The sequence below is a fragment of the Urtica dioica genome, chromosome 3 (genome assembly GCF_054948205.1).
Source record: "Urtica dioica subsp. dioica isolate 48M chromosome 3, U.dioica_male_clone48M_v1_H2, whole genome shotgun sequence".
NCBI classification, from domain to species: Eukaryota; Viridiplantae; Streptophyta; class Magnoliopsida; order Rosales; family Urticaceae; genus Urtica; species Urtica dioica.
The window spans coordinates 27,159,498-27,231,586 of NC_142758.1; the positions used below are offsets into that span (position 1 = coordinate 27,159,498).

Genomic DNA, 72,089 nt, shown 5'->3' on the forward strand with positions numbered 1-72,089 from the left:
GCTAGAGCTTCAGCATATCACAAGTAGGTTAGCCGCTTAGCGTACGTCCAATACTGCTCGAGCAGACCAAAGATGGTCAGTACGCAGACAAATATCTTCTTGGGCAGATGTTTGAAGCTCAAAACGGTAAAGAGGTTGACTTCAAGTTGGATGAGAACGAGGTTTCGAGATGCAATGGAAGAGTTTGTGTGCCGTTCAACAAGGAAGTCAGAAAGCAGTTGATGGAAGAAGTTCACCGGACACCATATTCGGTACATCCAGGTGTGACAAAGATGTATCAAGACTTGAAAAAGGTATATTGGTGGCCAAGAATGAAGAAAGACGTATTTGAGTTTGTCCAAAAGTGTCTAACTTGTCAACAAGTTAAGGCAAAGCATCAGAAACCAGCTGGAATGCTGCAACCACTCCAGATTCCACAGTGGAAGTGGGAGAAGATAACGATGGATTTCGTGTCAGGTTTTCCACAAACCATAGCTGGTCATGACTCAGTCTGGGTCATTGTTGACAGATTGATCAAATCAGCTCATTTTCTGCCCATCAAGACCACTGACACCGTGGATAAACTCGTTGAACTCTACGTAAAGGAGATTGTACGTCTCCATGGGGTTCCTAGTTCGATTGTTTCTGACCGTGATGCTCGCTTCACATCCAAGTTCTTAAAGAGATTACAAGAGAACTTGGGGACTCGTTAGTAGTTTAGTACTGCTTTTTGTTGTCAATGGTGCCCACAAGAAGAGTTGTAGTCTTTATTTTGAACATTTGATGTAATAAAGTCTCATGAAGACTCTTGCTTGTAATTGCCTATTCATTCATTAATAAAGTTGAAACGTTCATTCAATCTTCCTTGTCTGAAGCTTTATGATAAAACCATAGTCTTTTAGTCCATAAACAAACTTAACAACTTACGAAGAGACAAATGTAGATTTGCATGAACAAACTCTTCGTAGTTTGCTTAAAACGATATATTCGCAATCTTAGGGTCAAAGGACTATTGACCTCAGTATGATTGTTAGAAGAATCTATGATGTCTGGTTATGAGGCATTGAGAGTTAGGAACTCTATAGTTCTTCTAGGTATCTTCCGAAGGTACTGAATTGACCAGTGCACTTCTAGAGACAAGATAAGAACAAACCATTTAACCTCTTATGTCTCGAAGTCACTATGTATGAATTGCATCATGCTTACCTTAATCCTGAAATGAGACATGCCATTTCACACCTTAGTATTCTCATTTGAGAAAGTCAAAGTTCGGACTCACTATGTGATTCCGAACAAGGCCTATTGGTGAGGTACTAAGTTGTGAGTCTGTCATGAGTAACTTTGTGAAGTTCTCATAGATATGGAATTCATGTACAAGATTGCTGAAATGCAATGTATGTCACCTCATGCTTTGTTCCTTGGAGTGTGAATAAATGAACTGGCCAGTGTCCAAATTGAGTCCTGACTCTTTTGGATGAAACAATGTGACTTGTTAGCTCCTCGTCAATACATTGTTTCTAACTTATTCACAAGCGACAAAGGAGTTGAGGAAATAACAGCTAGAAGGGTAAAATGGTAATTTAGTAAATCCCGACTAGCTGATGACATTCATGAAGGGTAAACATAGATAATATTCAGTGGATCCGCTCATCATAATTAGGTCGAATTCTTGAGTAGAAAATAAATTCATTTGAACCGAGAGATTTTCAGTGTCAGCTCTTTAGTGGAGTCAGTTGGCATTAAGCTAAACTTGGAAAAGGTTTGTGAACTTTTGAGTCCAAGTGTTTAGCTAAAGCTTTGTTCATTTGGGTCCATGAGGTCACTGTCACGAATCACATCGATAGGAATAGTTAAACTGGAAGCTAAGTCAAAACAAGAACGAAAATAGTGAAAAGGGTAATTTTGTCTTTTGAGACATAAGGATGAAATGGATGTCAATAAATTTTGACAAGTTCATTTGATGACTTAATGTCACTCGGCCATAATATGATTAATTGGGCCTTGTGAATTAATTTCATTTAATAAGAATTTTATTGAAAATTCTTAATGGGCCTTTCACATGTTGTCATGAACAAATGAAGAAGCTTCTAGAAGCTCCTTCTAGATGTGAAATGGGCGCCCAAATACCCAAGGGAAAGAGAAATTATTTTGTGCATAAATGTATCAAGATACTTGCCAAAAGAAAAAGAGGAAACAAATTTCCTCTATGAGGAAAGCATAAGTTCGGCCAACACAAGGGAAAGAGAGAGACAAACTAAATGAGGAAACAAATCCAAGGCTTATTGAAGCACATGTTGGACGTGTAAAGCAAGGGAAAAAGGGGAAATAAGATTTCCTCATAAAGGCTTGGAAAATAAGAGGAAACTACTTCTTTCCAAGGCCAACCCTTCTCCTATAAATAGGACCCTCATTCCTCTCATTCTATTCATTCCACATAAGTTAGAGATTGAGAGCTTCTCTCTCTAGACCTTGTGGTGGCCGAAATCCTCTCTCTCTCTCTTTCTATTTTATTTTCGATTTTTCTTGTTTTGGCACCTAGGTCCTCACTTGACCTAGCGTTTAGCTCTGCGACTTCGAGACTCGTTCTCAAGTCGTAGTGTTTAAAAGTGCCCACTCACTGATTCCTTCTTTTCGAGTGATTTAGTGATAGAAACTTTCGTGGTTGCTCGAGGAGCCGAGGAAAGGAAGAGAGACGTGCTGCGAGGGGAGACGAGCGTTGCAACTTTCCAAAAGCTTCTACAAGGTTCAAGCTTCAAGAAAGGTTAGTAACTTTAATAGCTCATATTAGTTTTTATTTACATGTACATGCTCTTGTCTAGGTTAGTAAAAACTAGTTTTACTTAAAAAGAAAATTTTTAAAATTCCGCCGCTTAACGAAGCGTTAAACTTTTTCTTAAACCCTAGATCGATTCCAACAAATGGTATCAGAGCTATGGTCAAAGGAATGCATGTGCATGTTTTAAATTATGAGCTTGAAAATCGTTTTCGAAAGTTTACTAATTTTGTGACAAGTTAGATTTGTAATCTTAGATTTTTTTTTAATTTATTGCTCATGCCTTTAAATTAAAAACCATGTTGATTTTCTATGAGTTTGGGATGATGTTAAAACACATTAGAATCAGTTCTAAAAGTTTTTAATTTTTTATATTGAAAAACGTGTTTTAAAGGTTTGAGAATTTTCGAGTAAATTTTGTGACTAGTTTTATTTTCTTGCTAGTTTCGTTTATTTACTTGAATCGTTTTATGCATGTTGTTATTTCTTTTATTCTATGTTATTACCCTGCTAATAAAACACAAATAAAAGCTTTAAACAACATCTTAAAACGTTCCGTTACACTCGATTCTTTTTCGCACCTAAAAGGACGAAGCTTTAATTTATTTCTTTTTCTTCGAGCTGGAATGTAAACCCGCATTAAAAGCGGCATAACTCTCTGCTCAGAAATCGAAATTTAATGATTCTTGAATCAAATTAAAGCTCTGTATGTCCTCTGTCCAATGCCACCGGTTTCGGCTCAAAAGGACATCGGAGCCGCCAGATATGGCGATTTTACTCCGAGGTGCGCGGCTGTCTGAAACTCCAGTTTTTTAGAAATCCGGATTTTCAAACCCCACTACCATGAGTTGTAGAACTCTAATGAGAAAATTTTCTTGAGCAAAAATGTTTTTCATATGATTATAAACATGATGTGTAAAGATTAAAAGTTTTGATTTTTGAAAGATTAATTGAAATTGAATTTTTACAAAACTAGTTTGAATTTTGAAAAACCGTTTTCACTTTCAAACTTGAAAATATTTTGTCATCCAAATCAAATAAGTTTTCAAAATGTTTTCAAAACTATATCTATATCACATATGTTCAAAATCTATATGCTCTTGAAATTTTGAGTGGGAGGTCTCTTTTAGACAAAGCCGAAAAATAAAAAGATGTGTAATCTCAAACTTTCAAGTGTTCGAGTGAGTTGAAGTTCACACTTCCCTCACGCACTTTCCCGAAATAGAAAATAGGAAAAGATCGAGTATGTCCCTTGTGCCTTTATGCACTAATACTGCTCTGAACATGTCGATCTAGGATTCTCTTCTAGTTGTCCGCTCTGTCGCTCTCTAACTAGGAAATTTGTTTCCGAACTTAAAAGAGTCGATGAACCAACTCCAAAAACTAAGTGGGAGGGTTATACTTGTTGTTTGTAACCCACGATCCCCAACACTAATGAAAAGTGCAAGTGTCGCCGGACTAAGAGTCACCCTCGTGGCCCTCTCTTAAATGAGAGTACTCAAGGGCGCTTTGCTCTGATCATTGCTCAATGAGCTACGTCCGAGAGTGAGACGATGATGACAAGACCTCCCCTCGGCGGATTGTTTTTCAAAGTCAATCTTTTGGACTAAGTGGTTGGTTACACACTTAGACTCGATCCCTAGTAATCCTCCCTCGAGGCCCTGCGAAAGGATGTGAGTGATCAAACCAATTTACAAGGTGGCTAGTCAAAATTGATGTATTGACATCTTGGCTATGCATTAATGATGAGTCATTTACTTATGAAAGGAGACTCGTTGCGGCCTTCCCTCGAAGGAGTAAAGTGTCATTTCGTTCATAACACCTTTGGATTTTACAAAAGTCTTAATGAAACTTAAATCCTAAACCAAAGACTAATCATAAACTTGTTTCAACTCAAATAGGCAATATGTCTCTCAAACATCTCTCAATCTTTCTTTCCTCGAATAAACTCGAAAACGAAAACTACGTTGATTCGAAATGTAACCTCGACATAATACCTACCGTTAACAAGCACAAATGGGTACTCACCACCCCGTGTCCTCCTCTGACGAATGATGATTCAACTCAAGAGGACAATGACGCCTTAGCGGTCTGGCTTCGATCCGATGAGATTGTGAGGTGCTATATCTTGGCATCTATGAACAATATGCTGAAAGAGCAACATCGTGACATCGAGACTGCCGCTAACATGCTCTACAATCTCCTTGAGATGTTTGGAGGGCAAAGGCGTCAAACAAGGCAACAAGCAGTCCGACAGTTTATGAACTGTCGCATGAAGGCTAGGACTCCTGTTGGAGACTTTATGATATTGATCATTAGTCATCTGAGTAAAATGGAAATTCTAGGATCTGAGATTGATGGGAAGAATGTCATAGATGTGATCTTAGAAACTCTCCCCGCATCTCTTGATACCTCCATGATGAACTACTCCATTAACAAGCTAGAGTACACTGTTACCAAGCTTATGGAGGAACTTCACACTGCTGTAGGTCTCACTAAGAGAAAGAGGAATCAAGGAGAGGCACATGCTACTGAGCAAAAAGCCTCCGCCTCTGGAACTAAGAACAGACCTTACAAAGCCGATAAAAAGAACTGTCCTGCCTATCTCAAAGCAAAGGAACATTGTATTGTACTAGTTACCGAAGCATGTTTAGTAGCTGATAATGTATCAACGTGGATTCTTGACTCCGCTGCTACTAACCATATTTGTTGTTCCTTGAATGGTTTCAAGAAAACCAAAAGCTTAGAGGAAGGCGAGTTCTGTTTCAAATGGGGTGATGGGAGCCTGGTGTCTGCGAAGGCTGTGGGATCCGTGACGTTGTCTTTTGAAGACCGCACTTTAAACTTGAATAATGTTTATTTTGTTCCTACCTTTGGGAAGAACTTAATATCCGTTGCTCGTCTTCTAGAGCAAGATTATTGTTTAAAGTTCATTAAGAATGGAATTCGTATTTCGTTTCCTGATAATTCTTTTGTCACTGATGCATGTATGAAGAATGCTCTTTTCTACATCTATCCCACCCAACCTTCTCTTTTAGACACCGAAATAGATAATGATCTAATTAGGGAGCCAAAGAGGATCAAACCTTCTGAATCCTCCGATCTAACAAAATCAACATACCTCTGGCACTTAAGACTTGGTCATATCAGTCTAGATAGGATTAAGAGACTTGTGAGGGATGGTCCACTCCAAGCCTCTGCAATAGGCTCACTACCTACTTGTGAATCCTGTATAGAAGGAAAAATGACTAAGCGACCTTTCTCCGATAAGGGTCGAAGAGCCACTGAGTTGCTGGAACTAATACATTCTGATGTATGTGGTCCGCTCAACCAACAGGCACGTGGAGGATACGAATACTTCGTTACCTTCACTGATGATTACTCAAGATATGGGTTTGTCTATTTGCTTAAACACAAATCCGAGACCTTTAACGTATTTAAGGTCTTTAGGGCTTTAGTGGAAAAGCAAACTGGCAAAGTGATCAAAACCCTTCGATCTGATCGAGGTGGTGAGTATATGTCTGGAGAGTTCGACGACTTTCTTAAAGAAGAAGGTATTGCTTCTCAGCTTACCGCACCTGGCACACCTCAACAAAACGGAGTGTCAGAGAGAAGAAACCGAACTCTTATGGAGATGGTTAGATCGATGATGAGTTACTCATCACTCCCGCTTTCCTTTTGGGGATATGCCCTCGAAACAGCCGCTTACATTCTGAACCAAGTTCCGTCTAAAACGGTTCCTGGTACTCCTTATGAAAGATGGACTGGCCGTAAAGTAAGTTTGGGCCACATCCGAATTTGGGGTTGCCCTGCACATGTGCTAAGGCAAAAGACTAGCAAGTTGGCTAGTAGGTCAGAATTGTGCCTGTTTGTAGGATATCCAAAGGAAACCAAAGGTTTCATTTTCTATAGTCCCGAGGACGATAAGACTTTCGTTAGCACGAATGCTCGTTTCCTTGAGGAGGACTTTATGAATGATGCGAAACCTAGAAGCAAAATTGTGCTTGAAGAAAAGTTGGGTGAGGAAGCTTCTACCTCATCTGTAAGAACTGTTCTTACCCCAACTGAAACACAACCTAACTCATCAGAATCTCGTCAAGTAGTACTTCGACGTAGTGGGAGGGCTACTCAAAAGCCTGACAGGTACATGTCTTATGGAGACTCTCTTGTAGCCGTCTCCGACATGGATGACCCTGTTTCCTATAGCCAAGCAATGGCTTGTTCTGAATCAAACCTTTGGCTTGACGCCATGAAAGTTGAAATGCACTCGATGTATGTCAACAAAGTCTGGAAACTTGTAGACCTTCCTGAAGGGATTAAACCCGTAGGGTGTAAGTGGATATACAAGAAGAAAAGGGGTCCTGATGGGAACGTCGAGACGTTCAAAGCACGACTTGTGGCGAAGGGTTATACCCAACAAGAAGGGATTGACTATGAAGAAACCTTCTCGCCAGTCGCGATGCTTAAATCCATCCGCATACTCCTATCCATAGCTGCAGCTCTCGACTATGAGATCTGGCAAATGGATGTCAAGACAGCCTTTCTGAATGGCAATCTTGACGAGCGCATTTACATGGCTCAACCAGACGGTTTCGTGGATAAAGGTCAAGAGGCCAAGGTTTGTGAGTTGCTTAAATCCATTTATGGACTAAAGCAAGCATCTAGGTCATGGAATATTAGATTCGATGAAACTGTAAAAAGCTTTGGCTTTGAACAGTCGATAGATGAGCCTTGTGTTTACAAGTTAATACACGAAGGTAAAGTTGTGTTTCTGGTACTATATGTCGATGATATACTACTCATTGGTAATGACGTGGGTAAGTTATCTGAGGTTAAGGTCTGGCTGGCAAAACAATTCGATATGAAGGATCTAGGAGAAGCCGCGTACATTCTGGGGATCCAAATCTTTCGAGATAGGAAAAACCAGACCCTGTCGCTCTCTCAAGCGTCTTATATTGATAAGGTGATGGATCGCTTCTCGATGCAAGACTGCAAGAGGGGTCAAACATCCTTTAGGCATGGAGTTTCACTCTCTAAGGACCAGTCTCCCAAGACTGCACAAGAGATTGAAGACATGAGGAAAATTCCTTACGCCTCTGCCGTAGGAAGCCTTATGTATGCTATGCTTTGCACTAGACCTGACATCTGTTTCGCCGTTGGCGTAGTTAGCCGTTTCCAATCCAACCCTGGACCCGAGCACTGGATTGCTGTTAAGCATGTTCTTAAGTATCTTCGAAGAACTAGGAACTTGATGCTTACATACTCAGGTACTGACCTGACTATGACGGGATATACCGACTCCGATTTTCAAGCGGATAAGGATTCCAGGAAATCCACTTCGGGATCTGTGTTCATCCTTAATGGTGGAGCTGTTGTGTGGAGAAGTATTAAGCAATCTTGCATTGCTGACTCCACAATGGAAGCAGAATATGTGGCTGCTTGTGAAGCATCCAAAGAGGCTGTATGGCTTAGAAAGTTCCTTAAGTATTTGGAAATTGTTCCAAACGTCGACGAGCCCATGACCCTTTATTGTGATAATAGTGGGGCTGTCGCTAACTCAAAGGAACCTAGAAGCCATAAGCGATCTAAGCATATTGAGAGGAAATACCATTTGATTCGAGAGATCGTGCAGCGCGGAGACGTGGAAGTGAAGAAGATCTCAACGGTGGACAACCTCGCAGATCCATTCACCAAGGCCCTAGCGAACAAGGTCTTCGACCAACATCGTGAGGGATTAGGCATGAAGGACTACACACACCTTCTTTGAGTCAAGTGGGAGTTTGTTGTCAATGGTGCCCACAAGAAGAGTTGTAGTCTTTATTTTGAACATTTGATGTAATAAAGTCTCATGAAGACTCTTGCTTGTAATTGCCTATTCATTCATTAATAAAGTTGAAACGTTCATTCAATCTTCCTTGTCTGAAGCTTTATGATAAAACCATAGTCTTTTAGTCCATAAACAAACTTAACAACTTACGAAGAGACAAATGTAGATTTGCATGAACAAACTCTTCGTAGTTTGCTTAAAACGATATATTCGCAATCTTAGGGTCAAAGGACTATTGACCTCAGTATGATTGTTAGAAGAATCTATGATGTCTGGTTATGAGGCATTGAGAGTTAGGAACTCTATAGTTCTTCTAGGTATCTTCCGAAGGTACTGAATTGACCAGTGCACTTCTAGAGACAAGATAAGAACAAACCATTTAACCTCTTATGTCTCGAAGTCACTATGTATGAATTGCATCATGCTTACCTTAATCCTGAAATGAGACATGCCATTTCACACCTTAGTATTCTCATTTGAGAAAGTCAAAGTTCGGACTCACTATGTGATTCCGAACAAGGCCTATTGGTGAGGTACTAAGTTGTGAGTCTGTCATGAGTAACTTTGTGAAGTTCTCATAGATATGGAATTCATGTACAAGATTGCTGAAATGCAATGTATGTCACCTCATGCTTTGTTCCTTGGAGTGTGAATAAATGAACTGGCCAGTGTCCAAATTGAGTCCTGACTCTTTTGGATGAAACAATGTGACTTGTTAGCTCATCGTCAATACATTGTTTCTAACTTATTCACAAGCGACAAAGGAGTTGAGGAAATAACAGCTAGAAGGGTAAAATGGTAATTTAGTAAATCCCGACTAGCTGATGACATTCATGAAGGGTAAACATAGATAATATTCAGTGGATCCGCTCATCATAATTAGGTCGAATTCTTGAGTAGAAAATAAATTCATTTGAACCGAGAGATTTTCAGTGTCAGCTCTTTAGTGGAGTCAGTTGGCATTAAGCTAAACTTGGAAAAGGTTTGTGAACTTTTGAGTCCAAGTGTTTAGCTAAAGCTTTGTTCATTTGGGTCCATGAGGTCACTGTCACGAATCACATCGATAGGAATAGTTAAACTGGAAGCTAAGTCAAAACAAGAACGAAAATAGTGAAAAGGGTAATTTTGTCTTTTGAGACATAAGGATGAAATGGATGTCAATAAATTTTGACAAGTTCATTTGATGACTTAATGTCACTCGGCCATAATATGATTGATTGGGCCTTGTGAATTAATTTCATTTCATAAGAATTTTATTGAAAATTCTTAATGGGCCTTTCACATGTTGTCATGAACAAATGAAGAAGCTTCTAGAAGCTCCTTCTAGATGTGAAATGGGCGCCCAAATACCCAAGGGAAAGAGAAATTATTTTGTGCATAAATGTATCAAGATACTTGCCAAAAGAAAAAGAGGAAACAAATTTCCTCTATGAGGAAAGCATAAGTTCGGCCAACACAAGGGAAAGAGAGAGACAAACTAAATGAGGAAACAAATCCAAGGCTTATTGAAGCACATGTTGGACGTGTAAAGCAAGGGAAAAAGGGGAAATAAGATTTCCTCATAAAGGCTTGGAAAATAAGAGGAAACTACTTCTTTCCAAGGCCAACCCTTCTCCTATAAATAGGACCCTCATTCCTCTCATTCTATTCATTCCACATAAGTTAGAGATTGAGAGCTTCTCTCTCTAGACCTTGTGGTGGCCGAAATCCTCTCTCTCTCTCTTTCTATTTTATTTTCGATTTTTCTTGTTTTGGCACCTAGGTCCTCACTTGACCTAGCGTTTAGCTCTGCGACTTCGAGACTCGTTCTCAAGTCGTAGTGTTTAAAAGTGCCCACTCACTGATTCCTTCTTTTCGAGTGATTTAGTGATAGAAACTTTCGTGGTTGCTCGAGGAGCCGAGGAAAGGAAGAGAGACGTGCTGCGAGGGGAGACGAGCGTTGCAACTTTCCAAAAGCTTCTACAAGGTTCAAGCTTCAAGAAAGGTTAGTAACTTTAATAGCTCATATTAGTTTTTATTTACATGTACATGCTCTTGTCTAGGTTAGTAAAAACTAGTTTTACTTAAAAAGAAAATTTTTAAAATTCCACCGCTTAACGAAGCGTTAAACTTTTTCTTAAACCCTAGATCGATTCCAACACTTTTCACCCACAAACCAATGGTCAAATGGAACGAACGATCCAAGTATTGGAAGATATTCTCCGAGCTTGTGTGTTAGACTTCCAGGGCTTGTGGAGTCTTTACCTTCCGCTACTTGAGTTCTCGTGCAATAACAGCTACCAAGCGACCATTGGCATAGCGCCATACGAAGCTTTGTATGGGAGGAAGCGTCGCTCTCCAGTTTACCGGGATGAAGCTGGTGAGAGCAAGTTTATTGGACCTGAAATGCTAGAGCAGACCACTAAAGCGATTAATAGAATCCAAGCTTGAATCAAGACGTCCCAAGGTCGTCAGAAAAACTATGCAGACAGGAGTAGAGGCCTTTAGAGTTTGAGGCAGGAGAGAAAGTTTTTCTGAATATCTCACCTATGCGAGGTGTTATGAGTTTTGGAAACAAAGGGAAGCTCAGTCCGAGCTATGTTGGACTGTATGAGATCCTTGAGCGTGTAGGCAAGACAGCTTATCGCTTGGCGTTACCACCGTCCATGTCCAACCTCCACGATGTGTTTCACGTATTCATAATATGAAAGTACGTGTCTGACCCTTCGCATGTTTTGCAAAAGCAAGAGATTGAGATCTGTCATGAAGTCAGATATGAAGAGCCAGCCGTGGCAATTCTTGATCGCAAGGATGAAGTTTTGAGAAACAAGACCATCCCTTTGGTCAAGGTGTTGTGGAAGACACACGCTGTAGAAAAAGATACCTGGGAGCTCGAGAGTGAGATGCAAAAGAAGTACCCTACTCTGTTCTAAGTTTCGAGGAAGAAACTCTTTTAAGGGGGTAGGGATTGTAAAGGATAAACTTTTGAATCTCTCGGCGTGTAAATTCACGTTTAATAAACGAGCTTCCGTTTGTTACAATCAAATTCTTGAATAAATTATGGTCGTATAAGTTTACCGAATTAATTTAAATTATTTTAAGGTAATGGAAAATTTTGGAATAAATAAAGGATTTATTGCGTTCGTCTCGAATAATAAATTATTTTTCGAAGAAATATTCTGGAATTTAATTTAAGAAATAAATTCTCAAGGACGAGAATTATTTCCGAGAAATCTTAAACATATTTGAATTAATCGAGAATGAACGAGAAAATTATCGGTTTAATCATATAATTAAAATCCGTTCGGTCACCTTCTTCTCCCTAGTGCGCTACCAGCCCGTGTCCGAGCACCATCTCCGTGCGCTCCGGCGAGGAGGAACGACCACCGCGAGCTCACCGGGGACGCCGACCGATAATCACCACCGGGAAAAGAGAGAGGGAGCATGGGGAAGTATGAAAATCACGGAATCAAGGTAAGAGAATTTCTTACCCGAATTGGATTTTGAAGTTACACTTTGAGACAGAAATCTGGGGGTTTTTAATTAAGCTCGGTTTGTGATGTTTATTGCTTGAATTGGTAGATTGGAGGTGGTTTCTTTGAATTTACTTGGATTTGGCTGAAATTGCTTAAGCTAGGGTTCAAAATTTTTGGATTTTGGGGTTTGATGATTCTGAAATGTATTGATTTCTTGGATTGATTTTGTTACTTGGATTTGTGATTGAAACTGATTCCTCAAGGTTGTTTTTGGATTTTTAAAGCGATTTGGAATTTAGGTTGGCTTGAACTTGTTTGAACAACCTCTGTATATTGACGTGGACAGTTCAGTACCGATTTAGTTTTGATTTCTTTGATATTTTTCCTGTTTAGTAGACCTTACGAGGTTTCAAAAAAGTCCTAGAATGTGTAATTCCATTATGAGTTGAGTGAGATATGAATTTTGAAAACAGGGTTTCAAAGCTGGAAAAATTTGGAATTATGGTTTGATTTGTGGATTGTTTTGGCCGTGGGCTAGTTGGTTGTGGGGTTTTTTTTTCTAGCCGTGTGTGTATGCTTGTGAATGTTGTTGTGTGATGATTCGATGATGACTTGAAAGGTTAACGAGGTTTTCCGAGTTTCGTAGTGATCGGTCGGAGAGTTTTTTTGACAAGTTTAATTACTTTGTGACATGTTGGTTAATTGATATTGTTGGCTTATTTGTTGTGTTTTGTCGTGTTGGCTCGGCCGGAATTTAAGTTGAATCTCGTTTTTTTCTTCAGAACTCAGTCGAACAATATTTAAAAGTAATCAAATCTGAGAATTTCGTTACGTGTTATTTTGATTTGAATTTGGTGAATATGAGAATAGAGATTTGAGAATTGACCTGTTTTTTTTTGTTAGCTCTGTTTGGATTCGGAAATAATTTGGTTTGGTTGATATGGTTTGAAGTGATGTTGGTGTTTAATGTTCGATTTCGGTTTCAGATTTGGAAAGTGTGGATTAATTGAGGAATTGATGTTCGTTATTTGATGTTTGAGTTATGGTTTGTTATTTTCGAGCTTGGAAATTTCTATGGTCTCAATGAAAGACTGAGAATTTGGGTTCTAGGTTTCGAGTCCCACATAGCCCGTCAAGGTACATCCCTCAGACCCTCATAGCCTGGCAACAAAGTCGGGTACGACTCTCTGTCGACTCCCCAATTTATGAGTACTCAGCGCCATCCCCCAGGCCCACATAGCCCGTCAGGGTTCTCTTTATTTTGGTACCATTGACACAACAGTTCTTTAAAGTTTGGGTACTCTGCAGAACTCAAAGTACACACCTATGCTAGTTACAGGAGAGCGACTCGGGATAAACCCTGAAAGAGATTTCATTCGCCTTTTTATGCTCGTTAGTGTTTTAAGTTGAAGACTCGGGACGTGACTCCCGGTATTTCTACCCTCGATTCAAATCCGAGAGTTAAACACGGCTCTCCTGTATCCCCCGTTCTAACGGGTCAAGCGCAGAACTTAAGGGATGATTATATCACTTAACAGAGGCTGTGTTTTACAAATCTTATGTTTGAACTTATCGGGCGAACCCGAGCTAAGTTTTCAGGAAAAGCGGCCGAAGCTTTAATCTTTGAGATTATTCGTTTTTAAGGCTTTTCCTACTCTGGTTTACTAACACATAATAATGCACATAAACAGAGTTATTACCTTTGTATATAGTTGACTTAGGTCTACACACTTACCTGGACTAGTTCGTCGAAAAACTTGTTGACTTCCGGAGTTTTCTTGCTTTACACGCTCCTCGAGACTCTTAGCACGTCCTGAAGCATTGAGAGAACTAGAATACGAAGTTGAAACTTCATTAGTATTTGGTTCGGAAGATGTTGAAGAGTTTAAGGTTCGTTGTCGGGATTCGTTGCGACTCGGTTAGGGGGTTCGAGAATTTAATTTACTTATTTCTCGGGTTTTTAGAAATTAAACTTATTTAAGACTCGTACGTGTTCTTACCGAAGAAATCGTACGAAATAAAAGTTCAACGAAATATTTTCAACGAGTCTTAAAATAAATAAATAATACGAATCATACAGCCGAGAATTCTAAAATAATTCACTGAAACTAAATTCTCGAACGTCTTTTAGTAAATAATTAACAATAATGTAATATAAATCAAAATCATAAAAGTCTAACTTGAAGTTTAACACTACAAAGCGATAAACAACTCACGAGTGAGATCGAGATCACTCTTTTTATGAATTCTCTAAGTCTCAGCTTCGATACGTTCAATTCCGTCGGCTGTCGCTCGTCCCGATCCAATATGTAAACAAGCTGCAAAATTCAGAAAAATGAGCATCGAGTCAAACACAATATCCAATCTCGAACTCGAAACGTAGAACTCGAATTCTCGGTCTTTCATTGAGACCCGAGAAATATTCAAACTCGACAATAACGAACCATAGCTCAAACATCAAATAACGAACATCGATTCTTCATTTCCGAATCCGAAACTGAAATCGAGCTAAAAAAAATTATTTCCCAATCCAAACCGAGCTAAAAAAAACAAGTCAATTCTCAAATCTTTATTCTCATATTCACCAAATTCGAATAAAATGACACGTAGCGAAATTCTCAGGTTTAATTACTTTTAAACATTGTTCGGCCGAGTTTCGAAGACAAACATGAGATTCAACTTAAATTCCAGCCGAGCCAACACGACCAAACACAAAAAATAAGCCAATAATATCAACGAATCAACATGTCACAAAGTCATTAAACTTGTCAAAAAATCTTCGGACGAGCACAACGAAACTTGGAAAACCTCGTTAACCTTTCAAATCATCACACAACAACATTCACAAACACACACACAAGGCCAGAAAAAAAAAAACCCACGGCCAAAACAGTCCACAAATCAAACCATAATTACAAATTTTTCTAGCTTTGAAACCCTGTTTTCAAAAATTCATATCTCACTCAACTCTTAATGGGAATTACACATTCTTGGACTTTTTAGAAACCTCATAAGGTCTAATATACATGAAAAATATCAATAAATAAAAAATATATCACTACTGAACTGTCCACGTCAATTTACAGAGGCTGTTCAAACAAGTTTCAACCAACCAAAATTCCAAATCACTCCAATAATTCAAAAAGAACCTTGAGGAATCAGTTTCAATCACAAATCTGAGTAACAAAATTAATCCAAGAAATCAATACATTTCAGAATCATTAAACCCTCAAATCTAAAATTTATGAACCCTAGCTTAAGCAATTTTGGGCAAATCCAAGAAACTTCAAAGATACGACTTCCAAACCGAGCAGTAAACATCACAAACCGAGCTCAATCAACCACCCAATCAAACCAATTTCATGAAATTCTTCAAGTTAATAAAAAACCCCAAATTTCCATCTCAAACCCTAACTTCAAAACCAATTGCTCCCTCTCTCTTTTCCCGATGGTGATTCTCGGTCGGCGTCCCCGATGAGCTCATGGCAGTCGTTCCTCCTCGCCGGAGCGTGCGGTGATGGTGCACAGACACAGGCTTGTGGCGCGCTAGGGAGAAGAAGGAGAAGAAGATGAATATGAGTGATGATGATGATGGCCGGGTTGATTATACGTGTTGTTGTTCTTGCCGAATTTTTTTTTCCTTTGCTCTGTTTTGCAGGTTATCGCGCGCAAGAAGAAGAAATTCGAAGAAGTGAGGAGAAGAGAGAGAGAAAAAGAAGCCTATTATATGAATAAGTTTTCCTAAATTATTCATTAAATCCTTCTTTCCTTTCTCAATCTCAAACTGACCCCACCTTTTAAATTCATTTTAAATGAGTCCTGAATGTTGTTACAATTATATCCTTCATCACATAATTATATAATTAAATCCGTGATCGAACGGATTTTAATTATATGATTAAACCGAGAATTTTCTCGTTCGTTCTCGATGAAGTCAAATATGTTTAAGGTTTCACGGAAATAATTCTCGTCCTTGAGAATTTATTTCTTAAATTAAATTCCGGAATATTTCTTCGGAAAATAATTTATTATTTGAGACGAACTCAATGAATCCTTTATTTATTCAAAAAATTTCCATTACCTTAAAATAATTTAAATTAATTCGGAAAACTTATACGACAATAATTCATTCAAGAATTTTATTGTCACAAACTAAAGCTCATTTATTAAACGTGAATTTACAAGTCGAGAGATTCAAAAGTTTATCCTCTACAATATCAGTCACTCCATCCCTTTTTTTAAACACTGGATTCTTCACAAATTGACATGCCCTGACACGACGGAATAAAATGCCGAAGGTAAATGCTGGCACGTTGTTGAATCTAGTTTCACCCTCCTTCGTCAATCTAACCTACCACTGCGATTTTTGGAAGATACCTTTACCACAAGTGTCTTCTTGGTCAATGGCCTCCCAACATGGTCTCTCAAGCTCCAAAGCCATCTCGAGGTCCTCTACAATGTAAAACCCAACTATTCCTTTCTCAAATTTTTCGGTTGCTCTTGTTATCCACATATTTGTTGCTACAACACTCACAAATTTCATTTTGGATCTTAGCAATGTACATTCACTGGTTATAGCAACCAACTCAAGGGCTACATGTGCATCGACTCTCAAAACCATCTCTACATCTTAAGATATGTCTCCTTTTGTGAAACCACCTTTATATTTCTCAAATACCCACCGACTTAAGTAACAAGCAAGTGACTCAACTCTTTCCTCATCCTCAACTTCTCTTGGTCCATCCCCACTCTCTACTACCCTCTACCCTTTAACCCACCCCCCAATTCCTTTGTCAAACGATGGATCTGCCTCTGAGAATACGACTCTTGCTTTTCCACTGCTTTATGTATATCTCTTATCTACTGATGTTGATGTTTGTGAATACGTTATTGCTTCCTATCCGTGTATAGAGGTCCAGGTTGATCAGCCACATCCATCGACGCCTCACACGCAGCTCAACAGCCACGTCATGACCACTCGATCCAAGACTAGTGTTTTCAAGCCGAAGGTTTTCACCTCTATATCCTCGTCTAATGAACTGTATGAGCCTCAATCACTTGCAGATACCACTCAATCCCTAGGGTGGTCCAAAGAGATGAATGAAGAGTTGTGTTGCTCTTCGCAACAACGACACTTAGGCTCTAGTTGAAGCATCGACCAACCGTCGCGTCATTGGCTCAAAGTGGGTATCGTGTCAAGAAGCCTGTTGATGGGAGTGTTGCTCGTCTCAAAGCTCACTCATTTTCAAAAGGGTTCAACCAAGTTGCCGATCTCAACTTCACTATTACATTCTCTCTAGTAGTCAAACAAATGACTATTCGAGCAGTGCTTATTATTTTATCTATCCCTTGGTTTGGACACAAGCCAACTCAACGTCAATAGCGCATTTTTAAATTGCACCATTAATGAGGCACTCTATATGGTGCAGCAACCCGGCTTTGAGGACTCCTCAAAGCAAAATCATGTTTGTCGTATTCACAAAGCACTCTATGGACTAAAGCAAGCACCACGGGCATGGTTCGAGAAGCTCGGCCTATGGCTCGTCAATTTGGCTTTCTCGATTTCCACGCTAACAGCTCACTCTTCCTCCACTTTACTGAGTCTTCTACAAAATTTGTTTTGGTGTACATACATGACATCATCATTGTCGGGAGCTCCTCCGCCAACATAGACCACATAAACTAGAACCTACATCATCAATTCTTTCTTAAAGACCTTTGCCATCTCTATTTTTTCTTGTGGTCTAAGTCACTTGTACCACGACCGGCCTTTATCTCAATCAATAGGCCTAAATCTCTTAGCTTTTCAAGCGTGTCGAAATGGCTGGTGTCGCGGCATCTCTAACACCGATGGTTCCTAGTCCCGTCACGGCTTAGACGGTAATGTTAGGATCATTATCCACTGAAGATAGTTACTGAATACAATAGAAAGTTTACCTTATTAGCATTATTGATTGGTTGGTTGTTTTTAGTTAGAATCAATAACAACTATCATCCATAGCCTCCGTATTAAACTGAATTACATGTTGCGCATGTAAGTTCGGGGAGCGAACTAAAACATGGTCGGTGATTGATCCACGTCTAGATAGCTGGATCAAAAATCACATATGTGGAACACAAGTGAAAGGTTGATCACTTGGGGGATGCATTCTACACAGTTGATATGTGTACAACCAGACCAGACTTTGGTTGTTGATGTGTCGTTTAAGTACCATTCCGACACACTAACCAAAGTCGATATGATGATTGCAGTAAGACTTAATCTAAATCCTGAAGTGGTCATAGACTTCTAGGTTGTATTGCCGATTTCTTTGAGTCATTCGTTAATGGCTACTTGAACATGCCTACATATTTTTTTATTGGGAATGCGGGATATGATATGAGCGCAGTTTTAGTAGTAAATACGTTAAAAAAAATCTTTCCTAGTGGAAGCAACGATGCTTAGGACTCATATGTATCAAGAAAAGGTATAATGAAATAATTGACCTTTCTCGATACGAGTTAAACTTGAAGAATTGAGCTCATGAACTGACTATATCAATGGACGCTCATAAACATCGAGTAAAATATAATTATAGTAACAACAAGAGTGCAGTCTCGGCTCATCTTGTGGTGTGACACCGAGATTGATGAATCGAATGAATAAGAGAAAATAGAGATTTCATCTCATTATTCGGATTCCTGGGAGCTTCAGTTACCAGGTCTATAGTCCCCAAGGTGGCGTCGATAAAGATGGGAGATACTCGTAGTAATTATATAATTGATTACTCACACACTATTGCAACTTGGTTGCTATATCTTTCGCATTCATTATATGGTACTTTAGAAATAAGTTATTACTTGTTAAGTAACTTTGAAATATCACTTAGATTTAAATGGCCTTGTAAAAGAGTAATTTTAATCAGCCTACAAGGCTCAACGGGGCTTGTGGTATGTGTGTATAACATTGTACATCGGTTTTGGATTTGTTTGATCACAGCCCAATATGATTGGGGCTAATCTCAAGAAGGAAATAAATATTATATATTAAATATGATCCAATTTGGTGAGTATTTAGTCTAGTAATTATTTATGAGAGTATCATTGAGATATTCTCTACTATTCTATTTATAGTATATTATATCTTATTGTGAGAAGCAAATAATATATTAATTATGTTATTTATTAAGAGGATCATTGAGATATTCTCTACTGTTCTATATAAAGAATAGTTTCTCTTATTGTGAGAAATAAATAATGAATTAATTATGTTATTTATTAGATATTCGATATAAATCAATTAGTTGATTAATATATTATAATGTGAGAAGTAAATAAATATCAGATATGATCTGGATTTTCTATTTATTAAAATATTAAGAAGATATTTGATTTGTTCTATTCATAAAATAAATATCTCATATTAATTAGAATAAGATCAATGAAAATCAGGAAAGTGCATATTCTATTTGGGGTAAACTAGAAAGCTATAAATAGGGGACCTAGGTTAAGGCAAAAATCATCCAATACGAGCACAATCCCATTCTTGGAAATTCGGTAGCCCCTCTCCCATAGGTGTGGACGCTTATCCTCTCTCCCAGAGTTGAAAAATTTGTTCATACCACTTCCCAAACAAAGAAAGAATTATTTCGATACCTCGTTGGAGTAATTAGTGACAAAAGAGTTGACCCGCACCTTGATCTATATCCTTCAGGAGATTACATCTTGGAAGACTCTGGTATCGTTCAACCGACGAGCAACCGAGCTCGACTTATTAATATTTTAAAATAATAGTGTGACTTAAGCTTTCTCTTCTAATTTCTTTTAGATCGGGGTGTCCCTAGGGTGGCAGTACCTATTTCAGTTTATACTTTGGAAAAAAGCTAGGATGATGCAACTTCTCATAGTTTCATTTAATCTTTTAAACTTATAATTTTTCAGAAAAATTCTCATTAGGGCCTCGGTCTGAAAATTTTTCCCATTTGGACCTCAGCTTGGGAAACTTCTCCTTAATACTTCTTGTGACGACTCCCTTGCTTATCTTTACCTTTTTACTTTGAGATTTACGTCACCAAATAGATGACATAAATATAAAATAATTCATGAACATGGATATTATCAATAAGCCTATAGCACTCAACCACGACAAACACACAAGGTAACTTTCAAAGCACACCTTAACAACATTCATCACATAGCACATGTAACTATAATATCAAATACTAACTATAAAATAATCATATCAAACACACATATATATATATATATACACATAATGCATGCTCGTATAATTGTTTTTGAACTAATCAGTGTTACAGTGAGATTATTCTCACCTTTGATTCGGAAAATATGATCGTTGATCGTGGATGGCTTAAGAGTACTATACGGCTCCAAACCTAACCGTAAAAGATAGGCATATGGTTTACCCACTAAAAAAAATAAAATACTTCGGTGAGCAGTAATAGGCTGCCGAAGAATCTCAGAAACAAGACCTAGTGCAAAATTTCTAAGATACCCCTAACCATATAATTTTGGAAAAATTTAACGTCTGAGGAAATATCTATAAAAATTCCAATAAATAGGAAATATTAATTTGACAAAATATTTCTGAAACGACGGACTCAAAATCATTTTTGAAAAACAGAAAATAAGGCAAATATAATAAATACTTAAAAATTATGGTTAACTTGTATAATTAGATTTGCGCACTGATTTTAAAACACTCGAAGAACAAACAACATTGATCCTAAAATTATGAAAACAAGCTGTTTAAATAGAATACACATAATACTAAAGAGTGTTAAAATTTTTGAACTGAAACTATAAACGAAACATCCGTACTAAGTGTCTCAATTGCAGTTTTGAAATTAAGTATAATCAGTTAAAACAAGTCTGCATAGTAATTTGAAAATAATAAAAAAAAAATATTTTGAATTTGATAAAACTAATATCCAATTCAATCTTTAAGTAGAAAACATGTAGTAATAGCTTTAAAAAAAATCAAAGCAAAGTAATAAAGTTTGAAGCCATAGTAAGCATATTAAAAATAATAATTTGATTGAATCTGAATAAAAAATCGTTAACTCATGTCTATCCTAGGCCCATTACGTGGGTTGTAGGTGGATATTAGCCCACTTGAAATTCCTATAATATTAATTTATTGTGTTGGCATTGATGCCCACAAGAAGCGTAGTAGTAACTACTGAATAATTAATGCATTTGATGTAATAAAGTCTCACAAAGACTCACAAAGACTCTTGCTTGTAACTGCTGAATAATTAATAAAGAGTTGAAACTTTCATTCGTTCTTCATTGTTTATTTGAAGCTTTATGATAAACCTTAGTCTTTATTCCTTAAACAAACCTAACAACAAATGAAGAGTCAAATACATATTTGCATGAACAAACTCTTCATGGTTTTCTTAAAACGGTATATTCACAATCTAAGGATCAAAGGACTATTGATCTCAATATGATTGTTAGGAGAACCTATGATGTCTGGATATGAGACATAGAGAGTTTAAGACTCTATAGTTCTTCCTAGGTATCTTCTGAAGATACCGAATTGACCAGTGCACTTCTAGAGACAATGTAAGAAGAAACCATTTAACCTCTTCTATCTCAAAATCACTATGTATGTATTATTGCATCATGTTTACCTAAATCCTGAAATGCAAATAAGACATGTCACTTCCTAGCTTACATACTCTCATTGAGAAAGTCAGAGTTATAGATTCACTATGTGATATAGAAAAGACCTATTGATGAAGTACTAAGTTATGCAGATGTCATGAACAACTTTGTGAAGATCTCATAGATATGGAATTCATGTACAAGATTGCTGAAATACAATGTATATCACCTCATGATTTGTTCTTTGGAATGTGAATAAATGAACTGGCCAGTGTCCAAATTGAGTCATGACTCTTTTGGATGAATCGATATGACTTGTTCGCTTCTCATCACATTGTTTCTAACTTATTCACAAGTGATAAAGGAGTTGAGGAAATAACAACTAGAAGGGTAAACTGGTAATTTTATAAATCCCATCTAGTTGATGATATTCATGAAGGGTAAACATAGATAATATTCAATGGATCCACTCATCACGATTAAGTAGAATTTTGAGTAGAAAATATATTCATTTGAACCAAGAGATTTTCAGTGTCAACTCTTTAGTGGACTCAGTTGACATTAAGTTAGAACTTGGAAAAGGTTTGTGAACAAGTCATTAGAGTAGGATTTGTTAGACTAGTAGCTAAACAAGTTCAAGTGTTGAACTAGACGAAGTTTACAAAGATTCTCTAAGGATAATTTTGTCCATTAAGGACATAAGATGGTATAAATGTCAAAATAAGATTTTGGACATCGTCATATGATGACAATGTAATGGATCCACACGGCCAACATTGAGAATTGGGCCTTGAGGCTTGAATTTCATTTTATGGGATTTTATGTGAAAATTCTACATGGGCATTTCTTGTATTGTCTTGTACAAATAAAGAAACATCTAGAAGCATGTTCTAAATGATGTATTTCGTGGCCTCCATCAAATAAAGAGGGAAGCTATTTTGTACATTGATGTATGAAGATATTTTCCAAAAAGAAAAAGAGGAAACAAATTTATAGCACAAGGCTATGTGTCACACGACCAAATAGAGAAAAGGGAAAAAAATTTCCACCCTTGGTATTATTATGATAGGAATGAGAAACAAATATTGTGCCCATGAATATGTGATATTCAGCCATAATAGAAAAGTGGAAATTGCATCTTTTGCATTGATTCAAGGTAATCCCTTCTACTATAAATACCACACCACATTCACAATGTTGAAACAAGTTTTTGGTGAGCCTTTCTCTCTCACGTTTGGCCGTGTAGCCTCGCTCTCCCTCTCTTCTTCTTGCTCTTTTGTTTTGGCACCTAGGTTCTCATAAGACCTAGCGTTTTGTATTAGCTCTTTGGCTCTAAGACTAGTTCTTAGGTCATTGTGTAAAGTGCCAACACACTAAATCAAATCCAAGCTCGAACACTCTAGTGGTAGAAACTGTCGTGCTTGCTCGAATTCAAGAAGACACGAAGGAGACAAGCTAAGTCGGGAGACGAGCAATTCAACCAATCCAAAAGCTCCTCAACGCTCAATCTTCAAGCGAGGTTTGTACCGAGTGAAAACTCATTATAGTTTTATTCACAAGCGACAAAGGAGTTGAGGAAAGAACAACTAGAAGGCTAAAATGGTAATTTTGTAAATCCCGACTATCTGATGATATTAATGAAGGGTAAACATAGATAATATTCAGTGGATCCACTCGTCACAATTTAGTTGAGTTCTTGAGTAGAAAACAAATTCATTTGAACCGAGAGATTCTCAGTGTCAACTCTTTAGTGGAGTCAGTTGACATTAAGCTAAACTTGGAAAAGGTTTGTGAACTTTTGAGTCTAAGTATTTTAGCTCAAGCTTTGTTCATTTGGATCCATGAGGTCACTGTCACAAATCATATCGAGTAGGAATAGTTAAATTAGAAGGTAAGTCAAAACAAGAACGAGACAAGTTTTACGAAAATTGTCAAAAGGGTATTTCTGTCTTTTTTGACATAGGATGAAATGAATGTCACTAAATTATTTGACATTTTCATATGATGACATATTATAACTCGGCCATAACAAGTTAATTAAGCATTGAGGATTAATTTCATTTCATAGAATTTTAATTGAAAATTTTTATTGGGCTTTTCTTATATTGTCATGAACAAATGAAGAAAAATCTAGAAACACCTTCTAGAAGCCCTTTTGGCCGTCCAACCCAAGGGAAAGAGAGAAAAAAAAAATTGTGCATGCCATAGTGTGAATGAGATTGTTTTTTGCCTTGAAGTATGTAGATACTTGCCAAAAGAAAAAGAGGAAACAAATTGCTTCTAGAAGGAATACATATTTCGGCCAACTAAGAGAGAACAAATGAGGAAATAAATCCAAGGACTTGCATGACATGTCATGGACATCCAACATGGGTAGAAAAGAGGAAATAAGATTTGCTCATGAATATGTGATATTCTATAGAGAAGAGGAAACTACCTTTATGAAGCTAATCCCTCCCCTATAAATAGAGACCTCATTCCTCTCATTTTATTCATTCCAAAGTTTTAGAGATTGAGAGCTTCTCTCTCTAGACTTGGCCGCCCCTCTCTCTTTCTCTCTCTAAGTTCTTTTCGTTTTTGTTTAGGCACCTAGGTCCACATTTGACCTAGTGTTTTAGCACTTTGACTCTTAGACTTGTTCTTGAGTCGTCGTGTTTACAAGTGCCCACACACTAATTCCTTTCTTTCTCGAGTGATTATTGTGATAGAAACTTTCGTGGTTGCTCGAGTTCCCGAGGAAAGAAGAGAGACGTGCTGCGAGGGGAGAAGAACGTTTCAACCACCCTAAGGCTTCTCAACGTTCAAGCTTCTCAAAGGATAATGCTCATTTATGGTTTTATTTATATATACTTGCTCTTTGTCTAGGTTATTAAAAACGTTTTACTTGTTTTAAAGAAAATTTTTAAATTCCGCCGCTTGCTCGAAGCGTTAAATATTTTCTTAACCCTAGATCATTTCCAACAAATATTGAACCTATTTGATATATGTACAAAAAGTGATGTGGATTAAAATTATGGACGTTTAGATTATTTATTTTATAAATAGTTACATATATTAGTAGTTTTTTACATTATAAGTGGCTAGAATCCAGTAACATATGAAATTTTTGCTATTTTGCTAAACATTTAGTTTGAATTGGGTATTTTGTACCAAAAAAGAAAATCATATTATAAAAGCTTACAGAACTTGACGTTCAAGTATATGTAATATATATATATATATATATATATATATATATATATATATATCTGAATGTGTATATACACACTAAGATGTAAAACGTGTGTAGCACGTGGTAACTATAGATATTAATTGGTTAATTTATTTTAAAATAATGTTATGGCTCCTTCGTACATCTTTGATAAAGAATTTATTAATATTCATCAAGGTAGAAATAAATTGGGAAAAAAAACTAAATTGAAATATTCCATAATATGAATAAAACTCAATTTGATAAATAAATCGTGATTATGATTCTTCGTCTCTAGAATTTCTTATTAATCTTTTGTTCCCCAAAGCCATAAGTAGTGAACGTGACGGCTTCCACCATGCAAGCGCACCAATATGCCGATCCTTGAAAACTATCCGTATCTTAGCAGGATCCACAAATACCATTGAAATGTGGAAGCATATGATTAATTGATCAAGAAATTACAGATCAACCAGAAAGTAAGAAATTCGCACCCAAAATACCCTACCCTTCATATTTGGGTGCGACAATTTCGCACCCAAAGGTAAATGTAATATTTTTTTTTAAATCTTTGTGCTCATATTCTAAATAGCATCAATTAAAATATTCATTAAAGAAAATTGACTAATAAAATTAATTTGAAAATTCATTAGATAATTTTAGTTAAAATAGAATATTAAATAATAATAATTACATAATTATAATAAAAATTCCAATGTTTGATAAATAATTAAATAAACGTTTAATCCTATTCTTTTTCTTTCCCTTGTCCCTTTCCTGGTGTTCTACGCCACTGCTCGATTGCACTACCTCCTCTTCCGCTAAATCTTCCTCGTGCGCTGTTCCCGCTCGTCGTACGCTCTCGATGGAACTCTGCTGAAGCTGGCAGCGTCGTCTGAGCATCTGGCATTAAAACTGATGGCGGCGTCGTCTGAGGATCTGCCATTGAAACTGATGGCGGCGTCGTCTGAGGCATCGGTATCATCTGAGGCATCGGCGTCATCTGTTGCATTGCGGGGCTGTCGATCGCCAAGAAGCTCCGGCCGAGCTGATGATGAGCTTGAGGCCTAAATAAAATTGAAAAAATATGGTATTTTTTAAATGAACATTTTACATGAGTCACGTGTGCTTATCGAATTTTATATATGACGATGTTTTAATTTTAAAGATATGTACCTCAAGATGTTTTACACTATGGTTTCGTAATCATCTCCACTATCCTCGCCTTGAACTCCTTGACCCTATCAAACCCAAACCTAATTCTCAAGCCGCAGCTTCAAGCCTAGCCATATTCATAGCCGCCGAGGTTCTCGACGTGAAATATGATCCCAAAGCATATAGTCAGAGATGACATTCAGCTAAGTTCCTAAGCCAATAAGTTGAGATCTAAAGGAATCAATTTTATTTAAATAAACATTTATTTTGTGTATGGGCATGTTAGCTTATATGTTGAAATGGCCACATTGGTTTCGTGGATAACCAATGGTAATATAGACGGCGTCGATAAGAAAAATTACCCCTGCTTTAAGCTCTTCCGCTAATTCCTCGCCATTCGCTCTTTCCAAATAAACCTACATCAAGAGATGAAATGAACATTACAAAGCTCATGCAGATTAAGAAAGAGAACCAGAGGGGAAAAAACATTTATTAAGCTGAGAACGGCTTTCAGTTCATCTACAATTATCATGAGCCGATTAAGCAACTATTGACTAGTAGTATCTTCATACAGTGAGAGATAAAAGTCCACACACACACACACACAAATCAATCAGACGGGGTTATTATTAGGGCTCTCAGGTGCTATAAGCCAAGAGGTGAGAAAGTTACCTCATCCGCGGACTGGAAATTTTAGACTGGCGCTGTAAAGCTCGGACCGGCGCTGTGAAGGTTTGCCGCTGAAATCTGAGAGGGAGTGAGAGAGAGAGTGTGCTTGAGATATAGAGTGAGCTGGAGAGAGAGACAGAGAGAAGGACAGAGAGATTTAGAGAGAAAAATTGAGAGGAGGACTTACCGGGGTGGCTGTCGGACCGAGGCGGAGCTCAGGTGACCAGTTGATCGGCTTTGAAGCTCCGACCGGTGAGCTCAACAACAGTTAAGACTAGAGCAGAGGCCGGAGATATATAAATAGTGAGCTTGAGAGAGAGAATGTGACGGAGAGAGAGAGAGAGAGAGAGAGAGAGAGAGAGAGAGAGAGAGAGAATGAGAGAAGATTTACCAGACGGAGAAGATGTCGGACCGAGCAGAACGACCGGCGAGCTCAGGCGGCAAAGGGGACCAGAAAAATCGAGAGAGTGAGAGTGAGGGAGTGAGAAAAAAGCCCAGACTGAAAAATGCGTGAGAAAATTTTCTTTATAACCAGACCTAATATTTGGGTGCGACTTTGTCGCACCCAATACAGCTTTTAGGTGGGACAAAGTCGCACCCAATGGACCTTTTGGGTGCAACAACGTCGCACCCAATGTTTTGACCGGTCAAAATTTATACAAAAGGAGGGAAATGGACCGTCTAAAACATTTGAACTTTTGGGTGCGACTGCGACCCAAAAGTTAACCTTGATTTTAAGAGTCGCACCCAAAGGTATTAGTGAACTTTTGGGTGCGACTTTTCGCACCCAAAGTCTTTTGGATGCAACTTTTTGCACCCGAAAGTCTTTTTTGGTGCGACTTTTAGGTGCGAAAAGTTGCACCCAAAAGTCATACTCACCGAAAAACTGTATTTGTAGTAGTGTCACTCCCTCTTTCCTTTTGGGGATATGCCCTCGAAACAACCGCTTATATTTTGAACCAAGTTCCGTCTAAAATGGTTCCTAGTACTCCGTATGAATGATTGACTTGCCGTAAAGTAAATCTTAGCCGCATCAAAATTTGGGGTTGCACAGCACACGTGCTGAGGCAAAAGACTAGCAAGTTAGCTAGTAGGTTAGAATTGTGTCTGTTCGTTGGATATCCAAAGGAAACCAAAAGTTTCACATTCCATAGTCCCGAGGACGATAAGACTTTCGTTAGTACGAATGCTCGTTTACTTGAGGAGGACTTTATGAAAGATGTAAAACCTAGAAGCAAAATTGTGCTTGAAGAAAAGTTGGGTGAGGAAGCTTCTACCTCATCTGTAAGAACTGTTCTTACCCCAACTGAAACACAACCTAACTCTTCAGAATCTCGTCAAGTAGTACTTCAACGTAGTGGGAGGGCTACTCAAAAGCGTGACAGGTACATGTCCTATGGAGACACTCTCGTAGCCGTCTCTGACATGGATGACCCTGTTTCCTATAGCCAAGTGATGGCTTGTTCTGAATCAAATCTTTGGCTTGACGCCATGAAAGTTGAAATGCACTCGATGTATGTCAACAAAGTTTGGAAACTTGTAGACCTTCCTGAAGGGATTAAACCCGTAGGGTGTAAGTGGATATACAAGAAGAAAAGGGGTCCGGATGGGAACGTCGAGACGTTCAAAGCAGAACTTGTGGCTAAGGGTTATGCCCAACAAGAAGGGCTTGAGTATGAAGAAACCTTCTTGCCAGTTGCAATGCTTAAATCCATCTGCATACTTCTATCCATAGCTGCAGCTCTCGACTATGAGATCTCGCAAATGGATGTCAAGACTGCCTTCCTGAATGGCAATCTTGACGAGCGCATTTATATGGCTCAACCAGACGTTTTTGTGGAATAAGGTCAATAGACCAAGTTTTGTGAGTTGCTTAATTCCATTTTTGGATTAATGCCAGCATCTAGGTCATGGAACATTAGATTCGATGAAACTGTGAAGAGCTTCGGCTTTTGAGCAGTCAATAGATGAGCCGTGTGTTTACAAGTTAATACACGAAGGTAAAGTTATTTTTCTAGTACTATATATCGATGATATTTTACTCATAGGTAATGATGTGGGTAAATTATTTGACGTTAAGGTCTGGCTAGCCAACAATTCGATATGAATGATCTAGGAGAAGTCGCGTAGATCCTGGGGATCCAAATCTTTCGAGATAGGAAGAACCAGACTCTGTCGCTCTCTCGAGCATCTTATATTGATAAGGTGATGGATCGCTTCTCGATGAAAGACTCCAAGAAGGGGCAAACACCCTTTAGGCATGGAGTTTCACTCTCTAAGGACCAGTCTCCCAAGACTGCACAAGAGATAGAGGACATGAGAAAAATTCCTTACGCCTCAGCCGTAGGAAGTCTCATGTATGCTATGCTTTGCACTAGACCTTATATCTGCTTCGCAGTTGGCGTAGTTAGCCGTTTTCAATCCAACCCTGGACCCGAGCACTGGATTGCTGTTAAGCATGTTCTTAAGTATCTTCAAAGAACTAGGAACTTGATGCTTACATATTCAGGTACTGACCTGACTATGACGGGACATATTGACTCCGATGAACTGAATGGGATGAAATGAATGTCAAAAGGGTTTTTTTTCAAAAGGGTATTTTTGTCTTTTTTGACATAGGATGAAATGAATGTCAATAAATTTTTTGACATTGTCATATGATGGCATATTATCACTCAGCCATAACAAGTTAATTGGGCGTTGAGGATTAATTTCATTTCATAGAATTTTACTTGAAAATTCTTAATGGGCGTTTCTTATGTTGTCATGAATAAATGAAGAAAAATCTAGAAACACATTCTAGAAGCCCTTTTGGCCGTCCAACCCAAGGGAAAGAGAGACAAAATTCGTGCATGCCATAGTGTGAATGAGATTCTTTTTTGCCTTGAAGTATGAAGATACTTGCCAAAAGAAAAAGAGGAAACAAATTGCTTCTAGAGGCAATACATATTTCGGCCAACTAAGAGAGAACAAATGAGGAAATAAATCCAAGGACTTGCATGACATGTCATGGACGTCCAACGTGGGTAGAATAGAGGAAATAAGATTTGCTCATGAATATGTGATATATATGTATCTTAATGTGTATATATATACACACTAAGATGTAAAACGTGCGTAGCACGTGGTAGCTATAGATATTAATTGGTTAATTTATTTTAAAATAATGTTATGGCTCCTTCGTACATCTTTGACAAAGAATTTACTAATATTCATCAAGGTAGAAGTAAATTGGGAAAAAAAACTAAATTGAAATATTCCAGCATATGAATAGAAATGAATAAAACTCAATTTGATAAATAAATCGTGATAATGATTTTTCGTCTCTAGAATTTCTTATTAATCTTTTGTTCCCCAAAGCAATAAGTAGTGAGCGTGACGGCTTCCACCATGCTAGCACACCAATATGCCGATCCTTGAAAACTATCCGTATCTTAGCGGGATCCACAAACACCATTGAAATGTGGAAGCATATGATTGATTGATCAAGCAATAACAGATCAACCAGAATGTAAGAAATGAGACTCAAATAAGGGAAAATGATAAATAAAATCCTTCACCTAAATCAAAATTCAAACTTATTGTTGTCAATGGAATTCAAATAGTCCTTTAACTCAAAATATGGAAGTAAATTTCAAAAAAATTTCAACATAATTGTGTAAAGATTAATTTATTGGAAAGTAAGGAATTAATAATGGTTACCATGTGGCGGCAAAACTTGCCGTTTTCGGGATTCATTCCCTTGACAGACGTTCTGGTGAAGACCAGCTCTGGCTTCCACGGCGAGGGCATGAACTTCGTCACCATCGTCCACCTCATTGTGATCTCTTACAGACCTCTCTACATCCACCTCGTTGTGATCTCGTACAGACATGTCTATACCAACCCACTCTTCTCACCCAAAATCTTCGCGACACGTGTGTATGCTATTATCTGTTCAACAAAAGAAGAAATCAAAGCCAGAGCTGTTTGACCGAGTGCAAGAAGAATTCAGGCCTGAAAACATTCTTGAGGAGCGAGATGTTTAAGAGATATCCGGATATATAGTCGTGCTTTATGATCAGGTCCCGGAATTTCATCGACTCGTCATACGCCATCAGATTGATTCCCTCATCGTCTAACGAATGTGGGAGATCTTCGTACAAGAATCCGACCAGTTTCTCCACGTCACGACCGATCTTGCTGACTCCATCGATGAACTCTGCTGTTTGACCAAGCTGAGCTTCGTGACCAGCTTATTGGAGCTTTTGTAGTGTTGAAGAATGGTAAAGCTTTTAGGTTTGGTGACTGAAATTCATGAGCGACAGCGATTGGCCGGAGGCAAATTTGGTAGCTGAGTTGAACTGAGCTAGTCATTTTGTTGGTGTGAGTGAAATGTTATTTTGTGTATAGTTCATCGTTAAGATAAAGAAAGTTATAGCCATAAAATATGCTTGGCCTGAGAATTTGCATGTCTTTCTCTCTGCTATGAAAAATGTGACCTAATTCCCAATTCCATGTTGAAATAATAAATTGATTTTGAGTTTATTAGTTTTGGGCCTTAGGAGTTTTAAGCCCAAATATGTGTTGTAGTAGGTCCATATTGTAAAAGCATATTCTAGAGAAATCCAGAGACTACTCTAGAAGATAAGGATAAGATAGGAATTTTGGAGAAAACTCTAGAGAATTATTTCTAGCCATTAGATTAAGTTTGTGGTGGCAAAATCCTATCCATTGATTTAGGAATGCCACTAGAATAAATAGGGATGATGTACTTGAGTTTCCATCAAGAAAAAATAAAAAGTTCTTCTTTCTATAAAGTTATTCTCTACCTCTCTAATTTATAACCAAGCCTCCAAAATTTCCAAACAATTTCCCTAAACACCCAAAGTATTTAAACACTTCCTCCACCTACCCAAAACTTCCTTCCAACAAAGTGGTATCAGAGCCACAAGATCCTCCTAAAGATGGCGAATAGTGGTGTTCCCTTCCAAGTCCCCATGCTCACAAAGAGAAACTACGACAACTGGAGTCTTAGAATGATGGCTCTCCTTGGTCCACACGACGTATGGGAGATAGTCGAGAAAGGCTACGGTGACCCGGAGAATAAAGGTAGTCTATCTCAAACTCAAAAGGATAGTTTGAGAGACTCAAGGAAGAGAGACAAGAAGGCTCTATGTCTAATTTACCAAGGGTTATGAAGACACGTTTGAGAAGGTCTCAGGAGCAAAGTCGGCTAAAGAAGCTTGGGAGAAGGTTCGAACCTCTTATAAGGGAGCGGATAAAGTCAAGAAGGTATGTCTCCAAACGTCAAGAGGAGAGTTTGAAGCCTTGCACATGAGAGAAGATGAACTCGTCTCCGATTATTTCTTGAGAGTCTTGATGGTTACAAATAACTTGAAAAAGAAACGGGGAGAAGTTAGATGACGTGAGAATCATGGAGAAGGTTCTTAGATCCATGGATTCGAAGTTTGAGGATATCGTCACTGTCATCGAAGAGACGAACGACTTGGAGGCCATGATAATGGAGCAAATCGTCGGGTCTCTTCAAGCTTATGAAGAAAAGAAAAAGAAGAAGGAAGATATAGTGGAGCAAGCACTCAAGACACGAGTCGATTCGACAAATGAAGATCGCGGTGGAATCCAACAGAGAAGAGGTAGCGGTCAAGGACGAGGACATGGACGAGGTTGGAGGCCCAATGACGACAACAACAACCAAAGAGGAGAAACCTCATCTAGAGGTAGTGGGAGAGGAGCCACAAAACCAAGGTATGACAAGTCACAGATCAAATGCTACAACTGTGAGAAGGTTGGGAATTATTCTTCCGAATGTAGAGCTCCGCACAACAACAGAGTTGAAGAGAAGGCCAACTATGTTGAAGAAAGAACCCAAGATGACGCGACGGTTTTGTTGGCTCACAAAGACAACGAAAGTGGAGGAGATACTCAATGGTACCTTGATAGTGGTGCGAGCAACCATATGTGCGGGCGAAAAAGCATGTTCGTAGAGCTTGACGAATCTGTGAAGGGGAACGTTGCTTTCAGAGATGAATCAAAGGTGGCGGTGAAAGGTAAATGAAACATTCTCATTCGATTGAAGAATGGCGATCATCAATTCCTTTCCAATGTCTACTACGTGCCAAACATGAAGAGCAACATCTTGAGCCTAGGACAACTCTTAGAGAAAGGTTATGATATTCGATTGAAAGATAATAACCTTTCTATAAGAGACAATGCGAACAAATTCATCTCTAAGGCGCCGGTGACAAGAAATAGGATGTTCATCCTTAACATTCAAAATGACGTCGCACAATGTCTCAAGATGTGCTACAAGGAGGGTTAGAGCTGCTCTCCAAGAAGGAAATGGTCAAAGTATTGCCATCCATCAGCCACCCAAATCAAGTCTGTGAAGGATGTCTACTCGGAAAGCAATTCAAAATGAGCTTTCCAAAGAAGTCAAGCTCAAGAGCGCTTATAAGCCGTTGGAACTCATACACATAGATTTGTGCTGTCCAATCAAGCCAATATCACTTGGTAAGAGTAACTACTTCCTTCTATTTATTGATGATTATTCAAGAAAAACATGGGTATATTTATTGAAGGAGAAATCTGAAGTGTTTGAGAACTTCAAAAAGTTCAAAGCCCATGTTGAGAAGGAAAGTGGCCTTTGTTGTCAATGGTGCCCACAAGAAAAGTTGTAGTCTTTATATTGTACATTTGATGTAATAAAGTCTCATGAAGACTCTTGCATGTAATTGCTTATTCATTAATAAAAAGTTGAAACGTTCATTCATTCTTCCATGTCTGTTTGAAGCTTTATGATAAAACATTAGTCTTTAGTCCATAAACAAACTAAACAACTTATGAAGAGACAAATGTAGATTTGCATGAACAAACTCTTCGTAAATTGCTTAAAACGATATATTCGCAATCTAAGGGTCAAAGGACTATTGACCTCAGTATGATTGTTAGAAGAATCTATGATGTCTGGTTATGAGGCATTGAGAGTTGGAGACTCTATAGTTCTTCTAGGTATCTTCTGAAGGTACTGAATTGACCAATGCACTTCTAGAGACAAGATAAGAACAAACCATTTAACCTCTTACGTCTCGAAGTCACTACGTATGAATTGCATCGTGCTTACCTTAATCCTGAAATGAGACATGCCATTTCACACCTTACGTATTCTCACTTGAGAAAGTCAGAGTTCGGACTCACTATGTGATTCCGAACAAGGCCTATTGGTGAAGTACTAAGTTGTGAGAATGTCATGAGTAACTTTGTGAAGTTCTCATAGATATGGAATTCATGTACAAGATTGCTTAAATGTAATGTATATCACCTCATGCTTTGTTCCTTGGAGTGTGAATAAATGAACAGGCCAGTGTCCAAATTGAGTCCTGACTCTTTTGGATGAAACAATGTGACTTGTTAGCTGCTCGTCAATACATTGTTTCTAACTTATTCACAAGCGACAAAGGAGTTGAGGAAATAACAGCTAGAAGGGTAAAATGGTAATTTTGTAAATCCCGACTAGCTGATGATATTCATGAAGGGTAAACACTGATAATATTCTGTGGATCCGCTCATTACAATTAGGTTGAATTCTTGAGTAGAAAATAAATTCATTTGAACCGAGAGATTTTCAGTGGCAACTCTTTAGTGGAGTCAGTTGGCATTAAGCTAAACTTGGAAAAGGTTTGTGAACTTTTGAGTCCAAGTGTTTAGCTCAAGCTTTGTTCATATGGGTCCATGAGGTCACTGTCACGAATCACATCGAGTATGAATAGTTAAACTAGAAGCTAAGTCAAAACAAAAACGAGACAAGTTTTATGAAAATTGTCAAAAGGGTATTTTTGTCGTTTTGGACATATGATGAAATGAATGTCAATAAATTTTTTGACAAGGTCATTTGATGACTTAATGTCACCAAGCCAAATTAGATTAATTGGGCCTTGTGGATTAATTTCATTTCATAAGAATTTTATTGAAAATTCTTAATGGGCCTTTTTCGTGTTGTCATGAACAAATGAAAAAGCTTCTAGAAGCCTTTTCTAGAAGGCCTTGGGCGCCCAACCCTAAGAAAGAAAGAGAGATTATTTTGTGCATAAATGTATCAAGATACTTGCCAAAAGAAAAAGAAGAAACAAATTTCCTATATGAGGAAAGTAGGATTTCGGCCAAACAAGCAAGGAGAGAGCAATGAATAAAAGAGGAAACAAATCCAAGGTGTCATAAAGGCACATGTTGGCCGTGTGACTTGGATGGGAATGGGAAATAAAAGATTGCTCATAAAGGCTTGGAAAATAAGAGGAAACTACTTCTTTCCAAGGTCAACCCTTCTCCTATAAATAGAACCCTCATTCCTCTCATTCTATTCATTCCACATAAGTTAGAGATTGAGAGCTTCTCTCTCTAGACCTTGTGGTGGCCGACTTCTCCTCTCTCTCTCTCTCTACTTTTCTTTCGATTTTTGTTTTGGCACCTAGGTCCACATTTGTCCTAGAGTTTAGCTCTTCGACTTCAAGACTGGTTCTTAAGTCGTAGTATTTATAAGTGCCCACTCACTAATTCCTTTTCTCTCGAGTGATTTAGTGATAGAAACTTTCGTGGTTGCTCGAGTTGCCGAGGAAGGAAGAGAGACGTGCTGCGAGGGGAGACGAACGTTGCAACCTTTTTCCAAAAGCTTTTCAACGTTCAAGCGTCTAAAAAGGTTAGTAAACTTCTATGCTCATAATAGTTTTATTTATATGTACTTGCTCTTTGTCTAGGTTAGTAAAAACTGTTTTACTTGTAAAAGAAATTTTTTAAAATTCCGCCGCTTACCGAAGCGTTATACGTTTTCTTAAACCCTAGATCGATTCCAACAGCCTTGTGATCAAAACCATGAGATCCGACCGAGGAGGAGAGTTCACTTCAAACGAGTTCTAGAAGTATTGCGAAGACAACGGTATTCGACGACAACTAATGGTGCCAAGAACCCTCCAACAAAACGGAGTGGCGGAGATGAAGAATAGAACAATCCTTGAGATGGTGAGGAGCATGCTCAAGAGCAAGAGACTACCAAAGTAGTTTTGGGCAGAAGCAGTAGCATGCGCGGTTTATCTATCAAACCGGTCCCCTACGAGAAGCGTTCTTGGAAAAACTCCACAAGAAGCATGAAGTGGAAGAAAGCCCGGAATTTCTCATTTCAGAGTCTTTGGAAGCATAGCTCACGCGCATGTACCAGATGAGAAGCGAAGCAAACTAGATGACAAGAGTGAGAAGTACATCTTCATCGCCTACGACACCAACTCCAAAGGCTACAAGATCTACAGTCCAGATACGGGGAAGACAATCATCATTCGAAATGTCATCATCGACGAAGAAGGAGATTGGGATTGGAGATCGAGCAATGAAAATTTTAACTTCTTTCCACAATTTGAAGAAGATGAAGTGGAGCAGCCAGAGCAACCAAGAGAAGATGCGGTTACCCCACCGACTTCACCAACTCCGAGTTCTCAAGAAGGCGAAAGTTCAAGTGAAAGAACTCCCCACTTTAGAAGCTTGCAAGAGTTATACGAGGTAACAGAAAATCAAGACAACCTTACCCTCTTTTGTCTATTTGCGAACTGCTAGCCTATGAACTTTCAAGAAGATTTGGAAAAGAAGACTTGGAGAAACGCCATGGATGAAGAGATCAATGCGATAAAGAAGAATGATACATGGGTGTTAGCTTCACTTTCGAAAGAGCACAAGGCAATCGGTGTGAAGTGGGTGTACAAGGCAAAGAAGAACTCAAAAGGAGAAGTTGAAAGATACAAGGCGAGATTGGTGGCAAAAGGCTACAGTCAAAGAGCCGGCATCGATTATGACGAGGTATTTGCTCTTGTTGCTCGATTAGAAACTGTTAGACTAATCATATCTCTAGCAGCTCAAAACAAATGGAGGATAGATCAGATGGATGTCAAATCGGCATTCTTAAATGGAGTTCTTGACGAAGAAGTCTACATCGAGCAACCACAAGGCTATGAAGTTAAAGGAGAAGAAGACAAAGTCTTGAGGCTGAAGAAGGTGCTCTATCGGTTAAAGCAAGCCCCAAGAGCTTGGAATGCTCGAATCGATAAGTACTTCAAAGGAAGAGGCTTCATCAAGTGTCCATACGAGCATGCACTTTATATCAAAATTCAAAACGATGATATATTGATTGTATACTTGTATGTAGACGACTTGATCTTCACAAGGAGCAATCCAAGCATGTTCGAGGAATTCAAGAAAGAGATGACGAATGAGTTTGAGATGATTGACATTGGATTCATGTCTTACTACCTTGGCATTGAAGTAAAACAAGAAGACCACGGAATCCTAATCAGTCAAGGAGGCTATGCCAAAGAGGTGCTCAAGAAGTTCAAGATGGATGACTCAAACCCAGTCAGCACGCCAATGGAATGTGGAATCAAGTTGTCAAACCACGAGGAAGGAGAAAAAGTGGATCCAACACTCTTCAAGAGTTTGGTTGGAAGCATGCGATACTTGACGTGTACGAGGCTTGACATCTTGTATGCAGTCGGAGTCGTCAATCGACACATGGAGCATTCAACTACTACTCAACTACTCATTTTAAGGCGGCAAAGAGGATTCTTCGCTATATCCATAGCGACTGGGGTGGAGACATAGATGATCGAAAAAGCACAGGTGGATTCGTGTTCTACATTGGAGACACAGCCTTCACAAGGATGTCGAAGAAGCAACCAATTGTCACTCTTTCCACATGCGAGGCGGAGTAGTAGCTGCCACTTCATGTGTCTGTCACGAAATTTGGCTACAAAATTTATTGACAGAGTTGAGTTTGCCACAAGAGAAGCCAACTAAGATCTTCGTGGACAACAAGTCAGTAATAGCTTTGGCGAAGAACCCAGTCTTCCATGATCGAAGTAAGCATATTTACACACGCTATCACTACATTAGAGAGTGTGTTGCCAACAACGAGGTGCAGTTGGAGTATGTGAAGACACATGATCAAGCAGCGGATATCTTCACCAAACCTCTAAAGCGCAAAGACTTTGTGAAGTTGAGAAGTATGCTTGGAGTAGCAAAATCAAGTTTAGGGGGGGATGTTGAAATAATAAATTGATTTTGAGTTTATTAGTTTTGGGCCTTATGAGTTTTAAGCCCAATTATGTGTTGTAGTATGTCCATATTCTAGAAGCATATTCTAGAGAAATCCAGAGACTACTCTAGAAGATAAGGATAAGATAGGAATTGTGGAGAAAACTCTAGAAAATTATTTCTAGCCATTAGATTAAGTTTGTGGTGGCAAAATCCTATCTATTGATTTAGGAATGCCACTAGTATAAATAGGGATGATATACTTGAGTTTCCATCCAGCCAAAATAAAAAGTTCTTCTTTCTACCAAGTTATTCTCTACCTTTCTACTTTATACCCAAGCCTCCAAAATTTCCAACAATTTCCCTAAACACCCAAAGTATATAAACACTTCCTCCTCCGACCAAAACTTCCTTCCACATTCCATACCTCAATCCACTCCGTAGAAAAATCACAGAATTGCTGTTGATAAATTCTTACACTCCCTTCAGTTGTAAAGGCTAAAAGCCAACTGCAGTATATTTCACACATGCGGTTATGTGTCATGAGCTAACGAGATCAGAAACGAGCTCGTCGAGAGCAACTCTGAAGAATAGTATGCTATAGTAAACCATAGTAAACAAATTGGAATTCCATTTAAAAAATCAAGAATACTATACCATATCTCAATTCAGAAGAAAACTTCTACGAGTCAAACATGTATTGAAAAATATGGGAAATTCTATTTTGCGTGAACATATAGAAGTCAGATACAACCAAGGTACATAACTTATGTTGTAAAATCTGTGAAACAATTTCTAAGGAGTGAACCAATATTAGCTCCAGAAGTATGTCTGATGCCAAATGTAATCCATATAACCCCATGAAAAGAGAAAATGAGGCATGCGAATGTAAAGAGTTGAGCCTGAACAAACCCAAGTCGCTTTCAGAAATATAGCTCGTCTTTCCTCATCTGTTTACCAACATGCACAAAATTGTTAATCGATTAACTAAGAAAATAATCCACTAAACTTGATTAACTATGAGAGATAAATACATAGTAGAGCGCAGCTTGGGTACGAAAACGTGTAGTCCGTAGCACCCGCAAGTAGCTTAATCAACAAATGAGATATCTAATTTCTCGTATAAGAGAAATATAATTTGAACTTCATAGCTCCATTACTCAAATGAAGTATTAACATTTGAACTCTTAATGCTAAGTTGTAAGAGTATTACATTACATGCAACTTATATAATAAAATCAGTTTTTTTTTTTCATCTTTAGATCAAGATCAAAATGAATAAAAAATAATCAGATTTTTTTTTTCACTTCAAGAAGGCAGCAAGAGAGTAGGCTAATTTCTTACAAAAATAAAATGAAACTGAGAGTTTACCAATTAGAACCTCCACACTACTACAAATGTTAGATTCTACAACGGATATTCCACAACGGAACGTTGTCCCGTTGTGGAATCATGATGTTTCCACAATGAGACAAGAGATCCGTTGTAGAATCTTGATGTTTTCACAACGGGACAACTGTCACGTTGTGGAATCTTGATGAATCCACAACGGGACTATTGACCCGTTGTGGAATTCAAAAAAATTTAAGGTTTAAACAACGGGATACTGACCCGTTAATGAATCTCGCCGCGGCCAAACTCTTTCACAACAGTACAATGTACCGTTGTGGGAGAACTGTACAACCAAACATTTCGCCGTGGCGAGCTTAAGCCTTGGCCGCGGCGAAATGTTTCCACAATGGTTCAATAACCCGTTGTGGAAACATTTCGCCGCGGCCACGTATATATTTGGCTGCGGTGAAATGTCGCAGACTGGAATTTAAAAACTTCCCTCTCGATTTTATTTCAAAAATTTCAAAAATTTCAATCTCTTCTTCTTCTTCTTCTTATTCTCTCTCTCTCTCTCGCCGACCCAAACCCACTATCTCTCTCTCTCCAACCCACGCCCACGCGCCGCCCTTCATTCTTCCTCCGCCGCTGTTGCCGCTCTCACTTTCTCTTATCTCCTCTTCTTCTCCGCCATTCTCTCTTCTTCCTCCGCCCTTCTCTTCTTCTCACCTTCTTTTCTTCCCCGCCCTTCTTCTTCCTCGCCACCCTCTCCTTCTTCTCCGCCCTTCTTCTTCTTCGCCGCCCTCTTTTTTCTTCTCCGCCGCTTTCCTCTCCCCCGCCCAACATTTTCTTCTCCACCCCCTTCTTCTTCCCTACCCTCCTTCTTCTTCTCCACCTCTCATTCTTCCAAACCAACCAAACCCACTCTTCAAAAACCCACCAAACATTCCGACCCACCTCCACACAAACCCACAAACCTTGCCTCCGACCACAACCCACATCTCCGACAACTTCATTGACTCACCACGCCCCATGCTCATCGTCTTCACTCCGGGTAAGTATTTTTTTTATTTAATTTGTATTTTTATGTTGAAATTAGGTTAGAATTGTTAATTTGTGTCTAATTTATATATAAATTGAATACTGAATTTGATATTTATGTGGAAAATGAGAGTGGAATTGAATTTTGGTTTGAGTTTATGTTGGATTTGTGTTAGAATATTTGATTACCTTGAGTTTGAGTTGGAATTGAGTTAGAATATTAGATTGAATTTCGGTTTGAGTTTGTGCTGGAATTGTTTTGAATTAAAATTGAATTTCAGTTTATGTTTGTGTCGGAATTAGTTTGAATTGAAATTGAATTTTGGTTTGAGTTTGTATTGGAATTGGTTTGAATTGAGATTATGTTTAATTTTGTTTTATCATAGATTATGTTTACTACCTCCACTAGTACCATTAGCGGTAAACGGAGATCCACCAATATCGATGGTCTCGGGAAAAGAAGAAATACTCTTATGCCCAAGGTTAATAAGTGTAAAACTCTTGGTAGGAAAATAAACGTAGTATTTGATTAAAAAAATAAACCAATGAATAAGGAGGGTGATGAGTTGTCGAGTTATATTGACATGTTAGCTAGAGAACACGTTCCGATTACGATGCTCGATTGAAGACTAAAAAAGCATAAACAACTAAAAGAAAGGATTTGGATTTGATGCCGTACAATTTAAATGATCATTGGATGCTTGTTGTCTTCGCTCTTTGAAAAGATCAAGCGATGTTCTTCGACCCGTTGAATTATAAAATCCCATCCGATTTAAGGAAGTTGATAAAAAGGTAAATTAATTACAAGTTATTTGAAGTATTTCATTTACACGAATATTTGTTTTCTAATGTTTTTTTGTTGTGCGTATAAGAATTTTTTCGGATTTCTAGCTTGACAACCAAAGAGCCCGAAGTAACGTCAATCAAACTTTACGTACAATTGAAGAAGTCATATACACCGAATAACTTAGAAAACGTTCGAGAAGAGTGGGTATTTTACGTACAAACTTTTATAGATTGTGAATATTAGTTTGATTTTGGATGATATAGATATTTGTTTTGGATGTTTTTGGATATATATTTTTTGGATGTAATGGATATGTTTTGGATGTTGTGGATATTTGGTTTTGGATATATAATTTCATTTAATGTTTTTTAATTAGAAAACTGTAAAAATAACACTCAGGAACAATTTCTCCGCGGCAACGTGTATATATCGCCGCGGCGAAACTTTACACAACGGTACGATTGTACCGTTGTGGAAAGATTCGCCGCGGTGAACTATACACGTTGCCGCGGCGAGGTACTGTCCCGTTGTGAAATCATGGATATTTCCACAACGGGACTTGTCCCGTTGTGGAATCATTACTTTTCCACAACAGGACGAGTACCGTTGTGAAAACATTCCACAGCGGAGGATTCCACAACGATACAGAACCGTTGTGGAAGCTTTCCACAACGGTTCTGTACTGTTGTGGAATCCCCAGTTTGTAGTAGTGCCAGTCACTTGGTGATGCAGTAACGCACTCAGGCTCGGCCACATATAGCAGATACATATACTACAACAAACAGTGACAATAGTCACGATTTTTATTCGTGGAAAAAATGGCCAGAAAATAAACTTTTCGGACAAAATAATGTGGTAAAAAACAGCTGCGACAACAGCCGCGATAAGTCCCGACTGATTCGTCGTGGCTGAGTTTAACCACGACTTGTCGTGCTTGTTAGTATTTGTTGTAGTGATATATTTTTTTCGTAATCCGAAAAAAAACATTAATATAGAAATGGATGAGTCAAGTACATCAACTAATATAATAAAATGAAAATCAAGTCATCAGAATTTATTTCCACTTCAAAAAAGGCAGCAAGATAGTAGACTAATTTCTTGCATAAATAAAATGAGAGAGTGAGAGTGTTTACCTAAGAACTCTCAGTCACTTTGTGATACTCTAACGCAGTCTCGGCCACATATAGCAGTTACATATTGTTTCCCTTCCTTATCAGGAAAAAGGTACCAATATAGAAACTGATGAGTAAAGTAAACTAATGAAATTGTAATATAAATGATAATTCTTTGGAATACACAGACATATACCAATAGCCAATAGGTTACGAAATTGTCAAGTAAACAAGATTTTTCAACGTGAAAAAAGAAGTGAGTACGAAGAAGGAGAAACAAACCTGTACGAGTTTCTTATAAACATCCAGCCAATTTTAATACATCATCATACACAATATTCTTTATACACAATACGGACATAATCATAATAACTTATATACAAACATAGCAGGCATATAAAAAAACCCCAGAAAAACAAATTGTCCAGGTACATACCATAATAAAAACAAAAAATTAAGTAATTAGAGAACTAAAATGTTTGAAATTGCTATATAACCAATGTTTCGTAAATTTTAGATAAATAGTCATAAAAATGACGTTACATTCCTTGTTTGCCCTTTCATTGAAATAAAATAGTGCGGGTATTTATGTCAATTTACATGGACGTGACTATTTATCTAAAATTTACAAAACGTTGACTATATAGCACTGTGAAACTATAAATATGATTATATACCTAATGAACCCTAATAAATATTGATGTGATTCGGTTTACGCCATGGTCTTGCTTCATCAATACATGCCCAGATTTAGATGCTTACAACGGCAAACACCGTCAATATTTTTGTACATGAATAAATATATAGTTCACAAAAAGATATACATGAATAAATAATAGTTCACAAAAATGCACATATTGTTTCTTGTATCAGGTAGTTCGGATAACAACGTTTCAGAAGCAATTGATTCATTGTTGTAGATGAAGAACCACCATCTTGAGTCTAAAATTTCGCGGAAGACATTTTTAAGTAATAGAAAAAATGTAGATGAAAGTGAAACGATGATGGCGAACAGATTGTGGTTCTGCACAAAAAAATGTATACATCATCACAAATATACATATGACCAAGTACAATAAATGAACCAATACCTTGGCTTATGGTAAATAATTAGTTAAATTGCATTAATTTCTATACAGATTTGCAAGCACAAACAAACCTTCAACTACAAAGAAATCAGAATATGCTGAGCCGACAATAACAAAAAAACTTCGTACTGTTACCAACCATTGTATGTTCGACTCAGTTGTATTGTAACATGAAATCGGATAACGTCCGTGTACACAGGTAGTCACGATGAATAACTTGACAAAAAAAATCAACAAAAAACGAAGGTAAAAATAAGCAATCAATGCCACCAACACAATCAGCTATGAGGATGACATTGTACTTCCAATAAATATATGATAATAAAATGTTATTGAACATATATATGAATACTCGCATACTGTTGAAGTCTACATGTAATCCCTAGTCGTTAGGAGTTTGTTTATTCTTGTTGCTAATTATCAGGTAGAATAAGTCCTATAGGTATCCGGATATTTGTTTATTGTTATCGATTGTACTTCATTGTATTTAGAAGTTTGTTAGCAGTTATTTTCCTGTATATATTCTACGATCAATAATGAAAGAAGTAGACCATTTTCATTCTCTCCTTGATCTCTATAATATTCATGGTATCAGAGCATGACCAAATACAGTAAAAACATGCAAGGTCTCACTTCCTCTTCCTCCACAGAAATCACCACACTTCCACAATCATCGTCCACCATGCCCTCTGATCACTTCTTTGCCCAAATCACTAACCACAAATTAAATGGCCAAAATTATCTTCAATGGTCACAATCAGTTCTTATGTTCATCCGTGGAAAGGGTAAAGATGATTTCCTCACTATCGCTGCTACTCCGAGGGAAGATGATCCAAGCTTCAAATCCTGGATGGCAAATAACAATATGGTTATGTCATGGCTCATCAATTCCATGACCCTGGATATTGGTGAGAATTTTTTATTGTATTCCACAGCAGTGGAGATATTGGAAGCAGCTAAGATTAACTTCTCCGGCTCTGAAAACACATTAGAAGTCTTTGAAATCGAGAGTGTTCTTCATGAGCTCAAACAAGGTGATATGTCTGTTACTCAATTGTTCACTTCTCTCATCAAACATTGGCAGATGATAGACCTCATTGATACTCGCAACTGGAAGTGCCCTGAAGATGGAAATTGTTCAAGTCTATTGTAGAGACAAAAAGAGTTTTCAAATTCTTGTCAGGTCTCAACAAAGATTTGGATGATGCAAGAGGTAGAGTTCTCAGCACCAAGCCTCTACCTTTAATCAGAGAAGCATTCTCAGTAATCCGGCATGAGGAAAGCAAAAGGAAGATCATGATGGGAGATACACCTACAACTGCAGTAAACTCAGATGTCTCAGCCATCTCAGTTTCAAGAGAAGGCCAAATTCAAGTTGCCAAAGCATACTCCGACAAGAAGAATAGCAAGAGACCATATTGCGATTATTGTCCCAAACCAGGGCACACCAAGGACCATGTTGGCAGATCCATAGAAAAGCCTCTAGATTGGAAGCCTCGCAAGTCCACATCAGACCAAGAGCACAACGGAAATCTGGCGTCATCATCTCTCTTTATCAAAGATCAGCTAGAGCTTCTCCAGGTCTTGATCAGTCAGTCACATATCTCTCAGAATTCAACTTTTACTAGTGGTGCACTCGTGGTAAAAAGAGGTAATATTTCACTGGTATTTCATTCCAAAATTGACAATTCCTCCTCATGGATAGTGGGATTCTGGAGCTACCGATCAAATGACCGGTAACCGTGATTTATTTACCTCATATATCCTCCTCATGGATACTGTGTTCCGTTGTGGAATATCCGTTGTGTAATCCAACATTTGTATTAGTGATATCATGAAAGTGACAACTCAATATCTGTAATTATAGAAGAAGGTTCAGTCTCCTATGCGAAGAGCATTGGAAGAGTAAAAGTTTTGCCATCATTGCAACTCAACTCAATGTTTTATGTACCTAAGTTGAACTGCAATTTACTGTATGGTCATAAGTTGAATAAGGATCTGAAATGTGTCACTCACTTCACAGATGATTCATGTGTTTTCAGGACAGGGTCTCGGGGAAGATGATTGGCAGTCTGAAGTCAAAGCTAGATTATACCTACTAAAAAATCCTTCATGTCCTAGTTCCCTCTTGGTGTCAAAATCCCATAAGCGATCAAATCATGAAGATATCATGTTGCTACATTATGAACTTGGTCATCCAAACTTCTTGTATCTCTTATAACTTTTTCCTTCATTATACATTAATAAAAGTCCGAAGCATTTGCAATGTGATATTTGTCATTTCTCTCAGCATACTAGAAATTCATATATGCCCATCTCATACAAACCTTCACAACCATTTACAATGATTCATACTGACATATGAGGGCCTTCTAAAACGTCCAATATCTTTGGTGCAAAATGGTTCTTACTGCTTATTGATGATCGTACTAGACTCACATGGAATTACTTGATGAAAAATAAGTAAGAAACTCCTTTCATAATCAAACTGTTTCACAAAATGATTCTCACACAATTTAATATTAAAATCTAGATATTTCATTCAGATAATGGCACATAATTCTTCAACTCCATTCTAAATGAGTTTTTCCTCTCCCAAGGTATTGTACACACAAGTTCATGTGATAGAAGTGGCTAGATCACTCATATTTCCTACTAATGTGCCTAAACAATATTGGGGAGAGGCAGTCCTCACTGATGCTTATCTAAAAAATAGAGTGCCCTCAAGAGTTCTAAATTTTCAACTCCATGTAAGAAATTACTAGAAAGCCTCCCTAATTCAAAACTCCTATCATCCATACCCCTAAATTGTTTGGTTGTTCAGCTTTCACCTATATGACAAAAATAAGCTCGATAATAGATCATTAAAGTGCATTTTCATACGCTATTCACCATCTAAAAAGGGGGTTCAAATGCTATTAACCATCTCTTATGAGGTGCTTCCACACAATGGATGTCACATTCCTTGAAAAAATTCCTTTCTACACTTCGATTCATGGGGAGAATTGTCAAATAGAATCTCAGGATCAAGGTCAAAATACAGCCATAACTAACCTCACTGAACATGTCCAGCCTGACTGACCACCACAAAAATACAGATGCCACCACATCATCAAGTCCACCACCAGATGTGCTTCAAATCTGCCAATCATCAACTCCAAGTCCAATATCTCATGACAACCATGATCCAGGTATCAATGACTCAGTTTCTCATGTGAATTGTAATAAAATAAGTGATGATGATCTTCCTATTGCATTGAGAAAGACTGCTAGAGCACACCCACTTTATCAAATGGAAGATTTTCTCTACTATAGCCATCTAGCCTCTAGTTGCAGAGCTTATGTCACACATATTGATATGGTCAAAGTTCCTTCATCAATCCAGGAAGCCTTATCAAGTTCAGAATGGAAGAAAGCAACTTATGAGGAAATCAAGGCCTTAGAGAAGAATGATACTTGGGAAGTCACCACATTACCTCCTGGAAAAGGGACTGGATGGTGTCGATGGATGTTTAAAGTGAAGCATAACACGGATGGATCCATTGAGAGGTTCAAGGCAAGGTTGGACTCTTCTAACTCAGAAGAAGCAATTGACAAAGGAAGATGTCAAAGACTGGTAGGCAAACTGATTTACTTGGGTAATACATGTTGCCAATGGTGCCCACAAGAAGAGTTGTAGTCTTTACTTTTGTACATTTGATGCACTAAAGTCTCACGAAGAGTCTTGCTTGTAATTTCTTATTCATTGATAAAAAGTTGAAACGTTCATTCTTTATTCCTTGTGTGAAGCTTTATGATAAAATCTTAGTCTTAAGTCCATAAACAAACCTAACAATACATGAAGAGACAAATGTAGATTTGCATGAACAAACTCTTCATGGGTTGCTTAAAATGATATATTCGCAATCTAAGAGTCAAAGGACTATTGACCTCAGTACGATTGTTAGGAGAATCTAAAATGTCTGGTTATGGGACATTGAGAGTTGGAGACTCTATAGTTCTTCTAGGTATCTTCTAAAGGTACTGAATTGACCAGTACACCTCTAGAGACAAAATAAGAACAAACCTTTTACCCTCTTATTTCTCGAAGTCACTACGTATGAATTGCATCATGATTACCTTAATCCTAAAATGAGGCATGCCATTTCACAGCTTACGTATTCTCATTTGACAAAGTCAGTGTTCAGACTCACTATGTGATTCTGAACAGGACCTATTGCTGAAGTACTAAGTTGTGAAGATTTCATGAGTAACTTTGTGAAGTTCTCATAGAAATGGAATTCATGTACAAGATTGTTGAAATGCAATGTATATCACGTCATGCTTTGTTCCTTGGAATGTGAATAAATGAACTGGCCAGTGTCCAAATTGAGTCTTGACTCTTTTGGATGAATCAATGTGACTTGTTAGCTCCTTGTCAATACATTGTTTCTAACTTATTCACAAGCGACAAAGGAGTTGAGGAAATAACAGCTAGAAGGGTAAAATGGCAATTTTGTAAATCCCGACTAGCTGATGATATTCATGAAGGGTAAACATAGATAATATTCAGTGGATCCATTCATCCCAATTAGTTGAATTCTTGAGTAGAAAATAAATTCATTTCAACCGAGAGATTCTTAGTGTCAACTCTTTAGTGGAGTCAGTTGACATTAAGCTAAACTTGGATAAGGTTTGGGAACTTTTGAGTCCAAGTATTTTAGCTCAAGCTTTGTTCATTTGGATCCACGAGGTCACTATCACAAATCATATCGAGTAGGAATAGTTAAACTAGAAGCTAAGTCAAAACAAGAACGAGACAAGTTTTACGAAAAATGTCAAAAAGGGTATTTTTGTCTTTTTGGACATAGGATGAAATGAATGTCAGTAAATTATTTTGACATGGTCATATGATGACTTAAATCACTCGGCCATGATGAGTTCATTGGGCCTTGTGGATTAATTTCATTTCATAGAATTTTACTTGAAAATTCTCAATGGGCCTTTCTTATGTTGTCTTGTACAAATGAATAAACATATAGAAGCTCCTCCTAGATGCTCCATGGCCGTCCAACACAATAAAGAAAAGATAGATTATTTTTTTCATTAATGTATGAAGATACTTGCCAAAAGAAAAAGAGGAAACAAATTTCCTATACAAGGAAGATGGGATTTTGGCCAACATGAGTTAAGGGAGAAGAAAAACAAAAGAGGAAACAAATCCAAGGCTTCTAGAAGCCTAGTTGGCCGTGTGACTCCAGAAGGAAATAAGGCAAATTTTGCTCATGAATATGTGATATTCTATAGAAGAGGAAACTACCTTATTGAAGGTAATCCCTCCCCTATAAATAGAGACCTTATTCTTCTCATTTCATTCATTCCAAAGTTTTAGAGATTGAGAGCTTCTTTGTCTAGAATATTGGCCGCCCCTCTCTCCTTCTCTCTCTAGTTTTCTTTCGTTTTTGTTTTGGCACCTAGGTCCACATTTGACCTAGTGTTTTTAGCTCTTCGACGTTGAGACTCGTTCACGAGTCGTCGTGTTTATAAGTGCCCACACACTAATTCCTTTCTTTCTCGAGTGATTTTAGTGATAGAAACTTTCGTGGTTGCTCGAGTTCCCGAGGAAAGAAGAGAGACAAGCTGCGTGGGGAGACGAACATTTCAACCTTCCTAACGCTTCTCAACGTTCAAGCTTCACAAAGGTTCGTAAATAGTTTTAATTTATATGTACTTGCTCTTTGTCTAGGTTAGTAAAGTCGTTTTACCTGTTCAAAAGAAAATTTTAATATTCCACCGCTTACTCGAAGAGTTAACACTTTTCTTAACACTAGATCAATTCCAACAAATGGTATCAGAGCTATGGTCAAAGATATGCATGTACATGTAATTAAAATTATGAGCTTGAACATCGTTTTTGAAAGTTTACTAATTTTGTGACAAGTTAGAATTCTTTTCTTATATTTTTTCAATTTATTGCTCATGCCTTTAAATTATAAATCATGTTGATTTTCTATGACTTTGGGATGTTATTAAAACACATTATAATTAGTTCTAAAAGTTTTTAATTTTTTATAATGAAAAACGTGTTTTTAAGTTTGAGAAAATTTCGAGTAATTTTGTGACTAGTTATATTGTCTTGCTAGTTTCGTTTATGTACTCACTTCATTTTATGTTTGTTGTTATTTTCTTTTATACCTTGTTATTACCATGTTAATAAAACACAAATAAAAGTTTTAGCAACTTCTTAAAACATTCCGTTACACTAGATTCTTTTTTCACACTCAAAGTCCGAACTTTAATAATTTCCAGTTTTTTTCGAGCTCAAGAAAACCCGCGGTAAAATTGGCATAACTCTCAGCTCAGAATTCAAAATTTAATAATTCTTCAATCAATTGAAAGGTCTGTTTGTCCTCTTTCCAGTACAATTAGGTTTAGGTCAAAAGGACATCGGAGCCGCCAGTATTGGTGATTTTACTCCGTGGTGCGCGACTGTTCCGAAAGTCCAGTTTTTTAGAATTCCGGAATTTCGGCCCCACTACCATCAGTTATAGAACTCTAATGAGAAAATTTTCTTGAGAAAAATTGTTTTTTATAAGATTATAAACATGATGTGAAAGGATAAGATGTTTTGATTATTGAAAGTTTAATTGAAATTGAATTTTTACAAAACTAGTTTGAATTTTGAAAAACCGTTTTCGCTTTCAAACTTGAAAATATTTTGTCATCCAAATCAAATAAGTTTTCAAAATGTTTTCAAAACTATATCTATATCACATATGTTTAAAATCTATATGCTCTTGAAAATTTGAGTGGGAGGTCTCCTCGTAGACGAGCCAAAAAATAAAAGATGTGTAATCTCAAACTTTCAAGTGTTCAAGTGAGTTGAAATTCACACTTCCCTCATGCACTGTCCAGAATAGCAAATAGGAAAATGTCCGAGTATGTACCTTGTGCCTTTATGCACTAACACTGCTCTTCCTTGAACATGAAGATCTAGGATTCCTTTCTAGAAGTCCACTCTATCGCTCTATAACTAGGAAATTTGTTTCCGAACTTATAAGAGACGATGTGCCAAATCTAAAAACTAAGTGGGAGGGTTATACCTATTGTTTGTAACCCACGGTCCCCAACACTAATGAAAGAAGCAATTAAACGTGAGACTAAGAGTCACTCTTGTGGCCCTCTCTTCAATGAGAGTACTCTATGGCGTTTTTGCTTCGATCATTGCTCAATGAGCTACGTCCGAGAGTGAGACGATGAAGACAAGGCCTCCTCTTGGGGATTGTTTTTTCAAAGTTGATCTTTTGGAGTAAGTGGTTGGTTGCACACTTAGGCTCAATCCCTAGTAATCCTACCTTGAAGCTGTGTGAAAGGATATGGGTGATCAAACCAATTTAAAAGGTGGCTAGTCAAAATTGGTGTATTGACATCTTGGCTAAGCATTGATGATGTGTCATTTACTTATAAATGGAGAGTTTTTGCGGCCTTCTCTTGAGGGAGTAAATTATCGTTTGCTTTATAACACCTTTGGATTTGATCAAGTCTTAAACAAACTTAAACCCTAAACCAAAGACTAAATCATAAACATGTTTCAACTTTTAAAAGCAAAATGTCTCTCCAACTTCTCTCATTCATCCTTTCCTTAAACAAACTCGAAACCAAAAACTACGTTAATTGGATATGTAACCTCGACATCGTTCTTACCGTTAACAAGTACAAATGGGTACTCACCATCCTGTTTCCTCCTCTGACGAATGATGATTCGACTCAAGAGGACAAAGACGCCTTAGCGGCCTGGCTTGAATCCGATGAGATTGCGAGATGCTCTATCTTAGCATCAATGAACAATGTGTTACAACAATAACATTGTGACATCGAGACTGCCGCCAACATGCTCTACAATCACCTTGAGATGTTTGGAGGTCAAAGGCATCAAGCAAGGAACCAAGCAATCCGACAGTTTATGAACTGTCGCATAAAAGCTGGGATTCCTGTCAGGGACTATATGATGCTGATCATTAGTTACGTAAATGAGATGGAAATCTGAGGATCTAAGATTAACGAGGAGACCAAAATAGATATGATATTGGAAACTCTCCCCGAATCTTTTGATACCTTCAAGTGGAACTACTCCATGAACAAGCTAGAGTACATTGTTACCGAGCTTATGAAGGAGCTTCACACTGCTCAAGGTCTCACTAAGAGAAAGAGGAATCAAGGAGAGGCACATGCTACTGAGCACAAAGCCTCCGCCTCTGGATCTAAGAAGAGACCTCACAAGGCCGATAAGAAGAACTGTCCTGCCTATCTCAAAGCAAAGGAACATAGTATCGTACTAATTACCGAAGCATGCTTAGTAGCTGATAATGTATCAACGTGGATTCTTGACTCTGCTTCTACTAACCATATTTGTTGTTCCTTGACTAGTTTCAAGAAAACAAAAACCTTGCAGGAAGGCGACTTCTGTTTCAAATGGGGTGATGGGAGCTTGGTGTCTGCGAAGGCTGTGGGATCCGTGACGCTGTCTTTTGAAGACCGCACTTTAAACTTGAATAATTTTTATTTTTTTCCTACCTTTGGAAAGAACTTAATATCTGTTGCACGTCTTCTTCAGCAAGATTATTGTTTAATGTTCATTAAGAATGAAATTCGCATTTCGTTTCCTGATAATTCTTTTGTCACTGATGCATGTACGAAGAATGGTCTTTTCTACATTTATCCCACTCAACCTTCTCTTTTAGACACCAAAATAGATAATGATCTAGTTAGGGAGCCAAAGATGATCAAACTATTTGAATCCTACGATCTAATAAAATCAACATATCTCTGGCACTTAAGACTTGGTCATATCAGTCTATATAGGATTAAGAGACTTGTAAGGGACGGTCCGCTCCAAGCCTTTGCAATAGGTTCACTACCTACTTGTGAATCTTGCATAGAAGGAAAAATGACCAAGCGATCTTTCTCAGATAAGGGTCGAAGAGCCACTGAGTTGCTGGAACTAGTACATTCTGATGTATGTGGTCCGCTAAGTCAACAGGCACGTGGAGGATACGAATACTTCGTTACCTTTATTGATGATTACTCAAGTTAGAGTTTTGTCTATATCCTCAAACACAAATCCGAGACCTTTAACGTATTTAAGGTCCTTAGGGCTTTAGTGGAAGAGAAAACTGGCAAAGTGATCAAAACCCTTCGATCCGATCGAAGTGGTGAGTATATGTCTGGAGAGTTCGACGACTTTCTTAAAGAAGAAGATATCGCCTCTTAGCTTACCGCACCTGGCACTCCTCAACAAAATGGAGTGTCAGAGAGAAGAAACCGAACTCTTATGGAGATGGTTAGATCAATGATGAGTTACTCATCACACCATTTTTCCTTTTAGTGATATGCCCTCGAAACAGCCGCTTACATTCTGAACCAAGTTCCGTCTAAAATGGTTCCTGGTACTCCTTATGATCGATGGACTGGTCGTAAAGTAAATCTTGGCCGCATCAAAATTTGGGGTTGCCCTGCACACGTGCTGAGGCAAAAGACTAGCAAGTTGGCTAGTAGGTTAGAATTGTGTCTGTTCGTTGGATATCGAAAGGAAACCAACGGTTTCAAATTCTATAGTCTCGAGGACTTTATGAAGGATGCAAAACCTAGAAGCGAAATTGTGCTTGAAGAAAAGTTGGGTGAGGAAGCTTCTACCTTAACTGTAAGAACTATTTTTATCCCAACTTTAACATAACCTAACTCATCAGAATCTCGTCAAGTAGTACTTCGACGTAGTGGGAGGGCTACTCAAAAGCCTGACAGGTACATGTCTTATGGAGACAGTCTCGTAGCCGTCTCAAACATGGATGACCATGTTTCTTATAGCCAAGCGATGGCTTGTTCTGAATCAAACCTTTTGCTTGACGCCATGAAAGTTGAAATGCAGTCGATGTATGTCAACAAAGTCCGGATGGGAACGTCGTGACATTCAAATCACGACTTATGGCTAAGGGTTATACCCAACAAGAATGGATTGACTATGAAGAAACCTTCTCGTTAGTCGTGATGCTTAAATCCATCTGCATACTTCTATCCATAGCTACAGCTCTCGACTATGAGATCTGGAAAATGGATGTCAAGACTGCCTTCCTGAATGGCTGTTACCGGCCCGACCCCGGGAGCGGCCAAACGAAAGCGAAACGGCGTTGAGCGCGCCCCGACGGCTTGCCCCAAGGGTCAGCCTCGGCCAATGGCCGAGTCAAGATTATACCCGGCCATTAGCCGGCCCAAGGGCCAGCCTCGGCCAATGGCCGGCCCAAGTTAACATCGGCCATTGGCCGGCCCAAGGGCCAGCCTCGGCCAATGGCCGGGCCGAGTTATCCTCGGCCATTGGCCGGCCCAAGGGCCAGGCTCGGCCAATGGCCGAGTCAAGGTTACACCCGGCCATTAGCCGGCCCAAGGGCCAGCCTCGGCCAATGGCCGGGCCAAGTCTACACCCGACCATTGGCCGGCCCAAGGGCCAGCCTCGGCCAATGGCCGAGTCAAGGGTATACCCGCCCATTGGCCGGCCCAAGGCTTGCCTTGGCCAATGGCCGAGCCAGATGTGTCCACTCGGCCAAGGGGTTGCTCAAAATGCCCCTTGGTCGCGTATAAATACAGAGGTCCGCCCTCTGCCAAAGGTAAACTGAATTTGAGTACTGAAACCTTGCTTGTAATATACAAACTTTTGCAACGCTCAACTTGTGAATTTGAATAAAATAAACGAGTTTTATTTTTAATCAAATTCTTGTTGCACATGATACGTCCTTAAATTTTAAATATATTGGAGAAAAAAAAATAATAATCATAAATATATTTAAGGTCGATGAAATTTCGGAATAATGATATTCGAATAAGCTCGATATTAATTTACGAATAAATTTGTTCGGAACGTACTCGGAGACTTAAAATCTCAAGAGTGAAAATAAATTCCGAAATCCCTTAAATATATTTAAGATAACGGGAATTAATAAGAAATTCTCGGTTATTTTTCATGAATATTTTTTTTTATAAATTAAGGACGAGTTTGAGAGAATTTATTTGGAAAGGATTAAAGTGCAACAAAGTGAGGGATGAGAGTGAAAGAAAAAGTTTTTTTAGGAGTTGTTTTTGGAGACGTGTGGCAGGATGTGGGAGTGCCACATGGCATTCTTATCCTCTTTTTCTCTCCACTTCCACACGACCACCTCACCCCCACTATTTCTCTTCCTTTCTTCTTCACGTCATTTTTCTCCTTCTTCTTCATCTTCTCCACGCTATTCCTCCAAGAAGAAACAGAGAAAAAAAAAATCGGCAACCACCACCACCCAAGCCATTCCTCTCGGCCACTCAACCCCATCACCACCCTCACTCATCTTCGTTCTTCTTCTTCTTCCTCTCCATCGTCGCTCTACCTCTCGCGCGGCTCACAGCCACCGCGCGCGCGCCTCGCCGAGGAGAAGAGTCGCCGCCGTCGAGCCGCCGTGGCCGCTGACCGAGAAAGGACACCGGGAATAAGGTGAGAGCACACCGGAGAGCAGATTAGAGGTAAGAATTGATATGGTTGAATTGGAAAACTCAAGTTAGGGTTCATGAGTTTGATTTGGGGCTTTTTGATCCGAGCTAAAATCAGTGGAATTGATGGGTTTTATTTGGTTGTTGGACTTGATTAATGATGTTCCTAGCTCGGATTTGTGTAATTGAGTCGATTTGTTTTAATGATTTGAGAATTTTGAACTCGCTGTGAACAGCATCTGTAAATTGACGTGGACAGTTCGGTACCGATTTAATTTGGATTTCTTGATATTTTTCCTGGATAATAGACGTTATGAGGTTTCTAAAATGACCAAGAACGTGTAAATCCGCTGAGAATTGAGTGAGTTATAAATTTTTGAAAACAGGGTATTGAAGCTGGAAATTATAAACGTGTGTTTGATTTTTTGGCCGAATTTTTGCTAGTGAACGAGGATTTATGGCTGATCCGTGGGGTTTTGTTTTTTCTTAAGGTGTTTTGTTGATCATGAGACGTTTATGACGTTGATAAATGTTTGGGTAATGCTTGAGAGGCATGGTTTGATTTTTGTTGGAATTATTTTTGGACGAATTTCTTGTTATGGAGTTTTGTTTTGGCCGTGTGATGTTTTTTGGGCCGTTGTGCTTCGTGATGTGATTTTGAGCCTTGAGTTGAAATTTGTGATTTGTTGAGGTTGTGATTTGGATTTGAAATTAAATTTGGAAATGGATTTGAATTGGTCTGGATTTTGAATCGAGTATGTTTCCGGGCTCGTTGGATTGTCTCGAGAAATTTAGTTTTGATTTGAAAAAATGGATTTGATTGGATGACTCGAGAGTTGAATTTTGAAATCGATGAGTAATGTTTGAGATTGATTGTTCGTTCGGGCTCGGGTTTTTGATATTTGAATCTTATGACGAGTCTAAAAATTTTATGACAAGTCTAAAGATTTGATAAGAGTTTGAAGTTAAGGAATTAACTCGATGTCGGATTCCGCAGTTTGATGACAGATTTGGACGGACGAGCGGGAACCGGACGAGTCAAAGGCGATGAAGCCGGATTTTGAAGTTTTCAAAGAAAAGAGTTATCGAAATTAAAGCTCGATTAACTCAAGTTAGTTCTTTTGACGTTTCTACAAGTGTCAAGTGTCACGGAGAGCGTGAAAATCAAGACATCGCTGGAAGTCGTTGAACTTTCTGTCTAACTATTCCAGGAAAGTGAGGAGACATAAGTCAACTACTTACCAAGGGAATAACCTTGTTTGTTTGTGCATTTATTTGTTAGGAAACAAGAGTAGGGAAAGCCTTTAAAGACATGAACACAAAGATTAAGGCTTCGGCCACTCATTATGTAAAACTTAGTTCGGGTTTTACCCGTAGGTTCAAACGCTAACTTGAACCAGCCACATTGCTACCTTGTAATAGTTAGATCCCTTTTGCTAACCTTAGTGAGGAGGTTAGATCAGGGTTGACAGGAGAGCACGGTGGACTCTCGGATTCGAGCCGAGGGTAGAAGTACCGGGAGTTATGTCTCGAGTCTTCAACTTAAAATTTAACGAGCTAAACTAAAGTGAAATAGTAATTCTTTCGGGATTCACCCCGAGACGCTCTCCTGTTTGTGTTTAGTCGTGTACTCTATATGCTAGAGTACCCAAACTTTAATTGAACTATTGTCGATAGTACCACGAGTGTACGGACTCGGACTTCTGGCAGAGGGGCCCCACGGGCGGCATGATCAACCCCTGCTAAGCGCTTATCCGCATACCCACAGAGCGTATACGTGACCTATTGTCCACATACCCACGGGCGTAAGTGTGAGTGCATTTAGGTCCACGTACCCACGGGCGTACGTGTGAGGAATCATCCATGTACCCACGGGCGTGCAGGAGATGGATTGCGTTGATGTATATGTTACTATTAGTGGATCCCAGACAAAACGAAAACTCTTAGGCCAGCGGAAGACTGCTGCTCGAAGTCTGAAGTTGGTCTCTTGTCATTCCGGAGGTTATGACAGAGAGATGTATAACCTTGCGGAGTGACAAGTGTTAGCTAGGATGTGATCACACATTATGGATGCTATAGAATTAGCGATATTTTCATCCTTCATTCTTCTGTGTTTGTTTGCACGTCACATGGCTTTGCATTAGTTGTTTTCCTTTCATAGGTTAGACTCCCGCTTACTGAGTCAATCGACTCATAGTTTTATGACCCTTGGTAATGTAGAGAAGGGAAAATCTTGTAAGCGGGAAACGAGATCGAAGACCGAGACCGAGCGCGTATTGCCTTGACCTATGGGCTATGGGGTTTCTTAACCGAGGGTAGTGTCTTTTGTTAAAACGTTCCGGAACGTATTTGTATAGGAGTCGCTATAAGACTCTAAGTTATAAAAGCGAAAAATTTCCCCGGATTTTTGCAAACTATTTTAATATATAAAAGTATTATGATCTATTGTTTAATATGTATGATATGAGAGTTGATCGGTCGCAGCTCGTGGACGAGCTGTCGCTCGCGGGTCGTGACAGATTTTGTGGTATCAGAGCTCCAGGTTTAGCCGTTTCTGTAGACTTGGGATACATGTTCTCGGTATAGGTCACGAGTATGCCATGTGATAGTGTTGTGCTTAGATTCGAACTGTCTAGAGATAGGTTCGGCTTGATGAAGGATGAGTTGCTAGAAGTTAGATCTCTCCTCCCCGATGAGATTTGTATGTACCGCGATGCGGTCAAGCAAATTCTTCCGACCGTAAGTACGTTCGGTGTCGTGAGAGGCACCACCACGTAGGGGCCGGTGGATCGGTTTCACTGGTGAGTGGATGAGTGTCGTCTCGACGTTTCACGGCTTCCGTGCAAGTATCGCGATGACCCCTCCTTATTGGCCAACGTTGAGTCGATGGACTCGTTTCACCGCTGACGGCAATGTCAGCCGAGATTGGAAGATATTCCAGAAGGTGTTACATTACACGTTCGGAGCCATGGGAGAGGGACGAGTGGGAGGAGCAAGCTTACGGATTCTACCAGCTCGGTTTGAATCGGTTGTCCGATATGGAAATCGATTTGTCCAAGAGAGTGTGGACCGGTGCCCGATGTGCTCAAGGATAGACTCCAGCGAGGTATCGAGTATTGGGAGCTGTGTGTAGAGCTCTAATATCCGACGTTGGAATCTGATTGCCCCTCGTTCGCTGTCTTACGAATGCAGAATGAGTTCCTCATCGTGACGCGATGTGGTATATGAGTACCTTACCCCCGATGATTGCTTTTCCGGTGGTTGTTTCGCATGATGACGGGAGGATTGACTGTGACGAGGGAGATTCCGAGGAGAATCCCGCTGAGCCTCCGGCACACCCAACTGCGTAGACGTTTGCTTGTCAACCAAGAGAGTGGTTGCTTTTTGTGTGTAACGAGAGAACTAGCGTTTTGTGTTTAAGTCTCTCGTTGGACTAGGCCTGGAGAGGCTAGTCCATATTGGTTATGCATTCTCGTTATGGTTGATTGTGATGCTCAACCATGCCCATCCTCTTATATGTGAAAATAAGAAGGAAGTAGGGTCTAGACGAGGTACGTCTAATGCCGAGAATGATTCAGTTGCGGATCTCACAGAGATTAGACGCATCTTGAAAAGTTTGAGTTGACGTTACTCGATGAGACGATCATAAAGAGCGTCAAAATCAAGCTATGTTCAACGGATAGAGCAGCATTTGGAACTAGCGCTAAGCAGGCTGAGGGAAAAGCTACTATACGCCAAGTTTTCGAAGTGTGAATTTTTGCTGGAGCGTGTAGTATTCCTTGGCCATGTTGCCAGTAGCGCGGTATCATGGTAGATCCTGCTAAAGTGGAAGCGGTGAGGCAGTGGAGTCAGCCAAAGACAGTCACTGAAATAGGGAGTTTCTTGGGTCTTGCTGGCTACTATAGGAAGTTTGTGGAATGATTCTCTAAGTTGGCCATGCCCCTAACTCAACTAACCCGTAAAGGACAGAAGTTCCTTTGGACCGAGACCTGTGAGAAGAGCTTTCAAGAGCTACAGAACAGGCTGACAACCGCCCCAATGCTCACCATTCCACAAGGAGTTGACGGATTCGCTATTTACTGCGACGCGTTTAAGCAAGGTTTGAGCGCTGTTTTGATGTAACATGGGAAGGTCATTGCTTATGCCTTGCGACAGCTGAAGGATTACGAGCCAGGTATCCTACCCATGATCTAGAGCTTGCTGCTGTAGTGTTTGCACTCAAGTTATGGCGACACTACCTGTACGGAGTCCATTGTGACATCTATATAGAGCACAAAACGTTAAAGTATTTCTTCACTCAGAAGGAGTTGAATATGCTCTAAGGACGTTGGATGGAACTCCTGAATGACTATGACTTTGATTTGCATTATCATCCTGGTAAGGCAAATAAAGTCGCAGATGCGCTAGCCGCAAATCTGTAGCGTCCTTAGCAAGTTTGGTTGAAACATCTCTTCAACTGAAGGATGATGTTCATCAGCTAGAACTTCAGCTGATCACTGGGAGATTAGCTGCTCTCACCGTACGTCCGATGTTGCTGGAACAGATCAAAGATAGTCAGTACGCAGACGAATATCTTCTTGGGAAGATGTTTGAGGCTCAAAACGGTAAAGAGGGTGACTTCAAGTTGGATGAGAACGAGGTTCTAAGGTGCAACAGAAGAGTTTGTGCACCATCCAACGAGGAGGTCAGAAAGCAGTTGATGGTAGAAGCTCACGGGACACCCTATTCGATACATCCAGGTGTGACAAAGATGTATCAAGACTTGAAAAAGGTTTATTGATGGCCATGAATGAAGAGAGATGTAGCTAAATTTGTTCAAAAGTGCCTAACTTATCAACAAGTTAAGGCAGAGCATCAAAAACCAGCCGGACTGCTGCAACCACTTGAGATTCCACAGTGGCAGTGGGAGCAGATAACGATGGATTTCGTGTCAGGTTTGCCAGAAACCACAGCTGGTCATGACTCAGTCTGGGTCATTGTCGACAGATTGACCAAATCAGCTCATTTTCTGCCCATCAAGACTATTCACACTGTGGATAAGCTCGCTGAACTCTACATAAAAGGGATTGTTCGTCTACATGGAGTTCCCAGCTCAATCGTCTCTGACCGTGATGCTCGTTTTACGTCCAAAATTTGGAAGAGTGTACAACAGCATTTGGGGACGCGACTGAAATTCAGCACTACATTTCATCCCCAAACTGATGGCCAGAGTGAACGCACGATCCAAGTGTTAGAAGATATGCTCCGAGCGTGTGTTTTGGAGTTCCACAGCTCTTGGAGTCGTTATCTTCCCATGGTCGAGTTCTCGTACAACAACAGTTATCAAGCGACGATTGGGATATCACCCTATGAAGCTCTTTATGGGCGAAAGTGTCGCTCTCTAGTTCATTGGGATGAAGTTGGTGAGAGCGAGTTCATCGGGTCTGGATTGCTCGAGCAGACCACCGAAGCGATCAAGAAAATTCAAGCCCGGATGAAGACAGCACAGAGTCGTCAGAAGAGCTATGCAGATAAGCGTAGAAGACCTCTAGAGTTTGAGGCAGGAGAGAAAGTCTTTTTGAAAGTTTCCCCGATGCGTGGTGTCATGAGATTCGGGAAGAAAGGAAAGCTCAGCCCGAGATATGTTTGACCTTTTGAGATTCTGGAACGAGTAGGCAAGGCAGCGTACCGTCTATGTCCAACCTCTATGATGACTTTCACGTATCGATGTTGCGGAAATACTTGTCTGATCCTTCACATGTACCGCAAGATCAAGAGGTTGAGATTTCTCCTGACATCAGATATGAAGAACCAGCTGTTGCAATCATAGATCACAAGGAGAAAGTCTTGAGGAATAAGACTATACCTCTAGTCAAAGTACTATGGAAGAAACACTCCGCAGAAGAAGCTACTTGAGAGCTTGAGAGCGAAATGCAAAAGAAATACCCTACCTTGTTCTAAGTTTCGAGGACGAAACTCTTCTAAGTGGGTAGGGATTGTAATATAAAAACTTTTGCAACGCTCGACTTGTGAATTTGAATAAAATAAACGAATTTTATTTTGAATCAAATTCTTGTTGCACATGATATGTCATTAAATTTTAAATATCTTGGAGAAAAAAAATAATAATCATAAATATATTAATTTTTTTTATAAATTAAGGTCGAGTTTGAGAGGATTTATTTGGAAAGGATTAAAGTGCAACAAAGTGAGGGACGAGAGCGAAAGAAAAAGTTTTTTTAGGGGTTGTTTTTGGAGGCGTGTGGCAAGATGTGGGAGTGCCACATGGCATTCTTATCCTCTTTTTCTCTCCACTCCCACACGGCCACCTCACCCCCACTCTTTCTCTTCCTTATCTTCTTCACGTCATTTTTCTCCTTCTTCTTCATCTTCTCCACGTGATTCCTGCAAGAAGAAACAGAGAAAAAAAGATCGGCAACAACCACCACCCAAGCCATTCCTCTCGGCCACTCAACCCCATCACCACCCTCACTCATCTTCGTTCTTCTTCTTCTTCCTCTCCATCGTCGCTCTACCTCTCGCGCGGCTCACAGCCACCGCGCGCGCGCCTCGCCGAGGAGAAGAGTTGCCGCCGTCGAGCCGCCGTGGCCGCTGACCGAGAAAGGACACCGGGAACAAGGTGAGAGCACACCGGAGAGCAGATTAGAGGTAAGAATTGATATGGTTGAATTGGAAAGCTCAAGTTAGGGTTCATGAGTTTGATTTGGGCCTTTTTGATCCGAGCTAAAATCAGTGGAATTGATGGGTTTTATTTGGTTGTTGGACTTGATTAATGATGTTCCTAGCTCGGATTTGTGTAATTGAGTCGATTTTTTTAATGATTTGATAATTTTGAACTCGCTGTTAACAGCATCTGTAAATTGACGTGTACAGCTCGGTACCGATTTAATTTGGATTTTTTGATATTTTTCCTGGATAATAGACGTTATGAGGTTTCTAAATTGACCTAGAACGTGTAAATCCGTTGAGAATTGAGTGAGTTATGAATTTTTGAAAACAGGGTATTGAAGCTGGAAATTATAAACGTGTGTTTGATTTTTTGGCCGAATTTTTGCTAGTGAACAAGGATTTATGGCTGATCCGTGGGGTTTTGTTTTTTCTTAAGGTGTTTTGTTGATCATGAGACGTGTATGAGGTTGATAAATGTTTGTGTAATGCTTGAGAGGCATGGTTTGATTTTTGTTGGAATTATTTTTGGACGAATTTCTTGTTATGGAGTTTTGTTTTGGCCGTGTGATGTTTTTTTGGCCGTTGTGCTTCGTGATGTGATTTTGAGCCTTGAGTTGAAATTTGTGATTTGTTGAGGTTGTGATTTGGATTTGAAATTAAATTTGGAAATGAATTTGAATTGGTCCGGATTTTGATTCGAGTATGTTTCCGAGCTCGTTGGATTGTCTCGAGAAATTTAGTTTTGATTTGAGAAAATGCATTTGATTGGATGACTCGAGAGCTGAATTTTGAAATCGATGAGTAATGTTTGAGATTGATTGTTCGTTCGGGCTCGGGTTTTTGAGATTTGAATCTTATGACGAGTCTAAAAATTTTACGACAAGTCTAGAAAATTTTGTGACGTCTAAATTTTTATGACGAGTCTAGAAATTTTATGACAAGTCTAAAGATTTTGTGACAAGTTAGTTGGATTCGTGTTTGGTTGTTGACTTGGTTGGGCTCGGGTTTTTGAGTCGAGATTTCGGATTTGGAATTTTGGAATTTGATAAGAGTTTGAAATTAAGGAATTAACTCGATGTCGGATTCCGCAGTTTGATGACAGATTTGGACGGACGAGCGGGAACCGAACGAGTCAAAGGCGACGAAGCCGGATTTTGAAGTTTTCAAAGAAAAAGAGTTATCGAAATTAAAGCTCGATTAACTCATGTGACGTTTCTACAAGTGTCAAGTGTCACGGAGAGTGTGAAAATCAAGACATCGCTGGAAGTCGTCGAACTTTCTGTCGAGCTATTCCAGGTAAGTGAGGAGACATAAGTCAACTACTTACCAAGGGAATAACCTTGTTTGTTTGTGCATTTATTTGTTAGTAAACAAGAGTAGGAAAAACCTTAAAAGACATGAACACAAAGATTAAGTCTTCGGCCACTCATTATGTAAAACTTAGTTCGGGTTTTACTCGTAGGTTCAAACGCTAACTTGAACCAACCACGTTGCTACCTTGTAATAGTTAGATCCCTTTTGCTAACCTTAGTGAGTAGGTTAGATCAGGGGTGACATGAGAGCAAAGTGGACTCTCTGATTCGAGCCGAGGGTAGAAGTACCGGGAGTTATGTCCCGAGTCTTCAACTTAAAATTTAACGAGCTAAACTAAAGTGAAATAGTAATTCATTCAGGATTTACCCCGAGACGCTCTCCTGTTTGTGTTTAGTGGTGTACTCTATATGCTAGAGTACCCAAACTTTAATTGAACTGTTGTCGATAGTACCACGAGTGTACGGACTCGGACTTCTGGCAGAGGGTCCCCACAAGCGGCATGATCAACCCCTGCTAAGCGCTTATCAACATACCCACAGAGCGTATGCGTGACCTATTGTCCACATACCCACGGGCGTACGTGTGAGTGCATTTAGGTCCACGTACCCACGGGCGTACGTGTGAGGAATCATCCATGTACCCACGGGCGTGCAGGAGATGGATTGCGTTGATGTATATGTTACTATTAGTGGATCCCAGACAAAACGAAAACTCTTAGGCCAACGGAAGACTGCTGCTCGAAGTCTGAAGTTGGTCTCTTGTCATTCCGGAGGTTATGACAGAGAGATGTATAACCTTGCAGAGTGACAAGTGTTAGCTAGTATGTGATCACACATTATGCATGCTATAGAATTAGCGATATTTGCATCTTGCATTCTTCTGTGTTTGTTTGCACGTCACATGGCTTTGCATTAGTTGTTTTCCTTTCATAGGTTAGACTCTCGCTTACTGAGTCAATCGACTCATAGTTTTATGACCCTTGGTAATGTAGAGAAGGGAAAAGCTTGTAAGCGGGAAACGAGATCGAAGACCGAGACCGAGCGCGTATTGCCTTGACCTATGGGCTATGGGGTTTCTTAACCGGGGTTAGTGTCTTTTGTTAAAACGTTTAGGAACGTATTTGTATAGGAGTCGCTATAAGACTCTAAGTTATTAAAGCGAAAAATTTCCCCGGATTTTCGCAAACTATTTTAATATATAAAAGGATTATGATCTATTGTTTAATATGTATGATATGAGAGTTGATCGGTCACGGCCCGTAGGACACCCGTCGTCCTCGGAACGCGACCTTTCCCATAACATTTTCATAAACCATTTATATTCTCAAATGAAATGAACATAAAACATTTTCAAACGTTTTTTACAAAACGTTTATAAAAAAAAATAGCGGAAATAAAATTAATTTACATATAAGGAATAACAAGGGTTCCAAGAGCTAGTCCGCTAAAAGCCGATAAAATTTTTCGTTTTTAGAGGAGTTATAAAAATGCGGACTACTCTAGCTTGCTATTCGTAAGCACGAGCCCAAAATCGTTCTTACCGAGTTCAAAACATAAAAAGAGTTTCAGGCCAATTATCTAGACGTTATTATATTATAAAATTTCTTTCAAAAACCATATAAAAACTTTCACGAGCGCATAAGCTCGGTTTTAAAAACCTGATACCCATTTCCCAAAAAGACATTTCCTATGCCACAGGTCGTCATGAGATCTACCTTGACTATGACTCCTGCTTCGCCTGAGCTTTTCCTTTATCTACAAGGAGATGGATTTATGGGGTGAGTCACACCGACTCAGTAAGCAGGATATCTAACCTAGCACTACATGAGATGCATGGTTGCAGATAATAAAATGCAGATGATAGGTTCAGAAGAATAAAGAAGTTCCATTATTCAATCAGGATAACAAAATCTCATTCAATCAACAGATACATATTCAGTTTTAGAACCCCGTTCTAAAACAATCAAACACATAATCATATAGGAATCCGGATAACAAGCGTCTTCCTAGAAACTCATCCATCTCACTCATACCGGCGCCTTACATCAGTGGACTGGCCAATCAACACTTCAGTCCGCAGCCGTTCATGAGAGATGAGTAAACCATTCTGAGAACTTGAACCTAGCCCTCAGAAGGCCGAAGTTTTAATGTCTGGGATCCACTAGCACATGTAGGAGGGCCTTAAGGCGCGCTTGGTAGAGGGGAGCAAACCTTCACCAATCCCTGGTTACTCCAGGGTTCATATCTTCCTCAGGACAGGTAAGCCACCCGTCGACTCACCTGAAGCCACCCATGGACTTCCCATTAAAGGGCCTTTCGAAATGCCACCCGCTACATTGCCGACAAGGGTTCATTACGTCTTACAGGAGCTGTCTACAGCCTACCTGTCTATCCTATTACAGGAGGAGATCTTATCGGGATAAAGCCCGTCATTAACATTATTAATTTCACTGTATGGCTCTTTAAGTATTTTAGAAGGAGTTGTCGACAGCTGTGAGGCTGGACCTTCTCCTAGAACAGTTCTTCTCGGGATTGAATCCGGAGGACACCGTCTTTCCTCCTCATGTTGTCCTCTTCATAAGGACGAAGGGGTAAAACTGTTACAGAAGCTCAACATAGTTTAAAGGCTTCAAGGTTCTTAACCCACTAATCGTTTAACCCTATCATTTTATTATCTTATTAGTTAGTGGCCGAAGCCTTATTCGGTCATCTTGTCTAACTGAGGGTTTCTCTTTGTTTTAGGATTAAACGAATAAACATAAACAATTATTCTACTAGGCACCATTCCCCTTTTGGCTCCTCAAACCTAAATCATACTTACCCGGAATAGTTCGTCAGAGAACTCGATGAATTCCGGAGGACACTTTGCTTTACACGCTTCCCGAGACCTTTAGCACGTCCTGGAGCGTCGAGAGAACTAGAATCCGAAGTTGAAACTTCGTTAGTTATCGAACTACTTGAAAAGATAATGGTCGTTGTCGGGATTAAATTCGAGTCAATTCGGAATTCGAGAATTTAATTTATTATTCTCCGGTTTTTTTCGGAAATCAAACTTATTCAAGACTCGCGTATTTTCGTATCGAGAATAATACGAAATAAAATCCAATAACATGCTTATGAGTCTCAAATAAATTGATCTGAATAAAAAGTAACCGAGAATTCCGAAGCGAATCAAATCAAATTCTTAAACGTTGTTAAATAAATAATCATAAATTATTTATTTAAATACAGGAAATACATCACATAATCAAATCCAAGAGTATTTAGACTCGAGTTTTAATTTTTGGATTTGAGATTGTATTCAGGGATTATTAATAATTTATTTAAGAATGTTCGAGAATTTAAATTCTGGTTAATTAATTCAGAATTCTCGGTTTGTATGATTTTTCGGATTATTCGTTTAATTTATTTAAGACTCGTTAAATGATGATTTGGATTTTATTTCGTACTCGTTCTCTGGTACGAACTCGCACGAGTCTTGAATAAGTTTAAATTCCAAAAAGCCGAGAAATAAGTGAATTAAATTCTCGAACCCCTGAACCGACTCGCAGTGAATCCCGATAACGAACCTTAAGCTCGTCAGCTTCTCCCGAACCATTGACTAATGAGATTTCAACATCAGGTTTTAGTTTCTCGACCCTTCAGGACGTGTTAACGCTTTAGGATGTGTAGAGTCTCGAGAAGCATGAAAAGCAAGGAAACTCCGGATGCTAGTTCTTTCGACGTTTCGACAAGAGTCAAGTGCCTCGAAGAACGTGTGAAGCAAGACATATTCGAGAATCGTCGAGCTTTCTGTCAAATAATTCCGGGTAAGTGAGGAGACCTAAGTCAACTACTTACCAAGGGAATAACCCTGTTTGTTTGTGCATTTATTTGCTAGTAAACAAGAGTAGGTGAAAGCCCTAAAATGAATAAACTTAAAAGTTAAGGCTTCGGCCACTCTTGCTTGAAAATTTAGTTCGGGTACGCCCGTTAGGTTCAAACGCTAACTTGAACCAGTCACGTTTTCTATGTGTATAGTTAGACCTCTCTTCAAACTCTAGGAAGTAGGTTAGAATCGAGAAGACGGAAGAGCGATAAGACTCTCGAATTCAATCGGGAGTAGAGAGTTCGAAAGTCACACTTCGAGCTTTCAGCTTAAAACACTTAACGAGCTTCAAAGGGAAATAATAATTTCTTTCGGGGTTTATCCCGTTACGCTCTTCCGTATATAAGTTTAATGTGTACGCTGCTAGCCGCAGAGTACCCAAACTTTAATTAACTCGAGTCGGTGGTACCCACAAGTCAACGACTTGTGTTTGTGGCAGACCTAGGTGGTCTATATGTTGCTGAGTACTCAAAACTGGAGAGAACTCAATGGTAACGGGCAGTCGCCACGAGCGAACCCGATGGTAAAGGGTAGTCGCCTCGAGCGAACCCAACGATCACAGGTAGTCGCCACGAGCGAACCCGATGGTAATGGGCAGTCGCCTATAGTGAACCCATTCAGCAATGAGCAGTCGCCTCGAGTGAACTCATTGTCGTGCCAAGGGGGCACACATGCGCCGACGTTAGATGAAGATGGTACCACTAGTGGATCCCATACAATCTTAAAACACCCAAGCCGCCGTAAGACTGCTGCTCGAGGTCTGAGGCTGGCTTATTGTTGTTGTGGAGATCGTAGCAGAAGAGGATGTACGATCTTGCAGAACGACAAGTGAATAGATAGAGTGTGATATCATGCCTCAGTCATGCTCTAATGTTATGTTCTAGTTATATCTAGCAATCATTCTGCATTCTTGTGTATTTGTTTGCACGTCACATGACATTAGTCGTTTTACTGTATAGATAGACTCCCACTTACTGAGTCAATCGACTCATAGTTTTATGACCCTTGGTAATGTAGATAAGGGAAAAGCTGGTAAGCGGGAAACGAGATTGAAGACCGAGACCGAGCGCGTATTGCCTTGACCTATGGGCTATGGAGTTTCTTAATCGGGGGTTAGTGTCTTCTGTTAAATCGTTCCGGAACATATTTGTATAGGAGTCGCTATAAGACTCTAAGTTATAAAAGCGAAAAATTTCCTCGAATTTTCGCAAACTATTTCATTATGTTTAATTTATGTGTTTATATTATGAGTTATATACATATTTGAGTTGATCAGTCGCGGTTCGTGGGCTAGCTGTCGCTCGTGGGTCGTGACAGATTTTGTGACCTATTGTCAACATACCCACGGGCGTACGTGTGAGTGCATGTAGGTCCACGTACCCACGGGCGTACGTGTGAGGAATCATCCATGTACCCACGGGCGTGCAGGAGATGGATTGCGTTGATGTATATGTTACTATTAGTGGATCCCAGACAAAACGAAAACTCTTACGCCAGCGGAAGACTGCTGCTCGAAGTATGAAGTTGGTCTCTTGTCATTCCGGAGGTTATGACAGAGAGATGTATAACCTTGCCGAGTGACAAGTGTTAGCTAGGGTGTGATCACACATTATGCATGCTATAGAATTAGCGATATTTGCATCCTGCATTCTTCTGTGTTTGTTTGCACGTCACATGGCTTTGCATTAGTTGTTTTCCTTTCATAGGTTAGACTCCCGCTTACTGAGTCAATCGACTCATAGTTTTATGACCCTTGGTAATGTAGAGAAGGGAAAAGCTTGTAAGCGGGACACAAGATCGAAGACCGAGATCGAGCGCGTATTGCCTTGACCTATGGGCTATGGGGTTTCTTAACCGGGGGCTAGTGTCTTTTGTTAAAACGTTCCGAAACGTATTTGTATAGGAGTCGCTATAAGACTCTAAGTTATAAAAGCGAAAAATTTCCCCGGATTTTCGCAAACTATTTTAATATATAAAAGTATTATGATCTATTGTTTAATATGTATGATATGAGAGTTGATCGGTCGCGGCTCGTGGGCGAGCTGTCGCTCGTGGATCGTGACACTGCTGAACTCATAACTCACTCGTTTCTCTCAAGTCTCGGCTCTCTAAACACCTAACCTCTTTTACCCACCTCAACCCCACTAATGTTGAGTGTCGGAGAGGTAAACAGAGGCACCCCCTCTATTTCCCCTTTGTAGTTCACACTCTCTTTTCCTACTTTTCAGGTGTTGAGGCGAGGCAAACATCATCTATAGCTGAGGGACGACTTGGGATACCAAGTCCGACACGCTCAAGCCTGAACGCGATCACTTGGTCCGGCCTTGGATCGAACCGTTTGGGGCTCCTAAATTGTTGTAAAAAAACGAGCGACAACATTTTGGCGCTAGAAGGAGGGCCCCTCCCGACCTTGGCGACGCTCTCCCTTCCAATCCTTTTTCTTGCTACCTCTACGACTCTGAAAAGATGAGTCAAATTCTAGCTACCTCCGTAGGCACTCGAGCGACGGGCTCGAGATACGGCCTCCGAAGCCTCGCACATCGTCTAGGAGGGCAACCTCGTGATAACGAGAGCCAGCCCCAAGACCCAGCGAATGACCCCGAGGTCGCGATCCGAGAGGACGCGGCTCGAAGGTTTGCCGAGCTCCTAGACCGCCCCGGCGTCGACGACACGCTTATCGCCGACCTTCTCGGCTACGACGTTGAGGGTAGATCTGCCTGAGGCGACTCCAACCCTGACTATTTGGGGGAGTCAAGAACCGACGAGGCAACTCCTAGCCTCACCCAGTCACGGTCCGAAAGGACAAATGGAGCCCTGGCTGGACCGTCGTACCCGGCACGGCAGCACACACGGTCGCATTCCCGAGGACTTGCCCCCTCGGTTTCAAGACGCGGCCGGACACGGCCCCTCGCCGGGGAGAGAGCTGCCCTCGGGGACGATGGGGCCGATAGCCGAAGCGCTCGCCGGACGATCCGACCAAGGGCGACCTCGCCCCGCCAAGCACCGAGTGCAGACCTGAGAGAGCGCCTCACTACGCAGAGAAACTCCCGAGGGGAGGATCTCCGCCAAAGGCTCAACTCCTGTAGGGACGCACTCCCCGCCACCACTCTTGGCCGACCTCAGGCCAATTCCGGGGACCATCCATCCAATGAGCGTCAACAGGCGACTCCTGTGGTCCTGGCGGTCAGCCCGGCTAACGGGCTCGACATGGTAACGATGATCCAGAGCCTCCAAAACCAGATCATCGAGATGAAGGAGTCAAGGAGGTAAAGGCCTTACGGAGGGATCGAGGAGTCATACTCTCCCTTCGCCGCTCAAATCCTCGCGCAGCCTTGCGTGGGGAATTTCAAACTGCCGCCCATCCATCCCTACGACGGACGGACGGACCCTAACTTCCATAACCAGCATTACGAGACATGGATGACAATGCAGGGATAGTCGGACGCCACCCTGTGTCAAGCCTTCAGCCTGACCCTCACGGGATCGGGATTTGAATGGTTTCGGAGTCTAAGACCGGGGAGTATCTCGTCCTTCCGGGCCTTCCGAGAGGCCTTCCTTGCTCGTTTCGCCACTCTTGTGGCAAAAAAGAAGTCGAAAACCTACCTCCTGTCTATCCGGCAGGGGAGAGACGAGACCTTAAGACAATACCTTGCCCGCTTCACCGAAGAATCTCACAAGGTCAAAGGGTTCGACGACAAGGACGCCATCACGACGATCACCAAGGGAGCTCACACGAGCGACTTCCTCAAATATATCGTTGGAAAGGTCCCACGGGACATGGCGGAGCTGATGTCGAGAGCCCGCACCTACATGGGAATCGTGGACTATCTCGATGGCCGAGACGGCCGAAAGTCAGGGGGCAGAACGGTCGCCGTCGCGATGATGAGGACGGAGATCGTTCTGACCCTCGAAAGAGGAGTAACAATGGAGGCCAGGCCCCTAACGGTCGCTCCCTCCATGGGCTGAGACCCTCACATGTCGATAGCTTCCAAAAGTTTTCGGCATTCACCCCTCTGAACACTCCGCAAGAGCGGATCCTAGCTCTGCACCGCGACAAGCTAGGAAGCCCCGCTCCACTTACAAAGGATCCCGCGAAGCGGGACCAAAGTAAATTTTGCGAATACCACCAAGACCACGGGCACCTGACATCCGAATGTTACCAGCTCAAATGTCAGATCGAAGCCCTCATTCAAGATGAGAAGTTGAAAGAATACGTCCTTAGAACGATCGGGACGGCCACGACAAACGGAGAACGCCCGCGGCAGGAAACGAAAGGTCCGGCAATGGTAACCGTCACAGATCCGACGCCGAACCAAGAACTAGAGAGCTCATAAATGCACGTCGTGGGCTCGATCATGGGCGGCCCAGAGTTCGGGGACTCGAGCACGCAAAGATAGAAGTACGTGCGAGAAGTCTCCCAAGGGAAGATTGCGCACTACATCAACCACACGTACGAGGCTCCCCCTCTGGCCCCGTTCGAGTGCATGTTCTTCACCAGCCAAGAGGCCGTGCGAGTTCTCCACCCGCACAATGACGCGATAGTTTTCTCGGCCCCGGTCGCCTACAATCTTGTCCGGAGGATCCTGATCGACAACGGTAGCTCTGTCGACATCATCTTCAAATTGGCGTCGGATAGGATGAAGCTGACCGGGCTGAGACCGACCCCGTTCTCGACCCCACTCTTTAGCTTCTCCGGGGAGAGGGTCATGACGGAGGGTACCATCGACCTATTGGTTACCTTCGGGACACCGGGAGGGATCGAGGTCACCCACATCGTGTCACTCCTGGTTGTGGACCAGCCCTCAGCATACAACATCATCATAGGCCGCCCGACTCTCAATCTCTTGAAGGCCATAACCTCCACCTACCACCTGATGATGAAATTCCCGACCGATAAGGGAATTGCCATAATGTTGGGAGACCAATCAATGGCAAGGATGTGCTACATCTGCGGTGTGGATGGAAAGGGGAAGGGGAAGATGGTAAGCACCGTCTTCCAGCTCGGAGATAAATTCCCGTGCAAGGTCGAGGAAGGGGGCACCTTCTGAGAGTTGGACCAAAGGGACGATGTCGAACGTCGGAAGGTGGAGACACCGGATGACCTCATTTCCGTCGTGTTGGACGACGCCAAACCTGACCAAGTAGTCAAGATAGGCGCCCAACTCCTATCCGAGATCCGACTCGAACTCGCCACCTTCCTCCGAGAGTTCAAAGACATCTTCGCGTGGACACACGCCGACATGCCGGGGATCGACCCTGAGATAATGGTCCACCGTCTCAACGACGACAAAAGGGTGATCGAGCGCGTCCAACCAAGGCGGGCATTCAGTGGAGAGAGGTACCAAGCCATTGGTGAAGAAGGTTACAAACTTCTCACTGCCAACTTCATCAGGGAGGCGGAGCACCCCAAGTGGGTGTCCAATATCGTCATGGTAAAGAAGCCGAACGGGAAGTGGCGGATTTGTATCGATTACAAAGACCTCAACAAGGTCTGCCCGAAAGATAGCTTCCCTCTCTCGAGAATTGAGCAACTCGTGGATGCCACAGTGGGCCATGAGCTGCCAAGCTTCATGGACGCCTACTCGAGCTACAATCAGATCCATATGCACGAGCCGGATCAGATCAAGACCACCTTTATTACGAGCCGCAGACTCTATTGCTACAA

The 72,089-nt window shown here is 39.9% G+C and overlaps 3 protein-coding genes, 1 long non-coding RNA gene and 1 pseudogene across 5 annotated transcripts; all 5 read left to right on the forward strand.

Moving 5' to 3' along the window:
• Positions 1 to 11,107: 11,107 nt before the first annotated feature.
• On the forward strand, positions 11,108 to 11,491 carry LOC149402527 (uncharacterized). Its single transcript, XM_089608417.1, has 2 exons — positions 11,108 to 11,251; positions 11,303 to 11,491. The coding sequence occupies exons 1-2, from the start codon at positions 11,108 to 11,110 to the stop codon at positions 11,489 to 11,491; spliced, it is 333 nt and encodes a 110-aa protein (XP_089464543.1).
• A 20,049-nt stretch (positions 11,492 to 31,540) lies between these two features.
• LOC149402528 (uncharacterized) lies at positions 31,541 to 33,140 on the forward strand (annotated as a pseudogene).
• Positions 33,141 to 43,703: 10,563 nt separating this feature from the next.
• Positions 43,704 to 45,186, forward strand: LOC149402529 (uncharacterized). Its single transcript, XM_089608419.1, has 3 exons — positions 43,704 to 44,226; positions 44,268 to 44,665; positions 45,127 to 45,186. Exons 1-3 carry the CDS (start codon positions 43,704 to 43,706, stop codon positions 45,184 to 45,186), a joined length of 981 nt encoding a protein of 326 aa, XP_089464545.1.
• Positions 45,187 to 58,510: 13,324 nt separating this feature from the next.
• On the forward strand, positions 58,511 to 59,354 carry LOC149402530 (uncharacterized). Its single transcript, XM_089608420.1, has 3 exons — positions 58,511 to 58,673; positions 58,730 to 58,859; positions 58,973 to 59,354. Exons 1-3 carry the CDS (start codon positions 58,511 to 58,513, stop codon positions 59,352 to 59,354), a joined length of 675 nt encoding a protein of 224 aa, XP_089464546.1.
• A 1,543-nt stretch (positions 59,355 to 60,897) lies between these two features.
• On the forward strand, positions 60,898 to 63,781 carry LOC149402531 (uncharacterized). Of its 2 annotated transcripts, XR_016296217.1 has the most exons (3): positions 60,902 to 61,222; positions 62,335 to 62,539; positions 63,549 to 63,781. It is a non-coding gene; the product is annotated as an uncharacterized LOC149402531 (long non-coding RNA). The 2 variants fall into 2 exon arrangements; XR_016296216.1 differs by lacking the exon at positions 63,549 to 63,781 and having other exon boundaries at positions 60,898 to 61,222; positions 62,335 to 62,918.
• Positions 63,782 to 72,089: the final 8,308 nt, after the last annotated feature.

Excerpts from the sequence above, each read along its gene's own strand:
- LOC149402527 (XM_089608417.1), top strand. The coding sequence starts at position 11,108 with ATGCGAGGTGTTATGAGTTTTGGAAACAAAGGGAAGCTCAGTCCGAGC. Across the intron at positions 11,252-11,302 it reads ACCTCCACGATGTGTTTCAC|CAAGAGATTGAGATCTGTCA; the intron begins GTATTCATAATA and ends GTTTTGCAAAAG.
- LOC149402529 (XM_089608419.1), top strand. The coding sequence starts at position 43,704 with ATGCAAGGTCTCACTTCCTCTTCCTCCACAGAAATCACCACACTTCCA. Across the intron at positions 44,227-44,267 it reads TGAAGATGGAAATTGTTCAA|GTCTCAACAAAGATTTGGAT; the intron begins GTCTATTGTAGA and ends AATTCTTGTCAG. Across the intron at positions 44,666-45,126 it reads ATCAGCTAGAGCTTCTCCAG|GACAGGGTCTCGGGGAAGAT; the intron begins GTCTTGATCAGT and ends ATGTGTTTTCAG.
- LOC149402530 (XM_089608420.1), top strand. The coding sequence starts at position 58,511 with ATGCCCCTAACTCAACTAACCCGTAAAGGACAGAAGTTCCTTTGGACC. Across the intron at positions 58,674-58,729 it reads CTGCGACGCGTTTAAGCAAG|CTGAAGGATTACGAGCCAGG; the intron begins GTTTGAGCGCTG and ends GCCTTGCGACAG. Across the intron at positions 58,860-58,972 it reads ATAGAGCACAAAACGTTAAA|ATGCGCTAGCCGCAAATCTG; the intron begins GTATTTCTTCAC and ends ATAAAGTCGCAG.